The sequence below is a fragment of the Charadrius vociferus genome, unplaced genomic scaffold (genome assembly GCF_000708025.1).
Source record: "Charadrius vociferus isolate BGI_N301 unplaced genomic scaffold, ASM70802v2 scaffold325, whole genome shotgun sequence".
NCBI lineage: Eukaryota > Metazoa > Chordata > Aves > Charadriiformes > Charadriidae > Charadrius > Charadrius vociferus.
This window is the reverse complement of record NW_009648526.1, coordinates 2,665,273-2,728,889: the sequence shown is the minus strand read 5'-3', so window position 1 is coordinate 2,728,889 and position 63,617 is coordinate 2,665,273. Positions and strand designations below refer to the sequence as shown.

The 63,617-nt window shown below is 36.2% G+C and overlaps 1 protein-coding gene across 1 annotated transcript; it reads left to right on the top strand.

The window, feature by feature from the left end:
* The first annotated feature begins 4,762 nt into the window (after nt 1–4,762).
* On the top strand, nt 4,763–50,123 carry ZNF280D (zinc finger protein 280D). Its single transcript, XM_009885735.1, is given in 20 exon segments — nt 4,763–4,901; nt 8,693–8,758; nt 8,866–9,224; nt 14,929–15,046; nt 19,616–19,715; nt 19,717–19,775; nt 22,373–22,482; nt 23,528–23,757; nt 25,760–25,917; nt 26,347–26,447; nt 26,552–26,698; nt 27,293–27,427; nt 28,979–29,220; nt 30,405–30,545; nt 32,245–32,307; nt 32,902–33,020; nt 33,204–33,240; nt 41,524–41,569; nt 44,121–44,176; nt 49,487–50,123. Coding segments are annotated over 20 exon segments (3,063 nt in total).
* The last annotated feature ends 13,494 nt before the right edge of the window (nt 50,124–63,617 follow it).

The following is a 63,617-nucleotide window of genomic DNA, read 5'->3' as shown; positions in this document are numbered from 1 at the left end:
GGCCGCCCTCGGGGACTGGGCTTCCTCCCGCCGCCTCGCAGCCGTGGCCGCTCGGGGGTGCGAGCTCCTGACCGGTTTGCAGAGGCGATGTCGGCCTTCTCCAGGCGGAGCTTGTACCGTCTCGGGGCAGAGAGGGTAGCGGTGGCTGGCTTAGTTTGGTTGCGGGGGAAGTTGGTTCCTACTTGGGCGTTTTTAAAACTTCCAGGTTCAGTTTCAGCTTGGTCATCGTTTCTTCACCGCTGAAACAAATGCAGCGACTCAATAAAAACGCAATTGTGCACAGTCGTGATGAAGCTGTGGATTGCACGCTCTCCTGCAACTAACGTGATGCAAAGTTATGTGCCTGTATGGGAAGTTGACTGGAAAGTACAACGTGGGTGCTCACCCTATGGTCTGTGTTGTAATTAATACAACTTTCCTGGTCATCTGAAGTGCAGTTGTTAAACTGGAGGAAAAAAAATAACGGTTGAACAATTCACTGGTAATACTCCTATGGAAATATGACAAACAAGGCTAGACTGAGAACTTTCTTGTTAATGTAGGTGTCCTCACTCTTTAAGCTTATTACCAATTTCACACTGGTGATTTGGTTTCAGTTATTTTAAGCCAATCTGAAGGAGTAGAGAAAAACTCACTTGACCTTAAAAGTAGAACAGGTGAATTGCATCTAAAGTAATAAACGGGTTTTCAGTAACTCGAAATCTTATTGCAGCTGCATTTGCCATGGTTTTCTACAGTATTGATTTCTGTGCATCTTTAAGGTGCACTTCTGCAGATCACTTTCTGCTGTTTTCACTACAGCTGTTACATTCTTGTTACATTTACTTACTAATGTTTGTATCACTTTCATTTATTTGAGTCCTTTTAAATCCTAACAGTAAAAAAATGCAGGTTATAAATACAACTGGTGGTTAATGAAGTTAGGTATCTTTAAACATAATTGCCATGACAAATAAAAATGTCCAAACTAGTGCTTTTAAAAACACTTATTTCATCAGAAGCTTATTGCTCTTTTGTGCAATGAGTTAAATTTTTTTTTTTTTCTGACTTGTGTCAGGTTTTTAGTTCATTGTTTGTCTAGTAACTATCATAGTGTTTCATGGACTTGTGGCTTTGCAGGTTGTTGATTATCTGTGCCTGCATAATGAACTTTCATGACTAGTCTTAGTTTTTGCTGGGCAGTTGCCTTTTAAAGCGATATCTTGATACAATGTAATGATATTCTTTAACTGTTTTAAACAACTTGTTCACAATTTTGTCACTTTTTAGCCTACAACAATGGCTTATACACTTTCTTTGGTTATATACATATAGCATTTCATTGGAGTTTTGAACATCTCAGATGCATGGACTGCCTTAAGGAGATGTGTGTATGAATGTGTATATACGTTTATACATATTAAAAACTGAGGAAATAAAGTCTATTGTCAATAGGTTTACCTTTCTTATACTGGCATCTGCGCCTCCACTGGGAAACACTTGTGGAGAGTCAGGGAAGGATTCACTGTTGGTTTTGGCTTTGAGAGCAACCACTAGCAGGATTCCTGGAATGTATTTTCTGCATAAACGTAGTTAAAGACGCTGAAAACTTGGAAGCTAGTGGTTCTCTAAGAATGGATGTAGATGTTTCCCCTAGCAATGGAGAGCATTTGAGCAGTTCCTGTATGCCTCCTGTAATCAAATCCATTCCTCCTTACTGCAGCTTTGCTCAGGCCACCCATTTTTCGACCTCTCAGTCATGCTGGTAAAACTTTTTGTGGGCCAGGCTATTTTTAGCCTGCCCTGGTTCATGTCGTAGTCCTGTGAAAAGTTGTACTAGCACAACTGAGGGATCAGTGCAGAAGCAGGGTGGGAACTCATTAGGCTGGCTTTGTTGTCAGGAAAAAAGTCAGCGAAAGCTTGGCTTCAAATCATAGTATTGAAATAAAAAAAAAAGATAGATTAAAAGATCTGAAATAATCTTGATACTTGCCTTTCAAAAGCTGCCATACCTTTGGAGTCACCTTTTAGGAATACCTTGATATGTTCATCCTGATTCATAAAATGAAACATCCATAAAAGGTGCCACCAGTTGGTGTAACTTTTTAAAAATCTATGCCTGTGTTATGAAATTACTTTTAACTGTATAAAAAAACCCACAAAACTGGCTGCATTATAGTGTAGCTGAGGTTATCACATGTATCTTGTTAGAATCCTGCTAATCTATAGATTGCTTGTGTCTATTTTGTGGTTTTAATATAAATTATGTGTACTCTCATTTACATTATCTGTACACATTTTATAATTGATTACTTTCTTCCCTGAGGTCAAATAAACCTATTTCTTTTAAAAATTAGAAAAACACCCTCATTTTTGTTGTCAGTTCCATGAAAAAAAGTCTCTGAAAATAGTCTTTCATTTTGCCTTGAAGTCTAATAAACTTTGCCTATGTGTTCTAAATAATGTCCTTCTACAGAGCGGAGTCAGGCTTGATTCTCTTTCCAGGACCTGGCACACGGCCCCTGTTGTCTCTGTCAAGTGGAAATTGGCTTCATACTCTTCCTCTTTTCCTGTGAGAAGAATCTAGCTCAGCATGTTATTCTTTCCTAGCACCATGTTAAAGTTCAGCACCCTAAGCTGATGGAGGGAGGAAGGAAGGAGTATGGCTTTGCTACTTTATATTATCTCCAAGACTTAGCATGTAACGCCGTCAGCCCCATTCTCATGCACTTTAATGAAAGCAGGGGCATGATTCTGTCTGCTCCCCTGTGATAAGCTAATTATAGACTAATTATTTCTACAGTCCATCACCAAATCTAGCAGCTCATTGCTCCTATCCTGGAATTGTCTTCTCTTATTAGATATTAGACAGTTTTTCACTGTGTCTGTGCTGAAGACTTCCATTTGAAATGCTGCTGATAGTTAATGAGGAGTATTCTTAGTTTTGCATAATTATACTTTCAGAAAAGAAACTTGACCCAATGTTTAATATATATGTTGCTTTTGAAATATTTTTGGCAAGGAGAAAATTATGGGAAATTGTATAGAAAAACGTGGAATAAACAGCCTCTTAATCTTACAAGATAAAGATATTTCTTAAACTAAATTATTTATGATTATGAATATAATCTTGATTTTTGTCACCTTGTGTGTAAGGTTTGATAGTCTTTAATGACATAATCATATACATTAGTGCTGGTCTGATGTCCTGGCTACTAGGTTTAGGGGTTTAAACTGTCAGAGAACTGTCACTGTATAATAGTGGGAAGTTTGCTTTGTCAGGTAAGTGCTGCATCAGCACAAGAATGAGAGAATATCGGTAATAATGTTATGTTGGCAGTGACCTGGTAATAAGACAAGAAGTTTTCTTGTGTTGATTGTGGTCTTCATGAAAGGAACTATTGCTCAGATATTCTTCACTTTTTGTCAAAGCAGCCCAGTGATTAATGGAATTTCATATGCTTAACTGCTCATTAATTTCAAGGAATTCCTATATTGGCTGGAGTTACTCTTTGGTTCCTCATGCAAAACTGTGTTGTTTCCCCTCTGATTTACCAAAAAATGGAGACATTGAATTTTGTGAAGCTCTGTGTCGTAGGCAAAGCAAACGCTGTTGTATTGGGATCCTGATCCTGGTTATTGCTGAGACAGCCCTGACGTTTTATGTAATTACTGGTCTTATTACAAATTAAATTATTGGTAGTGTGTGCAGAGAAATAGAAAAGTTTCTTACTTCCTGTATTGTTCAGAAATACTTTCAAGATTATGTTAGAGAATATGAAAAGAAAGAGGAAAACTTCATAGGCCGTCACCATTTATTTAAAAAACAAATAAAACTGGTTGTGATTACAAATGCTGACTGTAATTTTATTAATTCCAAAAGCTACATATTGTCATTACTATTTTCATACATGACTCTTTTTCTTTACTGGAAGAGCAACTCTCCAAGTACAAGGGACTCAGTCTAATGAGATCTATGCAAAATTGTTATCAAGTCCTAACTGATAATGAAAACACTATGCTATGTGTTGTGGGTATGGGTTTGCGTTGTTGTGTTGTTCTTGTGGGTTTTGTTGTGAGTGGATTGTGTTTTGTTGTGTGGGTTTGGGGGAATTTTGTTTTGGTTTTGTTGGGTTTTATGGGAAATGTAACTATATGGGAAGTTGGGGGGTTGGACTAGATGATCTCCAGAGGTCCCTTCCAACCCTAACCATTCTGTGATTCTGTGAAGCCCTGGCAAAATTTTACAAAACTTGCGGAGTTGTGGTAGGTTGTTGGTTTGGGTGGAGTTTGGTTTGAGTTTTTTTAGATGCGAAGAGAGTAAAACTGTAACTAGTGGTGCAGTAACTCAGTTGTGCCTGGTACACTACATGCTTCATAGTAGAGTCTTCACATTGCTTTTGAATAACTTACCTGGAGTAGGAGTATTTTTTCAAAGATATTTTTCACTGTGGTGTCAGAGGCTTCCTCTGATAGTTACTCGTGGATTATACAAAAATAGTTTAAATTATGTGGAGGATATCTTTGGTCTTTTCTCATGTCTAATAGCAAAGGTGAGAATTCAGATCATTCTCAGAAAGGTGATGTGGTGTTGATCTTTGAAGATTTTCTGTATCAGATCAAGTTGGACTTGTATAGAACATGGTGGCAGGGGTGGGGGGAAACCATTCTATGGGAATTATCCTCAAGTGCAGTAATCTTTACCAAACAGTGAAACATTTGTTTCATGAAAGTACTGAATGTTTTGCTATGTGTGTTTTGTTTTTTACTGTCTAGTTTCAAGATGGCAGAATTATTTATGGAATGTGAAGAAGAGGAGCTAGAACCATGGCAAAAGAGAGTGAAAGAAGTGGAGGAGGACGATGATGACGATGAGCCAATCTTTGTTGGGGAAATCTCAAGCTCGAAGCCACCTAGTACATGTAAGATAACATTTTTCATAACATAAATCAGATATTTCAAGGAGTAAAACTTTAAACTTACTTTGAAAATACAGAGTTTTTAACAGTAAGACTTAAGAAATTCTACATTTTAAAGCTGCTCTGTAGTATGCTGCTGTAATGAAAATTAGCATTCTTAAGAAATAGTGCCCTAAACCCAAGGTTATGCACAGCTGTGTCTACCTCTCACCTTAAATCTCTGAAGTCAAAACAAGAATGTTTGAAGGTTTTAGCATTAACAATACGGTTAAAAATCCAATATGCTGAAACTGTGCATGCTCTTAATGTGGTTGATGTTTAGTTAGATACTTGGAAATGTCTCCTTACTAAAGTAATGTGCATGAATTTAAGTCTTCGCGTTACAATCCCTCTTTTCTCCACCCCACACTTCATGTGTTGGTGGACAGTCTGAATGGCTGGACATGATTCTGACAAAACCAAGGTAACTGTCTTACGTGTCCGTAATAAAAAGCACAATCAGGAAAAGTGATTATTGTCAAAATAGTAGAAGCCTTTTTGTTAAGTAAGAGATTTTTATTAATAAATTCATTCATCCCCTGTAAAATAAAGAGTTCTTTTCATCAAGTTCTGTAGTTTTCTCCTAATGCAGGCAGTGCAGGGAGTGAGGTTAGGTGGTTGTGATGACAGCAGATGTGTCCTGTGCTTGGGCTGTGGCAGGTAAGTGAAGGAGAATATTTTTGCTACTTAAATTAATTTTAGTAATGAAACATTTTATTTCTGTATGCAGCCATCTTGTAGTCAATTGTTAAGAGGTTTGACGTAAGGTTTCTCTAGCTATCGAGTACACAAGACTTGGCCCAGTGAGATTTACTGCTTTCAGTTTCTGCCTCATCTCTGCTATGCTTGTATCCAAGATTTTCATAGTAATTTTCTGAAGGTGTATAGTTTGCAGTGAAAAATCTCAAGACAAAATGTTAAACAAGGCTGTCTGTCACACTCTGGTGCATGGATTTTGGAGCTACTATTAGCTGATCAGTCATTTTAGTTCACAATACTTTCATTTTGCATCTGAACTCTATTTTACTTTGTTATTCACTGGGATAGTAAGTCTAATGCTACTTACGCTAGCTTTAAAAAGTGGAAAATTATGTTTTAAATATTAAAGAAATACTGTAGCTGATTTTAAACTTCTCTCACCTTAAAATAGTTCTTAAGGGTTAAACTTTTTGAATATTTTTAAAATATTCTAGGTCCTCTTGAAAATTTGAAGAATATTTTAAAATTAAGACTTTTTCCGCAGTTACAAACTTCTATAAAGACTGAAATATCCTTACGGTTTTCTGGAAGGTTCAGAGACCTTTGTATGGTCATTGGCAGTAGGTCATGGCATAGAGCATAGAGCAACTATTAAGGCACTAGGCAAATGTTGGAACAACAAATATGCCAAGTTTCATTGCAGTTGTCGTAGTCTCGAGATTTTATTTTTTTTTATAGGCATAAAGGATGGAAATAGTTCAGGTGAAAACTATAATTTTGATATGATTCAGCAACTTCAAGAACTTTGGTAAAAGACAGAGACTTACAATGTATGCGTCTTATTCTAGTGCTGTCCCTACTCAGTCCTGACACAAGTAAAATCACTTATGGTATAACTTTTTACTTTATCTCTTTTCCTTCCCTTTCCTCAACTTTTCTCTTTGTAACCTTCTACTTCACTATCAAAAACAGCTATGGAAGAATGACCTCATTTCTTCTCTGGCTTGTAAGTAGTACTACCTGGCAGTAGTCAGGCTTCAGTTTGTTATTGGTGATAGGCAAAACACAGTGAACTCAACTTGGCTTATCACTATTGTTTAGTTTTTACCTGAGAAAATTCCCGTCTGATCAGATGACAACAAATGAAGACTCGTGTGTAGTTCTTAATTTTTCTGAAAGGTATACTTTCTGCAATCCTTAACAATATTTTTAATCTTTTCCTGACAATGCAGTTATCAGTTTTTATACAGAATAGTGTGGCAAACTTGAAGGAAGTAGTTTAAAATCCAACTTTGACGTGCTGGCACATTGTCACGTACAATGAAGCGCCTCTTCTGATGTATTGGAGAATTAGTTTGACTGAGATGAAAAGTAATTCACACTTTGTTCCCTTTACCATTTCCTGCAACTGCTCGTTTTTCCTATAGTTACTGCTCATTTTTCTTGCTTCCTTTTTCATAATGATACAAACCTGTAATTTGTTGCTACTTTAAAATGTTGTCTGCATGTTAGCTTTCTTATATTTCAGTGGTGTTTTACCTAAACAGGACAAATAATATTTTGATGGGGGAGGGGAACGGGCACATCAAGTCTGTGATGAATTAGTTGAGTCATGTAAATCTAGTTTATAATTTCAAATCACTGGCTTCCTGAAATGTTCTTTTTAAAAACAGTGAAATCTGCCTTTGTGTGTTAAGATATGAATTCTGTGCACATCAGACTGTTTGAAGCTGAATATACTTTTTGAGATTTAACTTTTAGGATAGCTTTTTTTTTTGTAGGTAGATAAAGGCTTTGATTTCATTTCACTTGAATTCAAATGTAAGCTATAGATTTATTAACAAACATAAAGTATGTCTTCAGCTAAATCTTGAATTAAGTTAATCCTCACTCCTTGTGTTGTGTTGAAGTAAAAATAATATTACTATTAAAGGATGAAATTTCATCATATCTTTAAAAATGCAAACCTGTTTGGATCTGTTGGTTGCAGCTGCTTTTTTATTAGCATGATCTAAATGCAGGTGACGGGTTGAAAGCTGTGATCTTCTGAGCTCTACTGCTATTAGATTTATTTATCAGCCTGAGTAGTTTGTACTAATGAGCCATTGCTGTTGGAAACAGCCTTAAGGTTGTCAAACACAATGTGTAGATACTCTTAGGACCTGTTGTTTGAGATCCTGATGTAATTTGACCCTGGTTTGAGAAGGTATTTTAAATCTTGGTTAGATATTGGAGGATCTATCTAATTTCACTTGCGTATTTTCACATGTCAGAGCAAGAAACTTAACAGCAACACTAATGGAATTGATAATCTGGCAATAGAAAAATGTTTTGACTTGATGAATATTTTTGTAACATTCTGGAATTATCAGAACCCCCAGACTAAGACATAAAAAATTTGGGGAATACTGGTGGCATTAGTAAGGGAGTAAACATCAAGTCTAAGAAACTCCATGTGTTTCTAATGAGCTAGAACTTTTGTCATAGTCTACTGTGTAGGATATGTAAGAAAATCAGTCCTTTTGTAATGCAATTCCAACACAACTACTGCTGGTCTGTTGATTTTTTTTTTTTTTCTTTCACATTGGAAAATGGAAATCATGAAGTCAAAAAACACATTTGTAAGTGCTGTTTTCTTTAATACAGAAGCGAATTGTGTAGTTACTGGTTTAGAGAAGGTTCTAGTATTTGGGGAACTTATTATGTATATGGGAAACAGAAGTGAATAAATGCATTATAATCAGCAAAAGTAAATATTTATAAAATGTGGGGTTTTTTTTTGTTTGCACTCTTATTTGCGTGTTAATCTATCTCCAAGAAAATAAAACCTGAGATTTTTAGGTGAACTAGCTTAACCTAGGAGAAGAGTAGAAGAACATATCTTAATTTGTACAAATGACTCTTTGTTTTGCCAGGTATTTATTTTAGAAATAATATTCTCATTTATAAGTCAAATCCTAATTGGCTTAATTAGTGGATATGAATGCTACTTTTAATTTGAAAAGCAATTATGCTATTAATTTAACCGCAATTAAGATAAATGTAACTTTTGACAGATATATTGAACAGAGTCAACCTCAGCTCATCACGAAGGGGGATACAGAATGGTGCAACCAGTAGAGGTACTTTATTGTCCTAATATGGTAATTAAAAACAAAAAATCCACAACACTTATGAAACATCTGACGGCAATATTATATAAAGATAACTTTGGAATCCTTTGCAACAGGTACAGTTACTACATTCAAGCCTGACAGTCACCATTATGCGACACCTGCCTCCAGCCCCAGTGCCATGCCTGTTTCATCAGTCTTTCAGTCTGTGTCCAGACCTACAACTAGTGCTGTAGCAGTTCAGCCGTTGTCTGTAGCAGTGAATGTTTCAGGAACTTCACAAACACCGCAGAGACCAGTTGCTGGATGTTTATCAACACAGCAGATGCCTGGGTCAAGTTCTGGAATATCGCAGCCTGTTAACATTCCAGTGACAACACAGCCAGTGGCAAGAAATATCACAGTTCCTGTAGTGGCTCAACCTGTATCCAGGCCGGTGACTACTGTAACAGCACAGCCTGTAATACTCAATCAGGTAAATTTTTATTCCCTTAAACTATAAAATAGTCAGGTGCACTTGCTTTTGAATAAATTAATGAGAAACATACTGACTCAGTCTAGGAATTTGAAGACCTGGACTAGATTATAGACTAGCATTATATAAACTGTAAAGATTCTAGGACTATAACCTCGCACTGGTGAATTAAAATATGTATTTGAAAATAGTGATTTGCAAGACTCAAAGATGATTGCTTTAGTAACAGTGGAATTACATTAAAGGACAATCTTGGGCATAAGAGAAATCAGTACTGGTTAGATTTTGTTTAGGTTGTGTAGACAAATGATGGAAATTCTCGTTCTCTAAATTTTGCAGATTTCTGTGCTCTGAGATGGATCCTCTGTATTGATAAATTAATTTTTAAATAGCTTGCATTTGGTGTTTAAAGTAACTTTGTGGTTTTCCCATCTGATTTTCACAGTGCCTCTTGGGATTTTCGCTTCTTAAGAGAATGCTGTAGTGGTAGTTCCTTAGGTGTTTCTGCTTTTTGGTTCACATGTCAGTTGTAGTGAAATAGTAGTACAGTAAGGAGGACTTAAGCAACCAGAAGTTGCAGGGTCAGTAGATGAAACAGTTCGGCAACATACTTGTTTTGTTCGAAAAGCCCAAGGGAATTATGCACATAGATCATGTATCATCGATCTTCCTGGATTGCCACATAATGTCAGAATGATAACTCCAGGGAGCCAAGTTAGATGCTGTTTTAATTGCCTTAGCTGTTGGACATTTGTGAGAGAGAAAGAATGAAGATTAAAATTTTGTGTTTGTGTGAGGTAAACTATGATGTGATACCTTTGTTGAAAATAATTTTAGCTGGAACTGTTTAGACAGTGTGCTATGCCTATAATATTAGCTACTACTGTCAGGTTAAAATGAAGCCTGACAGTAGGCACCATCTCCACTGTCCATGCAAGTATACGCACCTGTAGTTGTCCCAGCTGTCAGTCTTTTCGTGTAAATAAAAATCATGCAGCCTAATGTATTTGCTGAACGGGGCTGTCAGTCTGAATGAACATAGTTTATAAGGACATTAAAACATGAGAACTAGACTTGTGGCTAAATCATTGCAGATGCGGGGGTTGTATTTTAAGAGAAACAATGCAACGGAATGATTGCCTATCAACTGGGTAGCTGACTCTCTGGCAGATTCATTAGGAAAAACTCATACTTTCCGATTTTGAGTCTCCAGCAGTTGATTGATAGTTTCCAGAGAGAAATTGTGGGCATGTCTGGTGAAGCGGGTTAGCTAAATCTGCCAATGTATCTAAGAAGGCCTAAAAAATGATACTATCAAAAGTCCAGGTACTGGTAGGATATCTAGATTGCCTCTGGAGTCCTCTTAAATCTGTCTTTACAAAGCAGGACAGTTTAATACAGAAGTGTCTGCTACTTCACATAATATATACACATATTTCAAGTCTGTGAATTTTATTTTTATAAATGTTAACTTATGACATAGTATGCTTTATTAAATCCTTCAAAGGAGTACTAGGATGTCTTGCAGAGTCTTTACTGAGAAAGAAAGCCCCCTCCCTTACTTCCTTTGTCTGTATATGCTTATGGTTTTGTTCTAATAGATAAAGCTGCTAGTAGCCTCTACGTTGTTTTTATTAGAAAACCATAGAATAAACAGACTGAAAAGCTGAACTTCTCCAGGAGGTATATGTAAGCTAGATGTAACTCCTCAAGACAGTGATTTCCTTTAAAGACACTATGCACACAGCACTTCTCTTTGTGAAAGTTCTTTCTCGTTCATCAAGTTTATTTTCAACAGGGGTGTCACAGATAAGACTTTAGTTAAGTTTTATAGTCTGTCTTTGCCAAAATCTGCAGGTTGTTGTTCTTTCCTGGCAGAGTAGAGAAACACCTATTTGAAGAAGTTGCAGCCTGAAATTTGTCTTTCAAAGTACACAGCATGGAAAAGGATCTCTAACCATGTATTGGTCAGTTCTGTCTATTCCAAGTTAGACTGACATACTTTAGAAAGTAATGCCTTCTTTTCTGGGATATCCAGTGCATAGATATTCCACTGTTGAAATTTTCATATAGTGTATGGTTTCTTTAGAGTGTTGGACACTTTGATTAGAGCTTTCTTGAGCCTTGTCTTTTTTAAGTTATCCTATATGTAACATCCTTTTCTTCGGGTGTTAAGAAATTCTTGAGTACCTTTAGGAAGATTTTGCTGTGGTTTTTTTTCCTTGCTTAAGATATGCTGAAAGTGAATCTTCCATCTCCAACTTAACTTTTCTAGCTTCGGAATTGTATCTCCAATTTTAGCCTTATCTAGAATAATCTGTTTTCTTGGTTTTGTATTGTTCCTACCACTTGACTTTCTTACACTTTTTATGGGAAAGAGGTTTGTTTGGTGGGCTTTCTTTTACTGAGGTACTAGCGTTCAGCTTCTTAGGCGAAGTTCTGTGATTTTTAATATCACTCCTGCCACATTATGTCATATGCTGTTCTTAGTTTCCTATGTATACTACCTGTATTTTGTTTCATGTCCTTGGTTTGAATTGTCTTCATTCAAGAGCTGCTTAGGTTGTTGGGGGTGTTTTGTTTTGTTTTTGGTTTTGTTTTTTGTTTTTTTTTCCCCTTTTCTAGTCATTATTTCACTTGAGGCCACTGTTTTATATCAATCTTTTTCTGCCTTGGGCTTTCTTTAATGTTTTTGTTTGCACATTTTTTGTTTGTTCCCATCTTGATTCTTCCTAAGTGGCAAGGGCTTCAAATAAGTTTTTCTAGGAAATGTTTGATGTTTGCATCTTCAGCTTCCAGATGTTGAAACGTACCTTTGAAATTAAAATATTGTGATGTGAAGATGACCATGAGGTATGACTAGCCACTGTAGCAAGACCCCTCTTTAACTGAACATCCTTTGGGGTGCCTTTGCATTCTTAATATGGTGCAATATTTTTTGATCTCAGGATGTCTTTCTCTGGGAACTGATTGCTTTTGATCACCAACTGGGTTGAAACACACATTTCCTGAATTTCATAACACGTAGGTCTATAATTTACCTTTTGTCAATGTTTGGTGTTCCAGTTTTATCATTGAAATACCCTTTTGCAACTACAGGCTTGATTCACTGACTTCCTGTAAAAGTTTCTGTGTTCTTGTTACTGCACTATGTTAATGCAGTTCCAAAAATGTAGTTGAATTTGACTTCAGTCATACTGTTTACAGCAATTCTAATTCAGTCAGAGTTGTATATGATAGCATAGGGCTATCCTCCTCTTTATGGAAAAAATTGTTCTTAGCGGTGAAGACCTATAATTCAGTGCTCAGAATGATCTCCAATAAGCCCCAGCCAATTCTGTCTAGATCTTTCCCTTATCTAGTAGGCATTTTCCTCAGTCTGAGTGTGATTCAGGTTACAGTTGTTTCTAGTTGATTTTGGGATAGCGAAGGTCCAGTACCATGCATTCTAATTCCTCTACGTGGATTTGGTTACCAATCATGTTGGTTTCCATAGTTAGGAAATCTAGGATGCATAGTATAAACCCAGTATTTTCACTAGTCTCTTTGAAAGCTAGAGTAGTGGTGGATTTTTATTTTTTTTTTCACTTGAGCCTTAGGAACTTGATGTATAAAGATGTTGGGGTTTGCCTTTCTGCATGTGAGAGCACCTGGACATGTTAGTTTGTTGGGGGGTTTTTTGGTTGCTGTGGTAAAGCTGTTTTGGGTTTTTCTTTGAAATGTTTTTGCTTTCTAAAGCATGTTTTTTTTCTGTATGTAAAATAACAGAGCCAATTGCATGAAAGGAATAACTGTAAACAGAAAAGGACGTTTTGAAAATTATGAGACTTTAAATTTCCAGGATGTCTGGGTTTACTTTCTTATTGGCCAGATATGTTTAGTATATACTAGGGAGATGTACATATGCCATTGAAATACCCAGGCAATTATTTTGAAGAAAGTTAATACGTTAGCAGCACTTTAAACCACAGAGAAGTAAGGGAAGCAGATTTTGTGTGCAGCTACTGTATTGATCATATTTCAAATGTAGGTGGTATGCATAGTCCTTCGCACTAAGAGCCTTCCACAGGCCTACCACCTGAGCATCATTTGTACTTGACCTGGGTTTTGCAGGCTGAGTTGCTTTGCTGGTAATTTCACTGGCTAGTCTGAAACCATTGTGGCTCTTCGTTATCATTAACGTCCTGCAGGGTCTTCATTTGAGCGATGTACAACAAAAAGGCAGGATAGGGAGAAGCATCTTCCTTTTTGTTCAGGTCTTCTCTGGTACTTAGGAGTCCTAAAATAGATTTATCATGCCTCTATGTGTACTTCTGCACTTCTTTAGAATTCTTTCCATCAAGTTTAGTCAATAGTGTGGTAGTTTAAAATGTAGTAACTTCCACAGGGATGTTTTCAAATAAGTAGCACAGTTGTGAACAGGAAGCATTTTGTGAGACTGATCTTTACAGCAAAAAGAATTTTGGCCTTTGTTTCATGGATACGCTGATGACAAAGCCTGTTTTTTGTTCCATGGTACAGGTTGATGAAGTGTAACCAATGAATTATTTCATAGTAGAAAGATCAAGTGCCAATATTTTGCTGTTCATAACTTAATGTTGAAATTAAACCTAACTCTATTATAAGGTTTTTCTTAACTCCTTATTGCTATTGATGAAAATGTTTCATGTTCCAGATTGTGTGTGTTAGGATGAATGGCCTATTAAAATGGTGAGCAGTAGTCATGCATCGTGGAAAGTGTGTTTGTCCTACCTCACCTCCCAACCTTGAATATCTGTACAAAGAACTAAATTTCACATTTCTTTTCCCTCTAAATTTTGCCTATTGAGTGACGAGTGAAGTTGTTTAGTTTTAACAGTTTTCAGTGTTGGAGCCAAAAAATATGGACTACTTAATTTTTTAGGTTATATATAGTACTAAAGGGCAAACCTTTTAAACTGAAGGGTTAAGAGTGTATGTGTACTTGGAGTTGCTCAAAACTTAAAGGCACTAAGAAGCATGAGTCAACTTTTACATTAGCTGTGCTTTGAAAAGAGGGTTGGATTATATTTTCAGAAGTCCTTACAAAATTACTCTACATAAAAGAAAAAAAACACCCTTAGTGATGTCATAAATTTGAGTGCCATTCCTAGTCAACGTGCTGTAGACACACTTTTATTTTCATTAAAGCTTGACCACTTAGTAGAATTTGATTTAGTATCATCTTGCTTTGAGAAGCTTCTGCTTGCTGCAAGTTTGTGCTACTTTTGTGTTCTGTTTTCTGATCTTTTAAAATGCAGCTAACTGTTATGCGAGAGTAACAGGCAAATGCTTGGGTTTGCGTTGACGGAAGAAAGTATTAGGTTTTTTGAAAAACAAGTATAATTTGAAACATCATCAGATTTTTGAACAAAAGCAATTACGATTAGCAATTCAAACAGGTTTAGTAATATTTCATAAAATGGACTTTCCCAGGTCTTACAGTTGTTTTTACTATTCTGATACACAGCTATGAATAAATTAACAACCACTGATAAGAGTTGCAAACTTACCAAAATGTCAAAAGAAACTATTTTGGGGAGATTGTAATTAACTTGATTTACAGCTGAGTACTTATGAGTACTTTTAAGCAATTATTTGTTTTTAAAATAAACCCTTTGAAGCCTGCAAGTAAAAAAAATGTTAAACCTCAAATTTCTTTTCCCTCTTGAAAATATCTTACTAGGATTATATTATGGATTCTCCACCAGCTGCACCAGATAATACATCTGGTATACTGTTTGGTGTGAGACAGAACTCGGGAGTTCCACAGTACCAGACTGGGCCAGCAGTGAATGTAACAGGTGGGTATAACTGTAGTAGTTAAGAGAAACAGCCTAATGTCATTTAACTGTAGTGCAGATCTTTGGGTTCTAACTTTAAATAGACTTTCTAGAACATAGTATAGCTATTTCTTTCTTCCCCCTGGACATACCACTGTATAATGTTTAATGAAATAAACTTTGGAGCCTTGTGTTGTCAGACTTTGCTTTTCAGCGCATTAGACTGACTGTAGTATCAACTGATGTCTTCTTATAATGCTCATTTAGATGGAAAAAAAAAAAATTGCAAGATCCACTGAAATTTTTTTTGACTAATAAAGGCTCATTTTCAGTATCTCAGCGCTCTTTGACTAGCATGTGTAGGAATGGCTGTTAGCAAGAGCAAGGCTGTGAACAGTGCCAGAACTTCCTGAGTCTGCTGAGTGAATTCCCTGTGACGATGGTCTTGGTTTCCTGAGTGCTATATATAGGAGTTGGAGTAGATGGGATCAAAAGGATCCTGTTTTTAAAGGAGGGGAAGAGGAAGAATATGTAGTTTGATAACAAAAATATTTTTTTTCAACTAGATAAATTGTGTTTCAGCAGAAACTATTTAACCTACTGAAAAACAGACAAAAAAGCAACTTTTTTTTGTGTCACAGCAGTTGAAGTACATTTGAAGCATGCAGTGTATTCAATCTTAAACAGGCTATAACTTGGGACTTCCCTCCTCTTTTGTGAAGGATTGCACTTTTGTAATAACTGACCAGAATCCTGTCATTCAGTCTATAAGTTACAGATGGCAATCACTTCTGATTCTTCCATGAGGTAACAGGTTATGTACAATGAATGGCCTAACCGGTCATGCTAAAAAGTTATGTAGAACAGAGTGATTGCTAGTTTAGTCTGCTTGATGTGATGATTTTGCATCTCTAGTTTAGGCACTCACTCCAGATACTTATCAATGAAGGGTTGGTAGTGTATTTCCTTGCATGTGTCCAACTACTCTGAAATCTCATTCTTGTTTTACTGGGTTAAATAGCTTTTTGCAAAGTAAACAAAGGTTTTATTTCTTGCAAATGGTTCAGTATTCCAGCCCTTGTTCTCCAAAGAACAGGTGTTAAAGTTTAATTGTTTGTGGGTTTGTTGGGTTTTGGTTATTTGTTTTGTTTTTTTTTTTTTAATTTGGAGACCTGCTGGCATATTTAAAAATTACTTGTATTAGTCTATTTTCCAGAAAAATTAAATACTTAAGTGTCAAGGATTGTACTTCAAAGTGTCTTAAATATACCATACTTAGTCTATGTTTATTTCTGTAAGATGGCAATAGGATTTAGAAATTAAAAAGTTTATAGTTGTGGGTTGAAACACGAGTATCTTTTGACACAGAAGGCAAATTTGAGATACATTTCACTTCACAACAAGGATGCGCCTGCATATCTTGTGGTTTGGTTTGCATGGTGAAGTCACAGAATGTGCTTACATTCATGTTGTTTGTATGTGCTGATGCCTACTTGCTTGTGTTGGTGCTATGATTCCTCTAATTCATGTGCAGCACCGGGCTCAGAACGTTCTGGAATATGGTATATAAAAGCAGAATGCTTTTGGGAACTGGCCTGTGATACTCTGCAGGACAATTTCACTTCTGTATGGGGTTTGTTCAAGACATTTTTTAGCTCAGTATAGCATTAATGTTTATTTCTGAGGTATAAGCAGGGAAATAGCAAGCTGCTAAGGGACACTAACAAACCATTTTGTTAGGTTGCTAAACAGGTGATGGTGTTAAGCATTGATAACTTATCTGCAGGTTGGATGGGCACTGGGAATGTATGTAAAACTGTAGTTTGCTTTCTGAGAATATTTTGGGATCATTCTCCCACAAGTTTTACCCACTTGGAGTAACCAGGAAATGCCATAGCTGATAGAAGAACTCTTCTGTAGTATTTTAGGAGTTGACTGGACCGTATACGTGCATTCATAGCACTAGGTTAATGGGAGATGTTGGTGAGGAACAATTGCACTAGAAGCCTGAAATAATTTGGCTTTCATGTCCTTATTCTGTTAATTTGATCTGACTGTTGCCATGGTACATTTTGATGCTTTTATTCTTGGTTACCACTTCTATTGTCTTTTACCAGCACTCATAAAATCAGCCGCAGGAAGCACAGATGCACATAACAGTGTTAAAGACTTTACGGTGATGTTGTAATGTGTATTTAGAAAACTGTCAGGAAGGTGATACTGCATTCAGTATACTTTGCTCCTTCTTGCAATCATTTTAGATGCTGTACACAATAATACTGTGTGTATGAGTATAGCCAACTGTTGTGTAATAGCTACAAAATATTTACAGACGTATTCACAAATAGCATGAAGTGAAGGTAATAGACTCCTGAGCAGTCTGAAAACCAAACAAGAATTGTTTGGCTGCTGCGTTTCTCTGCTCTCTTGAGTACCTGACAGTCTCAGCTGTGCGATCTGCTGGGCAGAGAGAGGATTGGACAAACTAGTCTGGAACGTGGGTGATCCAAGGAATTCTTGTGTCCACACACCAGTTGAGAGAGGCACTTTGATGAAAAAAGGAATCCATCTGATTTATACCAGCTAGATACTAAATAATACTTGGAATTGGTTTGATTACTTTTCAAAATAGGCTTTAAATTTTTGTAATGAACTAACAGCAGAATTCAGATGCATACCTAAGTATATTCTCCTAGTATTATAATTCTTCCGAAAGATGAAATTTATTAGGTCAGAGTTGTATAAACTGAATTAAGAATGCTCACCTTTATAGATACATAAAAGTCTTCAAATTTTTTCACAGATGTGTCAAGCTTTTTAAACTGAAATTACTACCAGTTTTGTTAACATGTAAAAATAGTCTTTTTCCAAATCAGGTTTTCTAAAGTAAAATAAAATAATTTACTGAGGATTCTTGTAAAATCAGTCAGACCTTCTGTCTTTTCCCTGGTCCTCTTTACACAACTACCCGTAACTAAATATATAGTGGCAGTTCCTGCTGTAGGTTGATGGCCTGCTGCCCGAATAGCCTTAGTGATACGGAAGAATGCTAAAGTCGTACCAGCTGTATGGAAGCCTTTGCTGATCAAGACACATATGTCAATGTAGCCAGCCCATAAGCCTAACAGTGCAAGTGTAAGTAAGTTAAAAATCCCTAGAAAGTAGCAGTGTCTAATGAATAACCAGTTTATTTTGTGAATGTGTTAATTACCTTAGGCAAACAGTGCATAGAGTGAGACATTTGAGCTTAAAATATCTTTGTTTGTGTCAGTAAGAAGGAAAGGTGTGCTACAAAGGAGAACATTAGAATGATTAAATACAAATATAACAGGCGAATTGTGCTTTCCTGTATATGAGGCATAGTGTGGTAAAATCTCCAAGACGCTCAAATATCAGCATTCCCTGCTGGGATTCATTGCCTCTGTGGACTGAATGGGGAGACTCTCCAGGCTGTTTGCTAGGTGTAGATAGTTACCACTGAGTAAACATAACCTGAGGGTAGAAGGGGGTTGTTTTGTTTCTTCTCAGAAGTAGTTTGAATAATTTGCTGTGACTGAAGTTTTCTCTGCTTGTTGAGAAGACTTTTAAAGATACTAATTTAGTTTCTTATTACACCCCAAGAAAGCATCAGAGCAGCTAGACAATTGGGAAGGAAATATACAAGAATGTCCTTAGTTCAGATCAGTGTGTCTGGAACTGAAGTGTGGTCCTTGTCATAGTTTATCATAGTCTTAAGGCTCTTTGCATTTGGTGATTGTGAGAGATTGACAAGGCCTGTGCTGGCACTTAAGGCTTCTTGGTATGTAGCTGTGCTCTTTCAGGTCTACTTGAAGACTGATCTCAGTATTGAGATTACATCATCAAGGGTAATCTTACAGCTACAGAGACATGGGTTTCAGGACAAGATGGATGGAGCCAAGTATTGATGGGTATTTGTTTTAGGCACCAAACCTGAGGGGTTTTTTTAGTGATTTTCTTTTCTTTTTTTTTTCTTTTTTTTTTTTTTTTAGGAGAAATAATCCAAACATTAAGTGAATCAGCTCTTTCAGAAGAGAGCAAATAGGTGTGTTGTGGTTGGTCATTAGAAGTTACAGCACTGTTTTCATTTTGTGTACAAACTGAAGTCTCCAACAGAGTTAAATAGCAGACTAAACCAGCATTAACATAGGACCAGAAGAAAGGAGAGATGTTTTTCATCAGAAGGGCAGAGGTTGTTCCAAATAGTGGGCATTGCAGAAACCAGCTGCTTAGTTTAACTTTATTACTGTGAACTCAATTTGTCTCAGATTAGTGTGGGTCAAGATGTGGAAAGTAGGCCAAATAAATTCAGGTGGTCATAGTATGATTTACTGGGTTTCGAGTCTGGGGCTGTATCTTTTTGCATTTACCCTTTCCTTTTCCACTGGCCTTAGAATATTCAGTCTGAGTTGGATATTGTTTTCTTAACTTCTGTATGGCATATTATCTTAGGGAGATCTTAACTGCTTTATGTAAACTTGTCCATCCATTAAGAATATAGGCATCAGTAATGTGTTCATAATATACCATGGGGAAAAAAACCCTGAGGATCTTTAATTCAAACCACTGTAGGTCTGAAAGAGAGTGTTTTTGTATCTAAGCATCCTGCTACTTCTGAAGGCAACAGTGTAACTCCAAAAAAGGCCAAGCCTAATGAGCTTGGTGCTGGAAGCTGTTTCACCTACAGTTAACTCTCCAACAGTAACACCATCACAAAATGTATCTTCAAAAGGTAGGGTAGATCAAATGGTCTAGCTGTCAATCCATGTATCTGTTCCATGGAAAAAGCTAGCACTTTTGTCATCTTTAAGTTGATCGGTATTATTAACGCTATTAAGGCACTGTAAATAAGTAAACTCTGTTCTTATGCCTTAAAATAAGAAAAACCTTTCTATGCAAGGATTTATATACCTTTGCAAATTAATACACCCTAGGTTATTACCTATTCAAATTTTAGACTTTTATTGTTTAGTAGGCATGTTTGAATTCTGTAAAGCAATGGTTTGTTGTTTAGTGACTGTTAAGACAGATGATCAAAATAAATGCCCCTGACATCATACTCTTGGTTCAGATTTTCTATGTCAAAGAACTGAATAGAGAGTTGAAACTTTAAGAAAACCCAGCAAACAGATAATCACACAAAGAATTCTGTGACTAATTCTGATTAGATAAAAAGAAGAAAAAAAAAAATCATTGTAGGAATGTCAGGTAAGGCAGCAAGGACTCAAGTTGGGCAATCTCCATCCTTGGAGATATTCAGAAGTTGACTGGACATGGCTCTGAGCATCCTGATAAGGTTGGATTTGCTTTGATTGGGACGCTGGACAAAAACACCTCCACAGGTCCAACCTAAATTATTCCGTGATTCTGTAGTTCGACTAACTATTGTGAAGTGTTTTTTACAGTTCCCCTTTCTTCTGCAGCACTGTTTGATATGGTTTAAAATAGTAGTGGCAAAGGAGGAGGGATATCTAAGTTTCAAAGAGAGGATGTTCTTTGAAAGACCTTTACCTCCCTACAAGAAACGAGGTAGTCTAGCTGTTTCAGTGTATTAGTAATTAGTTGAATTTTCCTCCTGAGCCAAAAGGTGCTTTCAAGCTGATTGTAATAGATGAGGATTTATTCTTGACTTTGAGATATTTCCAACCACATACTTTCCTGTAACGTTAAAATGAGGACCTACCTACAGTGTGATTCTGTTGTTTGTAATCCTTTCATATTTGGGGTTTTTGCATGTCTTGTTTGCGCTGGTTTGCTATCAAACTCTTCTGCAACCAGAAGGAAGTCGCTATAACATGGAATATTGCAGCAAAAAAATTTTCCTTCACTGTGTTGGGTAAAATGGATATTTTGTTGCAGCAAATAATATAAAAAGATGACCGGAGGATCTTACTAAATGCATTAACAAAGGAGCAGATTATATTCACAGAGAACCTTATTTTTATGAGTTTGTCTGTAAGCTGCGCTATGCTAGCACAGTGATTTCTGATCTGTCACAGAATCCATCACTGACGCACTGCAAAACACTAGATCTTGCTGCAGAACCTGTTTTCTTCCAGCTCAGCTTCCACTTCTCTGTGACATGTCAAAATGTTTTACAAACCATAATAGCGAAGACTCGCAGCACTGTTTTGCGGTACGTCTCTTGCATGGCCATCCACTCATGTGAAGGACTTTCTGCTTAATTATGATTCCTGGCAGCACTGTTATCTTCAAGGAAAAATACTGTTTGATCCATGTCTACCTCATGGACTGTGCAAGACTATTTTTGTGAAAAACTGTATAATGCTGTTGCATGGTCATCTCTTAACTCATACACTTACTCATTCCCTTGTTATGAGGTGGATGTATTTGTGTGTTTATTTTTATTACATTTTTTCATAGCTCTGGCAGGGTACAGTTGACTCTACAGTTGAGGTGTTGAGATGTTACTTAAAACTCTTTCCTGTGTTTAACCTCTTCTTCTAAACTACTAAAACTCTACTTCTACTTCTACCTCTACTTCTAAACTAGTCAGCATGGAGTCCTCCAGATCTGTGAATGTCTTGAGAATGCAAGAGAACTTCATCTGGAAGAGTAGCTCTTGCTCTGATGTTTTTTGGCAGTTTGGAGAAAACCAGAAGCCTGGGTTTATTCGTTAAAGTTTAAGCTAACGCAGAGCTTTTTTGTCTTTTGTTTTTGCTCAAAAGGTATTAATCATTTCGTGTTGGTAAGAGAAATACTATTTCTTTTCATTACTGGGAGTAATTGTTTAAAGAATTTATTCTCCAGGTTCTCCAAAGACACCTTTGCTCAACAGGAATGATGGATCTGAATAGGCCTAGGTTCCAACAGCTGTCCAGAGAGAAATATTCTTATCATTAAGAACCAGTTGGTGAAATTCCTTTCCAAAACCAGTTAGCTGAACCCTGTTGTGATGATGATCAGGTCATGGCATAAAACAAGTTTTATGTGTTCATTTGAGAATTAAAGTTCTTAAAACAAAAACATAAAAAATATGTCCTAATCAGGGGTGGTGGGGTGATGGTGCACAGAATTAATGCCTTGTCTCTATCATGCTACCTTCATCCCCTCCCATTTTTTCCTTACTTGTTGCTAAGATTTTGTAAAAGTTGTTTATAGGTCTATATCAAACAGAAAAAAACTCAAACTCAGTTTGGAAAAAAGGGTAGTTAAAAGATGGTTGTAAAACCTTGCTTATGGTTGCTACAGCTACATCGATTGTTATAGTTTTCATTTGAAATAGCATATTTTGCCAAAATAATAAATAATAATAAATCAGGTATTCTGCTTGTGAATTCTGAATCTTAATATATTTTAATTTTACAGGTACAAATGCTGCATCAAGCACCATTAAAAATGGAGGACCTTTTCCACGAGCTTGTCCGAAGTGCAATATTCATTTCAATCTTATGGATCCTCTAAAAAATCATATGAAGGTAAAATATTTTGGGGCTGGTAAGCATGTACAGAAATCCATGAGGGACTGATTTGCTGTTAACACAGATCATTCTGATGTACTGGGCTTAAGATACCCTAAATGGTAGTTACTGTCCTCTTGAGCTTCAAAACATGATTAAGAAACATACATAATTGTGGGGAAAAAATCAAGGGGTTTATCTTTCTGTAATCATTATTTGTAGAGAATAACTTTTGCACTGAGTGCATCAAACAAATGAAAGAACCATTGAAGAAGTGGATTTACTTAGTATTATTTAATTAAATTTTTAGTTAAACTGTATGGTATAAGTATACAGAGTTACAATTCCACAATAGGAAATGAGCTCCTTACTAGTAGACTTATAGAAAGTAGTCCTGCACAATCTGTCTTCTGAAACATGCTAATTTTGTTCACCGTCGGAAACTTCATAGCATCTTCTGTATGAAGGACTTCATACTTTAAGTTTCATATTATAGCTATTGGGTTAAGTATTCATTATGTACACTTTGACATAAAGAAGGTGGAACGATGTGTGTTGTGTGACTTAAAATTCCTGAATTTTTCAGTAATGCTGGAAAGAACTTTTAGTTTTCAATATATGTCTTTCCCAAAGAAATAAAACATAAAACTTTCCATTAAGTTCTCAGTAAACTTATGCTTGTCAGCAAAATACTTGCATAAAAGCTGCTTTTCTTTCTTATTAGTAAATTTAAATGAAGAAGATATCTTTCTAATGAGTAAGACAACACTGGTATTCTGATTTCAAGCTTAAATTTACCTTACATAAACCTATGAGAATAATCCCTTTCAGCTTTTATAATATATAGTGGTTTATTACCTAAACACTACCTGAAGATAAGTTACTGTTCAAAATCCATGTGTGAATATGAATAAAGTTGTCATGTCAGAGAGTTGAGCTTTGCATCTAACTCTAGTTAGTGAGTGCTTTCAGTTTTTAAAATGCTGTTCTCATTGATGCAATTTGGTAAGAAACACTGATACCTCTGTCTCTGTCTGTCTCTTCTCCTCCCCTTTCCATCCAGTATTGTTGTCCAGATATGGTAAATAACTTTTTCCTGGGAGTGGCCAAAACAGAATGTTCAAGCACAACAAGCAAGACTGCTGAATCTGAGAAAGGAAAATTGATTATGTTAGTGAATGACTTTTATTATGGGAAACATGAAGGTGACACCCAGCAGGTACAACAGGAACAGAAGACTCATACGACATTTAAATGCTTCAGTTGTCTGAAAGTTCTTAAAAATAACATAAGGTATTTGAACTCACTTCCTTAATCGTTTGTTAATCACTTACAGCCCATAGTCTCACGCATTAAAAATTTGTCTCTGGAATAGAATTTTTTTTTCTTATTGAAAACTGATAATATTGGGTGACTGAACAGAAAATGAATTAATTTTTACTATGCATGTATGGCCATAACTTAAACTTTTTACAGATTAAAGTACAGATTTTAATGGTGTACAGTTTTAATGAGAGCAGTTGTAGGTTAGAAAGGGCAACAGGAAGTATTTTACAATTTGCCATCTGGATTGATGGTGATATCAGTAGATGCGAGTGTTAATTCCCTTTAGGGATGCACAATGACTAATAGTTGGTGCTTTACTTATGGAACATCTGTTATTTTGATGGAATAACTTTGCTTCCAAATGCTGCAAAAAACTTTAGTAAGCTGTTTTAATAGGTAGATGAGTTCATGTCATTGTTCCTTTGGAAGCTAAGGTCATTGAACTTTTTTACATCCATTCTTCAAGGGAAGCTGAAGTAGCAGAATGCAAAACTGAAAAATGGCCTATTTCTTCAAAGGACACGGTCTGCAAGTTAAAATGAACAGGTTTATGCTCACATTAGACCCATATTACTGAGCAAAACAAAAGTTTCATGTAACTACAAACATTAAATTTGCTATTAATCATTAAGTATGTGTAAATCCTAAGTAAAAGTGCTGGTAATTCGTCTTAAACTGTATTCTGTAGTTCTATATTTTTTATTTCAAAAGTATATTTTACACCTTGAACCATTTATAGTGGACAAAATAACTGCATAGTACCTCTCTACTCATAGTGGGAGTTTTCTGGACCTTAATTCAGAAAAGCACGAAGTGATTCATTGGGGTAATCCCCTGCTTCCTTTAAAAGATCTGTGGTTGAACACACCATTGAAATAATGTTCTTTTAAGGTAGTAAGCAGTACTAGTGTCAATTCCTTTCTTCTGCTTAGGTACCTGGGTATCTTCAGTTAGCTGCTGTTGTTATTGTTCTTTCTTTCTTTTCTGTTTTTAAGCAACTGCGTGATATTAGAAGCTTGAGCTTGAGAGGCTATTCTTCTTGCTTATTTGTTTTTCCAATTCCAAGGTCACCACTTTGAGAACTACGTTCCTTTTGTGAGTGTGACCGACATTTAAAAGTTCCTCTGGCTGTACTGAAATGAAGCAAATTCAAAATAGAAGCAGTAGTAGGTTGTGTAACTAACCTGTCCTTGTGCTGCTTCACTGGTAACTGTGACCTGCCGATGTTGTCACAGGTGCCTAGACTTCTCAGCCAGAACAGGTTCCTACTACGGATAGGGGGACATGTTAATGAGGAAAAGGTGGTAACTGGAAGTAGTAACATAGCACCAAGTTTCTAATACTCTTTTGAGCGTCAGCTGCACAGTAACATTCTTTGATAACTGTCCTTCGTAATTCAACTTCAGTCCTGAATGCTTTATACACAGAAAGCTCCCGGAACCCTGCCAGTTCTGAATGGAGGTGGTTTCAGATAAAGCTATAATGTCCTAATTGCTGATATGTTCTTGCTACTTCATAACTTTCAGCAGAGCTAAAGTTACACTTGCTTCAGAATGTGGCTTTGAGACTCTGGTGGTGGTGAAATGTGTACAGATGACATGTTTTGTTGTTGCTGCCTTTGCTAATTTCCTTTTATTTCAAGGCAAGAATTTTGTCTAAGCAAACATGAAAAATGCAAGAGGTTGCTCAGTCTTACAACATGTTTCAGATATGTTGCATGTTCCTTATAATAGTCAAAATTCCTTTTTAAGCTTGAAAGATAAGTTTCTGGCATAGTCAGCTTGCTTAACTTTGCCTTTTTTTTTTTTTTAACGAACACTTACTCCTTAGATTTTGGGGTTTTTTTTTGAAATTGCGAAGTCCTTACAGAGTTACGTTGCTGAGGAATCCTGCACATCCTGCATGTGATACGTCGTGTATAGTGAATGTTAAAATACAGTTTTTTGCCCCTGTTCACTGTGATTTAAAGGTTTATGAACCACATGAAACATCACTTGGAGCTTGAGAAGCAGAGCAGTGAAAGTTGGGAAAGCCACACAACCTGCCAGCACTGTTACCGTCAGTTTCCCACCCCGTTCCAGCTGCAGTGCCACATTGAAAGTACACACACGCCTTACGAGTCATCTAGTAAGTTGGATTGTATCACATTGAATCTTTTTGTGACCTAAAATATTTAGGTATTTTATGACTTTTCCTTTGCTGGTTTGTAAATTCAGAATAAAGCTATTGTACTTTAAGAGCCATAATGTTGAGAATTAATAGCTGAGCGCTCATTCAATTTATATTAAAGCAATGTGTGTAGAAAAATATTTTAAAAAGTGTTTTGTTTTAGTTTTTTTTTTACTTGAATGCTTGGCTGTAACAATTCATGTTATTTAAGGGCCTTGCACTCCTGTCTTCATGAAATTGTACAGGGAATTTCTTCTGAAGAGTATAATAATTGTTAGATTGCTTTATGTCTATACACTTATATAGTTCATGTATACATACGTTTTATAATTTATCTACTTATGACCCCAAAGAAATTTTTACTTTTTTCTTGTTTTTCACTTCTAGCAATTTGTAAAATCTGTGAATTATCCTTTGAAACAGAGCAAGTTCTTTTGCAACATATGAAGGACAATCATAAGCCAGGTGAAATGCCGTACGTTTGCCAGGTATCTCAGAGTGACTGTTTTGTATTCAGATTACACGCCTCACCTCCCCACCCCCATCTTTACTGTCAATAAACTTTTAACAAGGAAGTAAAACTTTGTTTTAGGTATGCAACTACAGATCGTCAGCTTTTTCAGATGTAGAAACACATTTTAGAACAGTTCATGAAAATACAAAACATTTGCTATGCCCGTTTTGCCTCAAAGTAATTAAAATTGGAGCACCGTATATGCATCATTACATGAGGCATCAGGTAAGCAGATATTTTCAATCCTTAATGCTAGAAAAATGCTAAATTTGCCATGAATCTGTAACTGGGGAAAAAAAAGCATAACTAATTTGGTTGTTACTAGATAAGAATAGTTAATAAAATATGGTAGAAGAATTATGACTGCATCTTCTGAAAAGTCTTTAAGGGAATTGTTAGAATTTGTCATGGTTTTGTGTGGCTCTAGCTCCCTGTTTAAAAAAATCCCTTAATACCCTTGAAAGAATATCTCTGCTCTTTGGTTTCTTCATGAAGTTGTAGTGATGTGTTCTGCTTTTCTTGAGGTAGCTAGCAAACCTTTTGCTAGTTTAAGTAGAGAAAAAGATGATGAAGTACCATGTCTTCCTGTAACTGGTAACCTGATTCCTCCTCCTCTTAGTAATGATACTGCCTTGCATTTTCAAGTATTTAAATATGCTCTCTTTAATTCCTACACAATATCATGGCTTTGTACAATATTAGGAGTTTGTCCAGTTGGTGTTTTAGAAACTGGATGACCATTGCTTGAGACAGGCTAGGGTTGGAGTTTTGTTTGTCATGACATTAATGCTTACTATAGATTGTCTTCCATTTTAAAAGAAAAAAGGGATATACCGTTGCACTAAGTGCAGACTGCAGTTTTTGACATGCAAAGAAAAAATGGATCACAAGACTCAGCATCACCGAACATTTAGGAAACCCAAACAGTTAGAAGGATTGCCTCCTGGAACAAAGGTAAGTGTTCGTACAGGGAAATTAGAGGGGACAAAGGGAAAAAATATATTGGTAGAAAGAAGTGCTTTTCTCTTCCTTTCTTTTACAAAGCAGAGATTTCTTTATCTTCTTTTCCCCCACCTCTAAAACTAAAAATCTAAATATACTCCTTCTTGCAAGAATTTCCAGGCACAGTTTATGGTTTCTTCCTGGTCATCTGTGGTGCTGCTCTGTCCCATTCTTCCATACACATATATGCCACAGTCCAATCAGTGCTGCTGTTTTCTTGAGCTATTGGTTAATTTTCCCCCTCCCATTTATCCTTTCTCGTGCTAGGAGAAAAGGAGATGGTCTGGGTGTTGGTCTGAGGGGTCTGAATAATTTCTTGTGAAAGATTTTTCAACCTGTGGAAGGTGGTGGCAAAAAATAACATTGGATGCAAGACCTACTTCTTCATAGACAATATGTGTTTAAAACTGAGTTCACCAGGACTTTTTTAGCTCTGGCATTGGAGGGGGCGGGGGGGGGAACAACACAATTTTCTGGTAAGTGTTTTATGAAGTAAACTTGGGTCCTCTCAGAACACTTCAAATCATTCTTCCATTTCTCAAGAAGGAACCACCTAGACTAGGATTTTCCTGCAGATTTCAAGACTTTTTCCTGCAGTTTGTTAATGAAATGTGAAGATATGTCTTTTCCGTTGAAAGGAAGGAAAAAAAAAATATTTTGATCAGCTCTCAGCAGTTCATTTGCTGTAGAATCAGGAAGGGAAAATGACTGAAGGTGATGTTGATTACGTTTCTTGGCAGAATGTAAAGCACTGATTCTCAATTCTGTGATAATACCCCTAAAGATTTCAGGGTCTTCATGACCTAATAAAACCTTAGATTATGTTAAAATGTTGGTGTTAGTAGCCCTTGACAGGGTGTAGATGATGAGACTGAAGAGCTTGGAACCAAGTTTAGAAGATGAGGTGCTTCTAAACTATGAGTATGGACAAGAAGTATAATTAGGAGTCATGCTGCAAGTGAAAACTGGAGAGCCAAATTTAAGGGCAAGGCAATGGAGTTCAGGAATGCTGGATGAGAGGTCAGAAACAAGAATGAGTTCTTGGGGGACTATGATGAGGAGCAAAAATACCTGAAGGAAGTAGATAGTCTAATCACGAGGCAACAAGATACAGAGCTTTGTTAAATCCAGGCAGTGGTTGGATTGTTTGATATTCTTCTTAGTAGGGCTAATTGGCCTGAACTTTGTTTCTTTTCCACAGGTACCTTTTTTTTTTTTTGTTCTAAGAAAGCACAATGTAGCCAGTTGCAGGTCTGAAAAGATCAGCATGTTTTGTCATTGCTAACTATTTCCACCAAAACGAGAGCTTTTTAAACATCTGATAGACTATTGAGGTTAGGTTTACTCTGTTCAACAGTATTTGATATTTTTCAAAGCAGTCTTTACTGAGGAGTGTTTCTTATGCTATGATTTTTGTCCTAAAGTGGTTTAAACTTTGGGACAAATAGAAATGGGAACTTAGCTTAAATCAAAATAGAAAAAATTTTTATTTCATACTTGTAGGTGACTATTCGAGCATCTGTTGGATCTCTTCAGTCAGGATCATCGGCTACATCTTTTGTTAGTACAAGCACGTCCACGTTTCAGTTATCACCTAAAGCTAAAAATACAACCACTAAAAATCATAAATCTAATACAAATAAGTCAAAGGCAAAATCAAAACCAGCTACATCGAAGAGGCAAAATGCATGGACCAACAGCAAAAAAAAAAAAGAAATTACAAATACAGCATTGCATAATCTAAGGTAAAATAATAGCATTAAAAATATCTTTAAGTATACTTTGAATATAAATAACTGATCGTTTAATTATCTTTTGATAATTTCTAGTACTGCAATACATGAGATTTAACACTTCCATTTTGCAGAAAGAGCAGCTGCATAGACTTTCTACATACTGGTAGTGTGATTATAATTCTGAATATTCATTCACCAGTTTTGTTGGTGGTAGACTCCTTTATGATAGAAGAACAGATGTTATGGAAACTCTTCTGTTCTAAATTTAGAATTTTTCTCTGCACAGAGCCACAGACTCTTGAAATACTGACTCATTAGGCAGATGTATGTTTAAAAGTGACCTATGGAGGGGAATACATCAGCCTGGGTGATCTTTGCAAATTTTCTTATGGAGGGAAAAGTATTTTCCTCCCTCAATTTTTTAAGGGTTTTATTTGAACCTGTTATTCAAAAGGCTAAGTCTTGTCTCTCTTAGGAGATACCTTAATTTGGGGAGCTAGCAAAAAAAACAAATCAAGAAAGTAAAAGCAAGCTGTTGAGAGAATGGCATCCTTATATTGACGATTTACTGGGTTTTGCTATCCTTGTATTAGTAATTGGTGTTCTGTGGACTAGTACGTAATTTCCTTGGCTGAGTTAGCATTCTCTTTGTCTAAGATTGCAGATGTCTCCCTTCTAATAAGGTGCTAACACTTACAGAGTGCGCACAGAGACATCCGATAATGGCCAGCCAAACTGGAGAAGAGCAGGATTACATTCTTGCTTTGTAGATATTTCAGAGCTTTTGGGAAATATCAGGGGTGACAGGAAAACCAAAAGCTTTTTCTGTGCATCGTGGTGGATGAACCATTTCTTTGAAATCCATCTCAACTACATAGAGATAATAGCAGCAGCTGAAGTTGGAGGTTCTCATCTACTGCAGTATCTTGTTCCCAGGAGTGGCCAATAACAGGTGCTTACATTGATTTTTAACTTTTTTATCGAGGTCATAATGACAATGTAATTCAAGAAGAAACAAAGTTGTCTTCATGTGTGCTAACATAATAAGTATTTAACTGGTACATTTTTAAGTTCCTCGTTTTTTTTCCCTAATGTAAGCAAGATTGCTACTGACTTAAAAGCAAAAAGTTTGAAATAGTTATCTCATCTTAAAGTGTTGATATTAACTATTAACTTTTTCATATTACTGTTAGGTATCGTTTGGGAGCTCACAAATGCATTGAGTGTTACTCGGAAATAAAAGATTTTGCAAGCCATTTTCCTGCTTATGTCCACTGTAGCTTATGCAGATATAATACTAGCTGTAGCAAAGCCTATGTGAATCACATGATGAGGTAAGAACTCTTCAAAATTTTTATTCAGTTATCAAATGCTTCCTAAATTCATATAAGCTGTGTTAAGTATTTCTGTTAGCTGAATTTTGAACTGGGTCGTAGGACTGGCAGGGAAATGTGTAAGGTTGGATTTTTACTTTATACTGAGGGCCTAAACCCCGTGTTCTTGTTTTGCCTTAAAAATCCAGTGGTTCAGGCAGTGTTCTGTCTTTGCTTCAGAGTTTCTATGAGATCTTCCATAATAATTTCAGCCAGATTTAACAAATAATGACTAACTGTTGCGTGTTCTCTGGGTTTCACATCAAATACCTCATCTGATTTATTTTTTAAGTGCTGAATTCATGCAGCCACAGCTATTGCTAATGAAATCTGTCCTCAGAATACCATGTAAAGGATGTCTCAAATAGCATAGAGAAGTGGGTACTTTTTCTTACACTTCTTCTGGTCAACTGTAAAAATAACATCTCATTTTGCAGGAGGTTTGTCACTGATTGTGGGGCAGTGCAGGGTATTAGTGATGACAGCTGTAAAAAAGCCTGTTAGAAAACAAACGCATTAGTTTTCAGAGCAATAGAATTGTACTATGCCATAATGAGACACAGATCACGTAGCAGTGACAGTAAAACAAAATTTTTGAAACCTACTTGTTAATCCTGTGCCCTGAACAAGCCAAATGTATTATGGAAAAGTACAGAATGCAGTTGTCTTCTTAAATACATGTATGTACAAAATGCCTTGGCATTTTTGAATGCTAGAATTCTTGAATTTATCACCCAAGTCTTTAAGAGTTTTTGTATGTATTTTATATGTTGACCTATTCATATAAATTTTAGTGCTGTCGTAAGTCCTAGGCTGAAATCATTTACATGCTTTTATGCATATAACCTATTGCTTGCATGCTTAAAAAATAGTAAAAATTAATGTACTTCATTCTGATTGTACAAGAGGAAGTTTACTCCAGAAGGTGAGAGGGGAATCTGAGGTAAACAGTTCCTACTGTTGCCCACGTTCCGGGTGTTGAAAAGTTCAACCATTTAGTAAAATAGCTCCTTTTTTGTCCTTTGTCTCCTTGATGCACTAATGCTCTCCATACTTTGACCCCTTGCAGCACCTATCAACACCTTTTTTGGTGAGTGTAAGGAACAAGGGATGGTGAGGAGGAAGGCTGTTAGAGGCAGGGTGTTTCTGCAGTAGCAGCCCTTGTACCCCGCTGCTCGCTTTTTGTTTCATGTGGGAGTACAGTGTTGGCACATACCTAACCTGCATATAAGATAACTTACAGGTTGTCTGAGAATATGATTTATCTCATTTAAAGCCATCTCTTTAGGAAGCCTGAGTTCAGCAAAGCTTCACTTCCTTTGTGGAGCACTGTAGAGCTACAGCCGTGGTGCATCAAGAGCTAAACTGCTGATGGAAGCAACGTAACTCTCTTCTTGCAGGCCTGTGCTGTCAAAGTTAAGCCTTCTCCCTCCCAAACTAGTTACTTACAAGAGAGCCAGTGTTTTAAACTAGAGCTGAGATTCACAAGCCTGTAAGCGTTCAGCAACTTAATGTTTTAGAATAATGCAGGTCAGTAATTGAGCCTTCTATTTTCATGCCTTGTCATAAGCAAACTGCAGTACCATGTACAGTGTAGGGGATATGTGGAGCAATGTACTCAAGAAAACCAGTCTAAGTGGTAATGTTTTCTTATATCTAGTTTTCACAGTGCTCGTCCAAGTAAAAGATTTTGGATCTATAAGAAGCATTCAGAAGAGCTACGGTAATTCAGCTTTTTTCAGTTACAGATCGTTATGTTTTTACTTGCTGATAGTCAACTGATTAGTTAAATGAGATTAGGGCCTCTTGAATTTCTAGGCTTCCACAATTTAGAAAGAGCAGGGAAACAAAAACATTAGCTCTTCCACTAGCAGTGTTCTCTTCAGTGACAAATATTTGTTATTTGGCAACATTTATTACTTTCTTTTTTTAACCCTGAGCAGTTTTTAAAAGTATTTCTATTTCTTTATTTTCCAATTATTCGTAATGTGCAAAATGGGGGGTGGGGAGGGAAATAAAAACCAAATGAACGACCAAAACTGAGAAACTCATGCTTTACAGATAAATTTCTGTCTAAAGTGGTGTTCTTTGTATTACACCCAGCATGGAGATGCCCTGGTCATTGACTGGGATTTCCAGGTGCTAGCTACAGTATAAATAATATGTATAGGTAATATGTTTTTGTGAGTCATCTCATCTGAATTTGCAGGAAACTTTGTTTTTTTATATATATAGTCTATCCAGTTGCTGTAAGTTAAGAAAACTGCTATCATAACCATGTTGTATTTATACCTCCTTATTACTTTCTCTTCTCTAGGGGTGTGACTGTAGTATGTCTTAACTGTGATTTCCTGACTGATGTTTCTGGCTTAGATAGCATGGCCACACATCTGAGTGAAAGCCACACTCATACTTGTCAAGTTATAATAGAGAAAGGTGAGTACATATAGTGTCTTTTTTTATATATAGTATGCATATATAAATACTTACATGTGGATATCTCTGTGTTATTGCAGTCTTTCTTCAGTTGCATTATCATTATTTCTGTGTACTTGGATTTGGAAGTGTATTTCCACGTTTTTAAATATTTTTAATTAAATCCTTTATTTTTATTTTCAGTTTCTGTAGATATCCCAACTGCTGAACGAGTATCTGAGTAAGTTTTGTTTTACTGCTCAATGTTTATTAGTTTAGTGACAGATGGCCAAAATTTGCACTTTGAACTTGGGTTTCTTTTGAATTACATGAAATTGGAAATGGATGGATGAACATAGACCATTGCTTTACTAGTCCTTTTTGCTCTTACCACATCCGCAATTACAAGAACAGGAGATAAAATGTTTACCTACTCTAGCCAAAATCAAAACCAGGTTTTTGTTCAGTTTGGCCAAAGAGACATAAATAATTCTTGTGGCATTAGAACTTCTCAGTCCTGACTTTTAAGTCTTAGACACAGTGAGACTGTTACGTCAACTTGCTTTTCATACTAGCTTTATTAAATGAGTGCTTGATGTTCTTTACATAATATTAATATGATTTTTTTTAAATGTTACCTTTATTGAAGTAGGATAAATTCAGTCTTAATCTCTTATAAATATTTAAACATTATTTTCAAAATTGTTATTTATATGACAAAGGTATACTGGTTTGTATTAACTATTTAGTTCTGACTGTCAAAGAAAAATTAATATGGGGATTTTGGCTTTCAGATTTTTTAAGGATTTGAAAAAGAATCTGCAGTATTGTGGAGTTTGTGTTGCAAGGTTTGCTTGGGTTTTTTTTTAACCTTAGAAGAATCAGACATGCCAAGCCATCCCCGATTATCCTGGAACAGTACCTGAGGCTTTACAGTGTAGCTTGTGAGCCTACTTCTGCCTTAATTGACAATTCAGAGGTGTGTCAGTTGAATCAAACATTTGAGTTCTCTCTAAACCATTTCAGAACACAGAAACAAAAATGTCAATTAGACTGCAAAGAAAGATATTTTAAAAGATGGAAGAAAATAGTTTAACCCTGGTTTAACAACAAGGTGTCATTGAGTCCATCTAGCCTGTAGCAGGATTCTAAAAGGGATTACATATTCTCAAGCATGATGAGAATTCTTCCAAAAGAGTGAGAGGTTCTTAAGCCTCTAAGAATAAATCAGCCTTCACTGAGTGGTGGAAATATCCCCAGTAGGTTTCATAACTATTAAAAATTTTCCTTCTTAGTTTCCGGAAGGTAGCAAGTAGGAGGGGATACTGGAGTAATCTGTCATCTGATGCAAACATGGACGTACTTATCTTGGGCTATGAGTAATAGTAGAGCAAAATATTTGCTATAAACTTCAGACCTTTACTAGTAACTGTTTAGAATGCGATGCAGTTGAATAAAACTGGTGGTCTGATGGGATGACTAATAGACATCCATTAAAGAGAAATGAAGATATTCTGGCAGGAATGAGCAGGGGAAGGAAGTTAATTTGGGAAAGCATTCCAAAAAGCAATTTGAAAAATGAAATTTCTGATTTTGGAACACAGAATATTGAAATTGGACAAAACACTGGGAAGAGCCATTTAGGCAGGTGAGCTATATTGCCTTCACTAATCCAGGGTAGCTTGTGTCCTTTAACAGTTTAGATTTCAGTGAAACTCAAACTATGGAAAAATAAGTGTTGAGCTGTGATAAAACCTTAGCTTCTCTACTTGGAGCTCGCGTTAGGTGTTGGGAATTAGTACTTGCTGAACTATATGTAAGGAAAGGTTATAGATGTATTGAATGGTAGGGAAATTAAGAGTTGTGGCAGGCTGTTTTCAGTACTGCACAAGGATCTTGCTGTCTTGAATATATTAGAGATGTCACATGAAAATATTTAAGAATGTTGGATTTACAAAGTATATATTACTCAGAAACAGATGGGTGAGTACTGAAAAGATTTGAAGTAGAGTCAAGAATATGTGCAGGTTTGTTTCTGCAAGCTGTTGGATTAGGACATTAGATAGCCATTATTTGTGAGAGCTCTGATGTTGGCATAAGATTAGTTACTGGTACTACATAAGGTGATATAATCTGTGGTGGTGCTTTTTGAAACTGTCATGCTCATAGACTTCATTAATTTTAGGAAATCTTGTCCTGGTCCGTATACTAATTCTCTGATACTTTGGACAAGACTAGATCACTGCTAAACCTAAGAGCATGAGTATGCCCGTGTAGCAGATTTTTTTTTTTCATTATTTGTACTACAGGGTACAAAAAAATGTTCATCTTTTTGTGGGATGGTTCTTTAGGCTACTCTGTGGTTTGCTTTGGAAGAAGAACAACTTGCAGACAATATTCATAACTTGCTGTGTAGTTTCTCAGTGATCTATGAATGTTTCTTGCCATTCTTTGACCTATAATTCAATGAGGTAGACTTGTTTATAGGGCTCTTAAGAATCACTTCATCGTCAGAAACAACGACTCACAGTTATAATCTTGAATGCTTTGGGATCTTCTTTTGCGTCTCTCGGGTGGTATCTTTTGGTATCTTTTATTAAATATCAGACTGTCTCTATGTGTTGTAAAAGTCATCTTTATTGCTAATGACCAGACATATTCTATAGGCTCTGTGTAGCGTTGATGAGACTGTCTTTGGGCCAGAATCCTGCTGTTAGTAATACAGATAACCTAGCTGGAGATGTTCCAGTAGGAATTGCTTTTTAAATTGTTACTCTACATTAAATTTGCCTTGTTTTAGGGATCGACCTTGTGCTGAGGGAATAAAGCTTAAGAACTATGCCAGTACTCTTCTAATGCTCAACTCTCTGCTTTGCGCAACAATTAACTTATTTTTTAAATGAACTGACAGCAGACATTTTTGTTGCAGGGGAGTTGAAAGTGAGCAGGTATCCTATACTGCCTTGGCTCACTGATACATCATTGTGGACCAGAAAATTGAACCCAGTCCAGCTTGGGATTATTTTGGTATGTAAGCGAACAAAGATCTGACCAGACCTTTTCCTTTTTCTTCATACATTGAAGCTGTGGTATTCTCTTCTTGCATCTTTTAGGCAGCAGGTCTGGTCTTTTCTCCCAGTACTGTAGTCTGGCAAAGGCCCTTCTGTGATAATGTTCTCTGCTTTGCAGCATTGACTTGCAGCTTTTTGGGGGCTATACTCCTTTGAAGAGAGGCTTACTAGGAGTTTCACTTGTGTGATGCGGTGTTTCTTTGCTGCTCATTTGCAGTGTTTCTTTGCTGCTCAAGTCTATTGATATCATCCCAAGCTAGAGTAGTGTATAAATGATAACATATGTATTGACATCAAAGCCCATTTTGTTCTGAACTTGATCTAGCTTCTGAAACTAAAGGGCTTTGTCATTCTCCTTGGGTGTTCACTAAAACATAAAAATCCCGATCTATTTAATATTCAAGTAAGTTGCAATTTTGTCTGCCAATGACTTTACAGTATATAGTGGCAAAATATGCTTTGAATGACTTCTGTCGCATGTAACTGCATAAACTGAATCTCGGCCAAAGGAATTTATTAGCTGCTTTGCTCTGGTAGCTAAGCTTCTTTTTGTTCCGAAAAACTGTAGGAGGAAAGCATGTGATGGAAGCAGATACACTTACTGAGCCTTGATTCTGAGGGTGGAGCAGCCACAGTTCATTCACACCTTGTTCTTTTGGTATCATCCCTCATCTTCAAGGATCCTCTACTCAAGCTGCTGAGACATCTGCTGCTTTTAATTTCACTGCTTCCGACTTCATCTTTAGTTCTAGATTATCTATGGCAAGTTTATCCATCAACAGGTCTGGATATATGATGAGCTTTCCTTTTGTCATGGTAAACATCTAGTGTTCCTCCAAACTCAACCCCTTGCTTACAGTGGATACGTGTCTTGGTTGAATTTCTAATTTACTAGCTTCCAAACAACCTAATGGATGGAGCTAATCTTACTCTGAGATCAGTCACTGTTATAACCTCTTAAGTTATAAGCGATTATTTCTGATGAATGCAAGCTGTTCTTGATTTGCAGCACTTCTTCTTTCTGCGTAATCAAATTCTGAGATTAATCCATTTTTACCAGTATTTTTGTCCTCTTCACTTTCAGTATTCAAACAGTAACAGTTTTGGTGCTAGTAAGCTTCTGCAGCCACTGTGGTATTGCTAATAATAGCAAGGATCCTGTCATCCATTGTCTCTTACGCATATTTTGTGATTGAGCATCTGCACGCTTACTCAGTACTCTGAAGTCTCGTTGTCCTTTTTGCTACTTTTTTTTTTTCTTCTGACAGAAGCTATGTTCCATCTTGAATGCTGCTGTTCACCTTCAAGCATCGGTTACCTACTACAGGCTTTTCTTGCAGGACTTATTTCTGTTTTGACACAGCAGCATTCAAAAAAGCATAGTGGGTTTGTGTTTTCATTGTGAACATGCTGTTGCATTTCAGAGGAAGTTGAATCTGTGATATTTCACTTTCATTCAGGTTTACAGCAACAACAAAACTGGAATAGGATTGCAGATTTTCGCGGCTTTCAGAAACGTTCTCTAAGAATTTCCCAGAAATTACACTAGATTGACACTTTGATTTGAAGTTATGTGAATAACAACACTTTTGAATGCTCATTTGGAATATTATCATTTGGTTCTTTTACAGCTTTGCTACAGAAATTTTTTTAAGTTTCAGACTTACAAGTGTTTTAACTGCAAGCTACATTCAGATTTGCCAGCTTTGTGTAAATAGTTCATGTAGAAACTATTGACAACGTGGCATCCTGTTTCCATTTGTGTGAGGATCTCAGAAAAGTTACTCATGTGGAAAACTCATAACATAAAACCAGTACTAAACCATGCATGTAAACCTTCCTGACTCGATATTAAATATATTTGATGGTCCTGGCAACTACCAAGTTACATGAATAATGCAACTTATTAGACGACATCTGCAAGGACCGAGCATGAATATGCATGGTACAACCAGTTTGGCTTATGGTCAAAGAATTAAGATTTCATTTGTGTGTACCTTAACCTGTCTCTCTTTCGATATTTTTAGGACATTGAGTGTCACTGCATTGTAGGCTCTTAAAAGACATGTAGTTGCAGGGCAACCTTGCTTGATTAGGAAATTCTGTATTACCTTTGTTTTGAAAGTCTTTCTGACAAGAAAGTAAATGTTTCTGTTATTCTGTTGAATGTTTGTAGCTGCAGCTTTGTGTGTAATAACACTTTGCTTACTCATGATAATAATAGCTATTATGTAGCTGTCTTCATATCTAGCCCCATTTCACAGGTGAGAAACTGGAGACAGTGTCAAGTAACATGAATGTCACCATCTTTCCTTTCCCATTCACTCGTTAACAATGTAAAATACCATAGTGTAGAAGCAGTTTTTTCTTCTCTCCAACTGTGCATTCACATGTACCTTCCCAGTAAATGCTCATACAATCAGGTATTTGTGGGAGAATTGTGCTTTATGAATTATTGACTCAGAGTTATATTTTTTCAAAATGGGGAATTCCTGCTAAAAGCGTGAGTTCTTAAAAGAAAACAAACAAACAAAAAACCCAAACAAACAAACTCAAAGACGTTTCAATTCTTTTGGTTGTAAAATAGATTTATATTCTTAATGCTGGGTGTGGTTCAGTTGAGTGGCTGGGAGGTACCTTGAACTACTTAAATAACAAAGTTTGTTTCTAGAAATTCTTGAAGCTACAGTCCTAGAAAAGGTTACTTTTGGTTAGGGGTGGTCAAAAAAGGGATGTTTGGCAAAAGATTCTAGCTGAGTTTCAGTACTTCTTACCCAAAGAAGCTGTGGGAGTAACTCTTTGGTTGTAAGGAAACAGATCGCTGGGAAGACAGTTGCTCATGATTTTGAGCTCTGTGTGTGTGCAAATATACATAATTTTATTATGTTAGAGCAGGGGAAGCAGTGAGACTGTATGAATTTCAGCAATGAGAATACCCCCATCCATGCTTGGACTGTGCATTTTAGAGTCTACTTGTTTCACTGACACCAGATGTCTTCCATTAGTCCTCATGTGACTCCTCATGTATCAAAGTTTCAGATCAATCTGAATTTAGACTTTAAAGTGTCAAATGTTCTTACTTTCCTGGCTTTTATTCAGAGTCTCTTTTGGTTTTATGGCCAATCCATTCTGTTGAGTATCTCAATCAAGCTGAAGTCTTGTCCTCAGCTGTTACATTTTGAGGGCATTTTTCTTAAGAGATTGACAATTAAGGGGCGTTTTTTTCATTGTTCTTAACTAGAATTTTATTTTTCTGTAGACTAAAGCATCTTTGGAGAGTTCTAGAGAAGTTTCAAAATTGCTTGAAACTGTGGACCAGCAGGCTATACTTACTCGAGATGATCACAATCTTTGGTTTATGTTCATAATGTTCTTTCTAGAAGCACTGTAGCTACACAGATGTAAGAAAGTTGTTGCTGTTTGAGAAGTATGGGATTTAAGATCTCTGATATCATAAAAGTGTTAGGAACATCACAAGGTGATAGTCTTCTGTGGTTTAGTATCCGTATATGAAACTTCTGCTAATTACAAATTAGAAGGAACTACTTTCTAAAACCTATTCCTAAACAGAATTAAGGTTGATAATGTGGTTTACCTTAGATTCCTGACATATATTAACAAAGATGTGGTTATAATAAAACATTATAAACCCTGTTCACTTCCAAACCAGTGTAAACTGGCCAGTTTGAATCTGTTTTCTAAACAATAAAACATGACCACAGAAATCATATTAGAATGTGATAATGTAAAATGTTTATAATGTATTTAAAACCATCTACAGATACTGGATCCAATTCATACTCATTTATTTTGGTGGCAAAACTTACATTTATTCAGATAGGAAGAACAGTATGTTTTGCCCTTGGGTATACAATATCTGATTTATTTGTGTTTAAGTTCTGCTCTTTCAAAAGTGACTGTTCTTAGACAAATTACTATTTCCAACATCTTTAAGTTCTTGCATAGAAATCATTAAAGCAGTGAAGCTAAGCTAAATATTTGGTGTTGCAGTATCTTTTACTGGTGTTGCTACTCATGACTAAATACTTCAGAGCATTTCAAGTCCCTGACCCAAAAAATGTATTGTCATTTGATTCACCCTGATCATCTTTCTTACTGTTAATTAGACGAGCATTGTTACAGTGCTACCACAGCAAAGTTATTGTAAAACAATCCTTTTTTTTGTAGTTATTTTTGCCATCTTTTATTGCAAATGAAGATGTAATAATTAAAATACTTACAAATAGTTGTTTATACTAGAGTCAAGTTGTCGATTACCTATTAGAACATTAGTGTTAGAAGGTGTTCATGGTGTGCTGGAAGCATGTGCTAAAATTCTTTAAAAGGTCTGGTTTTAGCACTGCTTTCTTGGATTAAATTAGGAAAATACATGTGGTAGATATCGATCGAATATTAGTATACATTTTTCATAAAATTAAAGTTGATAAAGCTGTTTCTTCTGTCAAGTATTTTGTACCTTGTAGGTAGCATTAAGACTCGCTGAGGTTGTGAATCGTATAATACGTGATTAATAACATTCTTTAAAGGTAACGGGCTGCACCACACTTCAGCAGATTAAATTTGCCTTTAATGCAGCATCAACAAAGAAGATACAGGCATAAGCAATTCTGAGGGGTTTGTTCAGTTTTTCTTTTTTTTATAGGAAACCCTTGAAAGGTGAGATTTTATATTAGAACTGATGACTTAAAGTTTTGTAGGAGACATACTTCTTGCTATCTCTGCGATAGCGTTTTCTTATATAAACACAGAAAATCAATTTTAGTGATGTTGTGATAAGCTGTTTAATTAATGTGGTTTTAAAAGTCAATGAATTTAAATAATTTATAGCTCATCTCATGTATAGACTGTGCAATGAAGGTATTTTGAGGGAAGTATCTCCTCCAAATAGTAGTTAGGGGTCAGCTGCCGTGTTTTACAGTTGCCCTGACGTAAACCACAGCTGCGTTCTGGGTACTTGGGTTATGGTAGACTGATGTTTGCAGAATGTTTTTGCTGAATCATAATTTAGCTTTATGCACTTTTAAAAAGTCCATTTCAGCAAATTTATCGTTTCAGATCTTAAATACTTCAGGCATGGTTTAAAAGGCCTTTATGGTGAAGAGATTATTCCTCATCTAGAATTGCAGTAAGCACTAGAATAAAAGTATTGCTGACCATCTTAAGGCTGTTGCTTCCTGGTTTTCATGAGATAACTGGAACAGGTTACATGAAACAAGTTTACCTCATAATTTCTGTGTACCAGATAAAACACTTTAAAACTCTGAAATGTTCTTCTGGAGTTCTGAAGTACGTTTAAGCTCAAAATAAGTATCAACTTAAAAAATTTATTTCAGATTACCAAGTTGCTTTCTTAGTGTAAGTATCTTCATCCTTATCTCTATTTTAACCATACAGTATGCTAAAACATTGAATCTTAATTCATTATCCACTAGGTTAAAGACCGAAATCTCCATTAGAGAGAGAGAAGCTAAGTTGGAGGTAATGTTTTTTCTTTTCTCCGCACAGTCTAACAATATCTCTGAACCTCATAACTTGTTTGAAGACCCAAGACAATTAATTCTTTTTTTAACTATACATATAGTACTGTGTCATGGTGTTCAGAAGATATGTGTAGTGCAAAAGTCTAGCTTTCTGTGTTTTCTGATGGAGGGACACTTTTAGCACGTCTACTACACCCAGAGATCGCCAGTTTGTGGTCAGTCCGTTCTGGTCAATTTGTATGCCGGGTTCCAATGAAGGAATAGTTTAGTTGCCTTATGTATCTTCATCTTCAGGGAACCCAGAAATTGACCTGAAATATAACCTGAGATCTGGGTAAATATTGACTCTGAACTGTACCTTTTGAGGTGTTTTTTTTATTTGTACTTTAAAGAGGAAAAGCTTTGGAAATGCCTCTTCAGGCCTGAATCTTCTTTTTTTTTTTTTGAGGCATATGTATATATTTTCCCCTGCTGCCTGCCTATCAGGAAGTTAAATGATACACAGTGCATTTTCTTACCTTTTTTCAAAGATAGCATCTTTGGATTGTAATTTTACAGATTTCTCTTCTGCAAGTTGTCTTTCTGTTGCCCTTCAAAAAGGGTAAACTGTTACAGAAATCCCAGCTGGTAAGAGAGTGGGAGAAATCCTCAGACCTAGTAAAGATCTTTTTTTCTTGTAACGCTGCCTACTTTTCAAAACGCAAAGGGGTTGGTGAGGTTTTTTTAACAGAAGCAGTGATTTTGTAGAAATATGACAAGACTGTTCATCTTCATTCAGCAGCGTTAAGCAAGATTCTCAAACATTCAAACATGCACAGTAAGACCTTTTCTTTGCATAGACTCCATTACCACTTCAGATGTGTTTTCTCTTAGTTTTTCTTTTTTTTTTTAATCACATACGGTGTTTCAGCATTATAGAAGGTGTGGAATTGCATTTTTTGCTCCACAAAATCGTGTTCCATAATACTGGCTTTCATTTAAAAAGGAAAACAAAAAATGCAATAACCCTGCCCCCAAGCCCAAACAAAACAAAACAAAAAACCCCAACCCAAACACCCTACCCCTTACAGCTGAAAAAGATGGAAAATACAGACAAAACAGGCTACTTTAGTGTTAGTTGTGTGAGCTTGTAGGACGTCTGAACCAGGACCTTTCAGAGAGTAAGCTGCTGTTCAGTGTGGTCTGGGCCATGTGGGAACCTCCGGTTGTTTTTTCCGAGGTGCCATGGAACGTCTGTTATTTTGCTGCAGCCTCCGTATTTCGCTCGATATTTTGGCTGTTTCTTGAAAGGTCAAATAGCAGGAGGTCAAAGGACAGACCCCTAGGGTGCTGAAGAACCAAAAATATAAATTGGATTAATTTGGGTTGTTTAAAAATCTAGCATTTAAAACTTGGAGAGGTAAGCCAGGAAATCTTCCTTTCCTGGTAGTTCCCAGAGGGAAATATGGTCAGCCAGGGCAGAGGAGGACGATGGATAGGGAAGGGGGTTCTGTAGTAGGAGATAGTGTAGTAACTTTAAGTTGGAAAGTGTTTCATAGCATGGGTCGTATTTGTATGGGTTTTGTATGACAGAATTATATATACTATAGCAAAGGGTATTTTAGAAGATAGAATAAGCTTAACTTTACCATACAATTTTAAAATACCTGCTGCATAATTTGGCCTCACTGAAACAAAATATACCATCTCTGTGAGGGGAAAAAAAAAATATTGTGCTAAAAGTATGTAACACTATTTACAAGTTTATATATTTAAGAGGTTGTGATACAAATAATCATTTAAAATGCTTGTCTTCATGTACAGGGTCCATTTCTATTTCAAAACCAAAATTAACTTATAGTTGTATTCAAAGAGGAAAAAAAAGTTTAACTTAGTTTTGTTACTTAGGCACTTAGAATTTCATAAATGGGAATAAGATTATAAGGGCGAGATGTTTCAAGAAGACTGGGGTGGCTGTTTCCAATTGGCAGTTTTCAGTCACTTCCTTGGTTACAGTTCTAAAAACGGGTGGGGAAAAAACCTGCCTTTGTTCATGTTTAAAGTTTAAAAAGATTTTCTATTGGTTAAGGTGTAATAGAGACTCAAGTTTCTTCTGTGACAAGCATGTAATAATATCTGTAGGACTGAAACACTGTGTAATGCTTAAAAAATATACTCACCTTGACTTTGTCTTTCTTGCTTTTCCTTTGCTTTTATTGTTTTGGGGTTTTTTGCTAGCAAAACGCAAGTTTAGTTGAGATATGGGTGTTTTTTTTTCCCCCCCTCCAAATAAAAATCTGCCCAGACTTAGTTTACATCCCGTTCAATTAGGTGTAATTGAAATTATTTATATGAAAAGGGCTACAAGAGTTGCTTTAAATTCTTGCTTTGTTTCTGGTTTCTTTTTTAAGTTGAAAGACTATTTGCAAACATCAGTACTAAGATCCATGCTCAATCTCTGCTATGTAGCAGATTTATGGGAATGTCAGTGTGAAATTATTTCTACAACTTTATATTGTAATCAGTTGCTCATGTATGTAAAATAAAAGAAATATCATTAATTATTACAGAAAATTTCAAGACCTAGTATATCTGAAGGAAAAACAGAAACACCAACTTTTAAAAGGTAAATACAATGATCAGCTGCATCTTGAAATCAGGTATATAAGATAACACATGCTGTGTTATTCCTCAGGTAATTTGGCAAAAGTATTTAATTAGTAATTTCATAATGTGTATTTTCTATGATGAATAATTTTGAATGGCAATCGTAATGTACTCAACAAGACATGTAGAATTTAGGTTCCAAGAGTCAAAACACATTCTTAGTAATTTTTAAAATGCAAATTAGTCAAGATTTGTAAGACATTAAATAAATTGTACAGATTGTTAAAAGAAGCATTTTTTATAATATTGCATATAAGTTAATGGTATTAATGGGGCAATTGGGAAACAACTTTAAAATACAATATAAAATGTTAATTCTTGGATATTCATTTAAGTTTTTGAAAACCTGTGTCATTTGTGGAATGAATACTCAACCAAATTTTTAGCGGAGCACATATGTGAAATTGCTGGGTAACTAACAATTATAGCTCTATACTTTAAAAGAATGCAAAATTGTAGAATCTTTTATGTCACACTAGGGAAACAATTGAAATCTTACACATTTCCTTTGGCGTGCATATTGTGGGCAGACGTATACTTCATATAATTCATCTAAATTATTACTCCAGATCCCACAGCTTTATTCCAGTTAGTGATCTTTCACAATTTTTGGTGTAAATTTCAACTTTAAAAGCTTAGTCAAAACATAATTGTAGTTATTTGTTATATATGCATTCATAGTGCCTTGAGGGAGAAAAAAAAAAAGCAAACTGCTTTGAGTCTCTCTGTAGGTTACTTTTCTTAGAAGAGGTTCTGTTTTTATCTCTTTATTCTAGTCATATGCAGTGTGGGCCAAATAATTTGAAATTTTACTTTCACTTAAAATGCTTGCTTAAGAATTGAGACTAAATGGTTCCAGTATTAGCAGCTAACTCTGTCTTTAAGCTACACATTAGTGAACAGTCACTGTAATTCTGATTGACTATGAGGTACTACTTTCCCCTATCTTTGTGTTTAAGTAGACAAAATAATTTTAATGTATAAATCTGTTCTGTGTTTGCTGTTAAAACTTTGTTTGATACTAATTTATGGGCTTCCAGACAGACATCTGGAGTATTGTAGCTCTAGCATCAGATATTCTCAGTCCTCCTCAAACACTTTTCTCTGTTATTAAGCCAAGGTAGTTATATTAGGGAGTAGTTAGTGCTGCAGGAGCAGATCAGTAGATGAAAGCAATCGATTCTGTGAATCCTGCATCTTCACTGCACTGTGGTTCGGAGGTATTATTTTAGACCAGATTTGTGTTCCCTGACAGAGTGCCCATACTGTGCACATATTCATAGCTGCGTGGAGCATCCATTGTTTGTTTGGTCTCTTGAGGACCGAGCTCCAGTAGGAGTTGGAGCACTTGTGGATCAGCGCTTCCAGTTCATTTTCCTCAAAAATAGATCTAGTTTGCATACACCAGGACTGCTCTGTAAACCAAACCAGTATGTGGGGAACAATCAAGGAATGTGCCTCAAAACCATGGTGGTGTTTCCCACCAAACTGGTAATGTAAATGCAGCTGTAATGCAGGTTTTGTTACCTGGAAGTACTTTTCCACAGACTGCAGGTGTGTTTGCACATACTTTGCAACTACTCTGTATGCAGATGTGTAAATGTCACTTGTTTATAGTTCTGTTCTGAAATTGTATAGTTTTTTCTTTCTTGCTGTAGAATTTTTCCCTGAATGATTTTTAAAATCTTAATACAAAAGACCAATATAAAATAATAAAATATTCTAAATCAAGTTAAGTAAATATGCTAGTAAAGAACAGCAAAAAATTTGAGGCAGTAGGATTTTAAAACAAAAAAATATTCAGAGCCTAGCTTCCCTCAGCCTCACTTGGCACCCAAATCTTACATTTTTCTATACAATGAGAAAAAGGGAAAAAAAAATCCCTTTAATTTCTAGGCTTCTGTGGCTTGGGTTGGGTGTACATTTGCATTGGGTAGACTCATATTTTGGATTCTAAGTCAGGTCTTATGCTACTCACTTAAAGTAGTCTTATTCTGAAACCTGACTTCATATAGACCACACGGCAGCTAGTTCATTAGCATAGCCATACTTGATGGTCTAGCAACGGTTGGTATCATGCTTTAGCAAATGGGTTCATTGTTTTCATTAAACAAAAGTCAGATTTTGCATTCTAACTGTTCACTGGAATTCTCCTTTCCATATAATATAGTTGTTATCATTCTCGCTTTTTCCAGCCTTTTTAATGCCTGAATTTTTAGGTTTTTTACACTGTAACCAGTGTTGCTTGCGCGTAGAGTAGTAAGGATACGTTTCATTCCTAATGTTGGATGGAAGGCTATTCTTTTTCAGTTACTGACTTACTAACAGAATGATTTCTTTAAATCCTATATGATTTTTCTTTTTATTGAGGGATTTTAGTGCATCACAATTGCTAGGTTTTGTTTATTCATCTGCAGTTCTCACTCAGCAGAGGTAAATTATTTAATTGGAGAACTGTTCTATCTAAATGAACTTACTGTTGTGCTTAGCTATCTAAAAGATCGCTGTTCTTGGTGGGTAGTTGTTTTTGTGATGGTGACTTGTGCAAAAACTTGTTCAATTTTATTTTTATACTCTGTTTTCTTGGTGTAAATGACTCACAGGAAGGTATGCTGATGAGAAACAGCATGTTTCTGCATGACAAATGAATATATAGAGATTTTTCTTTTCTTCCTCACTTCCTCTCCGCCCCTCCCTTCCTGTGTTTTGCCAAAAATGAGTGAGAATGAGAGGCTGGGTTTGGATGAAGCTGGGATTTTGCTTACTAGAAGGTGAGGGAGATTGTGATGGATTCCTTTGATAAGTTAAATGCAAATTTGTCCTTTGAAGAGTTTCTCCGTGTGAATCTTGAGAGTGTGTGTGTAGGTATATGTAATCCACCTGGGACTTCCAGTGCAGAAACACTCCTCTGTGTGTGCTAATGAGGCATTCGTCATCCCTTTATTTAAACCCTTTTTTTTGCATACCTGTGTTCAAAACTTCCCACATAAAGCATAATACTGTGCTTGTTAACTCTGCGACTACATCTCACCCTCAAGCTGCTTGTTGAAAAGTAGTAGCTAAAGGTCATGCACATACACTCTTCTGTAAAGAGTTGACTGGATTTTCATTTGAAACCAATTCTGAATATTTACTAGCATTTATATGGCTCTGTATAGCTTAAGTGTTCCTCTGGAATAGATGAGGTAATTAGGACCAGTTATGGCAAGACCAGTTATGTCAGCCGCAGCTGACGGGTGGTTCTGAGTTGTTGGCTTTTGTGCTGGAACTTAGTCTTGAGTTTTCCCTCAAATATTACCTTTTCCCCCACTCTTTTTCTAGAAGTTTGAGAGAGAGGAGCACAACTTGGATAGAAAATTTGTTTATATATTTGAGAATGTAATTCACCCATTTAAGGTTGTCCACTAAATGAAAAAAAACACATTTGTTTGGCACAAGTAGCAAATATAGGTTGTATTTTGGTGAAGAGGTTGGCCTATCTCTTGAGTTAATTCCTTGTTATGAATGAAAAATCAGTGCAACAGGATGAAAAGATTCTTATGACTACCTCAATGATCAGTAAGATTTCACCACTCAAGGACATCTCAGCAGTCTCTTATCCCTACTCAAAATATTCCTCTGACTTAAATTCAGAGTAGGAAAAGGAATATTCTTGCACTGTTTACTTAAGTGAAAGTAAAACTTGAAAACAGATTTCTGAATGTTTGTAGTATGGAGCACCTCTTCCAGAATAACCATTTTCTGTAGAACTCCTTATCATGTAGCGTATAGGCGAATCACACGAGTTGTTTTAAATTCCTGGATCAGTAGAACAATATGTCTAGACTTTCTGCTTGAAAATATATCATAAAACATAGTAGCAAGAAGTCGGTTATTCCTTTTAAGAGTCCTGGAACTGTCTGTTGCTTAGGTAATGTTAAAGGTGGTTTTACCCCAAAATTACTTCACAACATTTTTAAAAGTATTTGAAGAAATAAAGTACAAATGCATTTTGATTAATGAGATATTTGGTGATATTATCTCACATCTTTTGTCTGCATGTCACTGTTCAGAGACTATTTTCACTTTAAGTTTTAAATTTTAATGGTTAATTTGGGAGATTTATTTGCTCCTAATTTCACTTCCTATATAGAATTTATGTCTGAAATCAGACCAACTGTTGTTCTTCCATCTTGCCCCCTGTTTTATTCTGTCTGTCACCATCATCATTTTAGGTAATATGAGCTACTTCTCATTCTGAAAAGTTTTGAATGGGTTAGAAATTATAGTAAACTTTTACCAAATTTAAGTCTTTGGAGCAAAAAATTGAGCTCTGTCACTGAAAGGATGGGAGAAGCTGGTGTTCTTATAACAAAGGAAGAGAAATATTAGAAACTAGTATTTAGGATTTTGACTGTTGGAATGTGAAAATATGAGCAAATTGCATATAGCAATATGACCATGTTGTATTTTTGTGGGTACAGGTGGCATTTGAAGTATATACTTCAGTCTTTCTTTGGAGCATTCTGACAATTTTTTTTTCATGATCACCCTAAAGCACTGCATGCATGTGGCTTTATTCAAATAATACAAGGTTTAAACAATCAGTTTGTCTACAAAGTTTATACACTGTGTTTTAGATTTTATTATACAGTAAGATGGACATTTACTCGCAGAATTCAATAGTGATCTGTATTTCCTTTTCATAAACATATAGTTACACTCTGAAAAGGGGCTGAGAGTGCTACTTCACAGATTCACTTTTTCAGTGAATCCAAATTTGGAGTTGCTGAACTAAACTTTAGATTCGAGTTAGATTTCCAACTGTTAGCTTTTTTCTCGCTTTACTCTCATTAGTACTGCAGAGTCAATTTGATGGTATGAAGGTACAAACTGGCTGCTTTTTCTTGCACGTCATCAACAAAAGTTTCCAAGTAGTTGTATCTGCATCTGGGTCAAAGAGGCTCTGCAGGTAGAGGAACTAAACACTATTTTGGAAAATTCCATGTGTCACACAAAGGGGACAACTTAGCCTTCCTTTCTGAAGATGAAATGCAAGAACTAAAGAGTACTAACTGACTGCTAAATACAAAGCTGAGTTTCTAAATAGGTAAGAAAAATGCAGCTGTTAGTTAAATTCAGCCCATCTTGGCTATGAAAATTTGTGAGAAATATCATACAGGAAGTCTATAATACTGCTTTCTGAGTGTCTGCTGTCACTTTGCAGAGTACAGCTATGTGTTGCTTTATTTCATTTGTTATAAAAAGAACTTGTTTTATTTCTTTTCAGCAAACAAGAGCATGACTCTTCAGACAAAACAAAAGAATGCAATAGAAATCAAACTAAAAAAGTTGCATTGGTTGAAAAGAATGAAGAAAACTCATCATTTTCAACTACAGAAAACGTTCCTAGTTCGGAACTCCCTGACAACAGCTCAAAGAATCCTTTGCATGAGAAAGGAGCATGTTGTGATTCAGATAATAACAAACAATTAGTAGATGAGAAACAAAAATGTATTAATGATGAAAGTGAGTTGAAAAATTGCCAAAGCTCAGGTAGCGTTATCTTGAATGAGCAGACTAAAGTACATAGCTTGGATGAAACTACACTTTCAGCAATGAACGCAAGGGACTTAAAACTAACATTGGGTGAAGATGTTAGTTTTGAGCAGTTCTTGAGAAAAAGAGATGAACCTGAATCCGTTAGTTCAGACATTAGTGAACAAGGCAGTATTCATTTGGAGCCTTTGACTCCATCAGAGGTACTAGAGCACGAAGCTACTGAAATTCTTCAAAAAGGTAATGTTGCACCTTCATCGAAGAAAGCTGGACAGCTCTCTGAACAAACAGATGAGACTTCTAAAGAAAGCAGTCCCAACAGAATGGAAACAACTGTAAACAAGACAGACGAAAATGAAGCAAGCTGAAATTATGTTAATTGTATTGTTTGTTATAGACAGTGGTAAGAACACCATGGACCATTCCTGATGAGTGTGCTCATTGATGCTAGTTATTTAAAAATAAAAAGCGGGGGGGAGAGGGAGGAGAGAGAGACACTGAAGGGAAGTTTTGCATATGAAGATGGCATGTATTGTGTATATACAACTGAATTAACTAAATTTGCAAATGGTAACACGTTCAAATATATCTTCCTGTCCTTTGGATTTGATATATCTTACTAGGCTGACATTTGAAAGGAGGAATAAATTCTAATTTTTATAGTTTACTAGCCCAGGATAAGGTGATTTGTTTGCCAATAAAATATTTTTTTAAGTCCCTCAGTGTGAATATCATTAAACAGTGGAGTTCAGTATGAATTCACTTTTGATGCTGAAATGGAGCACACTTGTAATGATGGTTATTGGTCTGCTGATAATCTGGGTAAACATAACCCTTTGGACTTGGTGTCACATTCCTGTCTTGAAAAGCATGTAAACAGAGTTATATGAATCTATGCACCTCTGTACAGGTGTAATCCTGCCAGGCTGTAAGCTTACCTTAATAAACTTTCAGTGAAAGTGGAATTATTACAATAAAAATATATATTTGTGGGGTTTTCAGTGTGCAGACTGTGCAGAAATACCGAACATAACTGTATCAAGTAGAACTTACTGCTGAAAGTACTGTAGCTGTTAGGCTTTTACCATTGTTTTGATTATTCTTAGCTGTAGACCCATAGGAGTGGTCTGTAAGTCACACCAAAGTATGGTTTAATGTAAAAACTGTTTTAAGCAGAAAGAAGGAAAACCCCAAACTGGAAACACCAACTGGCATGCATTCTGCCATTTTGCAGCTGCTACTGGCCAACTGTTACAAAAAGGACACAAGAGCATATAAAGTAGAATTGTACAGTTCAATTTCAGGACTTTTTGTAGTCTAAATTGTGTACAGAAAGATGGCTGCTGGTTTTGGTTTGGTTTTTTTGGTTTTTTTTTTGTCTTCTAGTTAGCAGCTAGATGTAGGAATGCATATGATTAATGGTAGCTTGCTCTTACGACTTCATTGCTCCATATGAAACATTCAGAATGTGCTTTTGACTTACAGTTTTGTTTCTAATGAATGTTAAATGTTTTGAACAGCTGTTGAAGCACTGCTGTAAATTATTACTTTTTGAGTAAATATTTGCAACAAAATTTTGTCTTTGTGCATAATTTTATGCTCAGCCTGAAACTTTTAGCATAGTCTTCCCACATATTTTTTTTTTTAAGATTTAGTGACAGTTCCCCAAAACTATTTCATTTTAAAATTGTGATTTTGAGACTTAAGTGGGGTTTTTTATTTTGGTTGGGTTTTATTTGTGTGTTTTTTATTATTAAATGAGCAAGTGCCTATGCATAAACATATTTTTGTAGCTGTGTATTGTGGTAAGATGTGCTAACTTCTGCAGATTACATAAAGATATTTTTCTGGGCCATCAGCATGCAACTGAAGTCTACTCTGTCCTCTTAGGTTAACTGGGCTCAGCTGCTAAATGAATCTAATCAGCAACAGTATTAGAGACCATCCAGCTTATTGTTGGAGTTCCTCAATAAACCACCTCAATCTCAACATCTCAAAAATTGCTTCAACCTCTGAAGAGTTATATGACTTAAATTTTTAATTGCGTCTTGATTTTCATCCATGCAGGTTTAGAAGACTTTTAGAAAGAAAAGTGGAACAGTTTACATAGTCAAAGCTCTTCAAGATCTACTGCTTTAAGAACTTCAAATAACAAGACACACGAAAAAGCTGAGAGCAATAAGTTGCAGTATTCTTCTGTTCTTTAGAGTTTTTAGTGAAATCCTTAACTCACGGTATGATTAACCCAGTCCGTCTTCATGTACATACGTGTGGAAGATTATAAAATACAGTATCACAATGAGGACACTTAATCAGCTATGGAACTCGGTGTATGTTACTGAAGGAGTTCCTGAATGCATCTGTGTTTAAATCCAGAGAAATCTCGATAGTATTTTGAATCTGATTAATGATCTTCCATGCAAGTGATATATTTTGAATAACGCTCTGATTTGTGGTGTTGGGAAAGATTTAAGTTGAAGTGGAACCAGTTATATGATGCTTGTAAATTCCTCACATTTGTCTTTTATTATGCAATTAAACTTTTTAAATGCTTACCATTTTAGTAAGAATTTGGCCACGTACTTTTGATAAAATTTGGAAATTAAAACTGAGATTGAAAAATCTGCATATTTGGCAGATGTGTGTATATATATATTCTCAGATACTTAATATGTAAAGCATTGCTTGTTTCAAACCATGTAGAGAATGCTTATACAAAAGGTGATGTCAGGTATAAAACACCCAAATATCTAGTAGCCCTTCCAAAGGAAGAGGTGAGAAAGAACTAGATAGTTCTAGCAAGACTGTCAGCTTTAAATAGGTAGGTAAGGCGTATCATGAAAACAGTGGCATGGTATTTTTGTGAAGGAGAAAAACATTCATTAAAATTTTTCCTATAGGAAGTAATTCATTTGCTGACTAAACACTGTAGGAGACTGCATAATTATGAAGATTATCACGTTGTTTGGGGGATTTCCTACAGATAAGTTAAATTGGGAATTTGGCTGAAGTTCCTCCAGAAGATCAAGTTACATTGAATGCGTTTTGAGTTATTTGAATGTAACTGCACATAATTCAGTTTTTTGTTTGTTTCTGAGTCATCTAAAAGTCTTTTTTTCCATCTAGCCGTTGGCAGTTCTTATTTTGTGCCACCTCTCCTTCTGTACTTAAGAAGACATTTTACCTCCAGTTTTCATTGCCTTACCAAAAAATAGTAACTTAAAAGTTAATTCTTGGTATCCATACTAGGATCACCATTTCCCCGCGTCTCAAGAGATTTACCATATTTGCTTGAATAATCATTTCTGATTGTTTCTTTAACATCTGTTTTTAAGGAAATCACATGCCATGGGTATGCTGTCTTCATTATTTGTATTTAATGGAAAACTGTTGTCATTATTACCATATTGTCAGTGAGCATTCAGTCACTCGAGCTTCCTCAAGTGCAGCCAGTGTCTCGCTTTGTCTTGTGCAGTTTGGGAAAGAAACTTTGATTTACCTGCGGTTGTTTTTCTTGAACAGAATGGATGAGTAAACCCGGGGGGGGGAGGGGATCCAATCAAATCATAGCACATACTGAGTTCTACATATTGGTTAATGTATTTTAAACAAGAAAATTTTTATAACAAAACCACTTTTCTTTTCCTGGAAATAGGCGGAGGGAGAGAGAGAGAACAACCCTGGGAAATGGGTGTTAAATCTGTGGTGCTTTACTGCCAGACGGCATTAGAAACTGAAGGTCAGGGTAAAGAATCTTGAGTAACACTTGGTATTCTGCAAAAACCGTAAATAAAAGATCTCAAAGCTTTTCTGCAGGCATTAAGCATTGTTATTTACATGCTGGCATGTAGAAAGCAGTTATTTTTGTATGCTGTAGGATATACAAATATCCCACCAAAGACTGTGGCTGGAGGCTGTCACAGTACAGTTTTGTTAGAGACTGTTTAGAAATTTTTGTGTAGGGCAAATTTTATACCTGATTGTTCTATTCTTGTTTTTCTTCATGTTTGATTTTTGAGGCTTGTGAGCTTATTTTGTCTAGTTGCATCCTGTATTTTTTTGATGTATGCTTAATGTGCCTCTAATAAAAAAAAATTGGTAAGTATGTTTTATGATTGTTTGAATGATTTTTGCTTTTAATAAAACCTTTACTCCACTTTTACTGTAGCTCAAAAGGACAGTTCTTAGATGAAGGCCAGCATGTTGTCTCCTTGAACATTACATTTTTACACATAATTTTGACTCTTTAATTTTTCCCCATTAATTCAGTGCGAAAAAGGAAAGTGTGTTGACTGGTATTTCCTATTGGTTTACAAACATTCTGCAGGAAGTTCTTTACTACGTTGCTTTGAGTTTTGGATCACTGTTCTAGCTCTGACGCTTAGTTAAAATTTTGTATTCAGTCATTTCATTAACCTTAAATAACCATGTTAAGTTGATGTTTCCTGTATTGCAGCAGATCTGAAAACAAAGAAAATGTGGAAAATGTTTAGCTGTGAAACAATTCATTTTGAGGGCGATTAATGTAGTTGTTATGCCTGCAAGGTGCTGTAAAGCTAATGTGTTTGTTTATGTCAAAATGTGCTGGTTTTGTTGAGGTTTTTTTTCTGTTCAACCCATTATTTCAGAGAGGCTGAGGTTTTTGTGACAACCACAAGGATAACTGTGATGTTGCATGTATATCTGCATTTACATTTAGGCAAATTTAGCTTCATATTAAGAAAACGAAATGCTCAAATTGCATCTATGGGCTGTATCAGACAATTTAAAATCTGGTTAATTCCATTACCAAAAAGTGTTAGCTTGTCAGCAACCAGTTCTCCATTCTTAAAGCATTTTTGAAGTAGTGTTGCTAAACGAATCCCTTATATTAGGAATTTAATGTAAATAAACTTCATTTCATATTTTAGTTCACTAAATTCTCAATGTTAGGCAATTAAAAAGAACTTTTTTCTCCAAAAATTATGGTGAATGGGGTAGCATATAACAGTATCTTTATGAAGTATGTTGTCTCAAACTGATAATGTGCTAGCCTTGAAAATGTAACCTTCATATGTTTTGCTCATAACTAGTATAATTAGGAATTAATTCTTTTGACTAAAGGAAAGTAACCTGCGGGTCTGTTTCTTCCAGCCTCTTGCAACTTTTTTGTTCTGGTCCTGTCTTGATGTTCTAGCAACAAATTGAGGTCCTTACTTGCCTCTCTATTTATTAAAGCTATAGAAGAAAGCGCAACAGGAGGACTTAATAGTTTTTAAATTGTATGTATTTGAATTACCTTGGTGTTTGCTGCCTGAAATGAGGATTGAATTTTGTGTACCGGTTTCTCAGGTTTTCAGCTGAGATTTAATCTAAACCTTTTTGGAAAGCCTTCACTTCCTCTTTGAGCTAGCAAGTTGATGGCACATGGTATAGTTTTCCCAGGGTATGTAGTGAAGTGCAGTGTATTTGTTAGATATCATTTAAATGGCTTCTCTTTCCCTGTCACAGTCCTTTGTATCTTGGAATGTCTCCTTCTCTTGACAGTTAGTGTATGGTCAACTTTGAAGTTGTTGGCTGGTGATGGAAAGCAAAAGACACTTCTCTGGAGGAGAAGCAAAAGTAAGTTCAGAATTTCAGTCGTGTGCAACATGCAGGACAGGTTGGTTAACCTGCTTTGTCTGATAAAGTGAAGCTTTTTCACCTGTTCCTGAAAATGCAGCTTGAGGAACCAGAGCAGTTGGGCACATCCAACTTAAATGGCCTTGAAAGACAGCAAAGAGCCTTAGAGATCTGTATCAGATCAGAATTCTCAAAAGGAGCCTAAGGCAACACGTTCGTGCTAGGGAAGCTTTTCTTATATTTGTGACTTTCCACTCTATTTTCTTTCCCAGATAACATATACTGGATGCCCTCTTGAGACTATAGAAAGGCCAGTTATCCTAGAGGAGACGCGTGCTTGTGTGATCTTCCTTGATGGAACCAAAAAAGAAGCTCTGAACATGTGGCATGTATGCTGTTTTATATTAATATAGTAAGATGTGACTTAGTGTTGAATAGTGGCATGTTATTAATCTGCTAAATAATGAAGTTCTGTCAGTTCTTCTGAAGAGTCTCTTAACGATACTGTTTAAAATACATGTCCTTTAAACTATAGCTTGTCACTTTTCAGCGACCTTTGTCTGAGAGCTAGTAAGTACCACAGCAGTAAAGTATCAAGGCAGGCCGGGTCATCCCCTGCTGTAAGGCTGATAATGACTTAGCCTTTTTTGAGGATAACCTATGAAGTTTCTTCCAGTTTGTTATAAGGGAAACTTCAATGCACAGAACTTCTATTGTTTGTAGACCTGCTTGGAACTTAATATTGATTCCGTTTAAATAGGAAAGACAAACTTATTAAAGCAGAATGTATTTTTTTAATACCCTAAAACATTTCTATTTGATAAAAGAAATCCATTGTCCACTGGGTTCCTCAGAAGGCAGTCTTGATGTAAGAGGAAATGAAAGTACAACCTGTATTTAACATACAGTAAACATTCCAAAGTGTTTCCTAGCACAAGTAATGCAAGTTACTATTGGATGGGAATGTATAATAATCTACTTTGTCCAGAACTTTTCTTCGTTTTATTCAGTGGAGTGAAATAGAAAGTTTCCTCCCTTCCCTCTGCAGTTGTTTGCCTTAGCGTATCTAAAATACTAGTGAGGGTGTAGTGTCACTATCAAATCAGATGTTACATTCGTACGGTCTTTAAGTATCAGAAGCAATGTTATCATGAAAGATATGCCTGGGAAATAAAACCTTTAATGGATATTAAAAATAGTGAACTGAGTACAGCATAAAACTAAAACATACTGCAGTTAGAATTTCGGCATCATTCTTCTAGTTGATCCCTGGCTGTTTTATAGCAATTTCTTTGTCCATCCTGCAGGGTTTTAAAACCCTCCTAGTCTCACCACTAGATAGTCTTGTTCTCTCCACTTGTTTAATCTGCCTTTTCTCTCAAATTGGTGAATTAATGAACATAGCAGAATTAAAAATAATTATTCCCAGCTTGTACTTTCCTGCAGTTTTTTGCTTCAGTTTCACAACCCCAAGAGAGGCTGTGTACCTGAAAGTTTATACAAATATAATTGGGGGGGGGGGAAGATTATTCTCTTCCCTTGTAAACCTGCATCATCAACACCCTTTGGATTATCATACTACAGAGTTAAGTGAATTTTGCTTTATAAATAATTTCTTTTACTAAGCCATTAGAATTTTTTTAGATGAAGATAGCTGACTTTTACAAGAAGAGTCTGAGTTTAACCTCATAAATTTGCTAAACCAAGGCTTGTAAGGCTCTGATTCTGTAAGAACGTTTTCAGTGATTGAAGCAGCCCTTTTCCCTTGTAGCTGCTAAGTCTCACTTCAGCCAATTTTGTGCTGAGCTAAATCACGGAGCTGATCAGGCTGAAAAAAACCACCCCTGGCAGCAGCAGAGAACAGCATGGCCAGTTTAGGCCATTCACTTGCCTAAGAAATACAGCTTTTGGAGTAGTCCTGTAGGGAATTCTAGACAAATTCCTACTTTGGTTGGGGGGGGGGGGAAGCTTTTCCATAAGAGGAATAAACACAGTGAGCTTTCAGTATACCGAACAGCTGCAAGTAATGAAGTTATTGGATGAGTTCCTTTGGAAACTGTCTTATGATGACTGGATCTCCAGAGATGTTATTAGTTGCGTATATTTCAATTAACTGCTGCCACTGAAGGTAGAATCTTTTTGTGTGTTACCTATACATCTGTCAGTCTAAAGGCTTAAAGGTTATAATACAACTTTTATAATTCACATGCACATGATGAAAATTCAGCATATTTGGTTCATCCAAGAAAGCACGTGGCAATAGGGGTACCCTGTTGCAGTTACAGAAGACTCATTTTCAGTATAAATTCTGAAAATTCAAATGTTATTGTGTAGGATTTTAGAAAGTAGAAAACTAGTCTGCTACCCAGGAAGATGTTCAGCACTCACACTTTAATCTTTAGTTATTTATATATGAAATCTCATTACTGTGTAAACCTGGGACAGAATGGAGGGACTCAACATGAATCTGAATCCCGGTACTGTGGGTAATTTGGAAGAATTCAACCCAAAAGGAAACCTTTAGAAAAACTGAACTTGATACAGGGTAGGTGGTGGCAGTATAGGAAGTCAGGTGAAGTCTTAACACCATTGGACTGCTACTGCATTCCCATTATTTTTCCTTGTATACACACATACACACTTGCTTATGTACAACTGTAATGAAAACGTAACTTGGTTGTATTTTCCCTGATGTATAGGAACAGAGTAATAAAGAACAAAAGGGGTGTTATTTTTTTATCATGTTAATAGTAGAGTTCAGCAATAATCCTTACGCTCTCTTGAGCACAAAGTTGTCTAAACAGATTGTTGTAAAATTGCTATTATACTTGAATTAGAGCATCTTGCTAATCCAAGCACGCTTCTGACGAGGTGAGTAACTCAATGGAGGGAAATGGGATTTCATCTCCACTCTGCATAGAGGTAGGCGAGATGCCTTCAGTCAATTCGTGCTAAGGAAGCAGGGCTCCCTGGGGGCTCTGGGCAGCGTTGTTCCTGTCCGGGACAGCTGTGCCTTTCAAACTGTTGCTAGGCTTGTGCGCTTCCACCAGGCTAAAGCTGGCCCTTCCTACTACAGTTGATCCATAGACACTATTATATACAGGAAGGTTTATTCATTGCTGAAATGAAACACACAAACAAAAAAATTCTGCATGTAAGTGGACTTCTTTTTCTGACTGTGAGCTTTCACAGGGATTTACCTGCACTAGGGAACTGCTGTTCAGTAGTGCTGTTTTGGAAGCTTTTAACATGCCATTACCTCTTATTGCCGTTTGTATTTTGGCAGTAGTATAAATATATCTGTTGTCTTCTCACATCATATGTGGTTTATGTTAGTGTATTCTTTATTTGATGTGTTTACACAGTCCTTACAAATATGTTGGTTCTTTCCATTGACATAAAATGTATTGTTTGAGAAAGCTTCCAATCCACTTGCGCTTTTATGAGAGTGTCTTGGTCATTTTTTTGTATCACTTTTTATGTGACCCTGCATAAAATAAACTGGGGGGAGCAGGGGGAGGGAACTATGGAAAAATGTTTTCAAGGTCAGTTTCTTGCTTATCCCTAATTAGAGAGGGTAAAATATATCTACCCTGAACTTCTGTCTCTCTGCAATAACAGCCATATTCTTTTCCTTATAGGTGATGCTAAAGCTAGTTGGAATTCTGTTGAACAGAATCTCCACAGAAATACAAAGCAGCAAACAAAGAGTGTCATTGGACTGTCAAGATGCCTCATTGCAGTAAAAGATCAATAAGAAGCAGCAGCAAATGGGAACTTCACTGTGAGTGGAATATAGAACACATACAGGCAAAATGCTTCTGCTTTAGTCTTTTAGTTAATGAGAGTAAAGGTCTCTATCAAGAAACATGAGATTCTCTGCACCGTCTGACCAAACTGTCTGTTATCAATTGTTTCACAGCATAAAGACATTTCACCTGACTGTAAACTCATATTCTTGAGTATAATGTACACCAATTAGATAAAGGTCAATAATTCACAAAGTTCACTCAGTCCAAACTCAGGTAAAAATTCCTGTCCATCAAGCTAAATATATTGCACTGTCATATCTGGTTCAGGGGAGGTGAAAAGCACTTCCTGCACCGCATCCATATCATTCACTAGGGCCTCTCATCTTTTATTTTATCTGCTGAAAAGAATACAAACAGAGTGGGAAACCTTTATGCTTGCTGAAGACCATATTAAGTCAGTACTGTTCTTTTTTTATTTGTGCAACATCTTGCATTTTGGGGATGCTGTAAAAACAGCTTCAGTTTAACTATTCTCGTGTTCTTTCTCCTAGCCTAGGAAATGGACTTTCTCTCCTGCGTGTTTTTTTACACAAACATATCTTTACTGCTCCGCCATGAGGTTGGCAGTGTATATTTTAGTTGTGCATAGTAAAGTTAGTAATGCTGAGATATAAAATCAAAGTGTTGCAAAAGAAGAAATAGTTCTATGTATTTATAGATCTAATATTCACCAATTTCATGGTGCCTCTCTAATACCCTAAACTTTTGAATACTATGTTGGATCAGTTCTAAGATCAGGAACGTAAAGAACCTCACTGGAGAAAGAAATTATCATCAGCATTAATAATAATTTATTTTCCTGTTAACTGGAAATCCCGAGAAAAAACAACAAAGATAAGACATACCAAAAAAAAAAGTTTGTCTTCCCCACTGTGACAGCAGAACACTGCGATTGTAGAAGTCATGTCACAGAGCCACGGATCAGGCTTTTCCACACAGTGCCCAGTGGAAGCTCTAGAGGAATTTACTGAAGCTGAAAACAGCTAAAAGAAAAGCACATTCATCCATTTGGGTTTCACAAGAGCGTCCTTTAAAATTCCAGTGGGTTCTGTGTCATATGCTTGTATTTTTACCATTCCCATCATCAGCAAGTTCTGTGTCACAGATTGTGCATGCCTGGAAAAGTTAAAAGGTAAAAGTTGATCAGAGCAAGTTCACAAAAGAACTATTTTGTTCTGCGCATAGTTGTGCGAATAAACTTAATTGACTAGGAACATGCATATCTAAGGAAAGGTTCTCAATGCACGGGCTGAGCTTGAACAAAGAAATTAGCAGCCCTTCTACTAATTGCAGAAAGGCTCTGTCTGCATGCTGTGAAGGTGAAGCAGACAAGCCATTATTCTGTTTGTAGATGGATAGCTACAGTAGTTGCCTATGAAACCATAGCTCATTAATCTTTGCACCCTTTTATGGACTGTTGGAGTATGCGATGGGGTAAATGAATTGCAAGGTTAACCAGCTGCAGTTGTGAAATGGACACATGCTTAACTAGATGTGATTTGAGAGATGAGAACTAGAGTCTCTACAGGCAATCCAGGCAATGGTTTCTCATATTATTACAGAAGCAAGAGGGTAATTTATTTTTTTTAAAAATACAATATATTTTTCAAGGTATGGGTGAAAATCTGGAAAAAACTCTGGGGCTCAATTAATTCAGTAATGAGCTAAGACAGCTTGCTACGCAGGAGCTGTATTGATGATTGAATCTGGAACCACTACAAGTAGGTATTAGTGAAACTGAAAATAGGAATAATTGGACCACCTTCAGACTTCAAAAAAAACCTTTGCAAAAAACCAGAGGCAGCAACTGTAAAATATTCTGGCCTTCCTCAAATTGAATTCGAGAGTCATCTTGTCAAGGAAACATGATAGGTTTATTAAATATGCTGTAGAACACTGTATGAGAAAGTTAGTTTTATCTGCTACAGTTTTTCTCCTTAATTTCAGCTGTATGTATGCTACTGCAGCTTCAAAACATCTGGGTACAGCAGTTTTTTTTCTTTTCTGCACCTGCAAGTGTAAGTTACACACATAAACAAAAAAGAAATTAAATCTTTCACAGAGCCAAAGAGAAAGAAAAAAAACCCAACCAGCCGTGAAGCTCAGGGGAGCAGTATGACAAGTGCTGAGCTGTAAACAAGCTTGAGAGGGATTTAATTCTTATGACAAGCGCCAGTGGTAGCATCTCACATGGACTCAGCATATGCACACATTTCAGAGGAGGAATCACAGAGGACTTAATGCAAATATGAAAAAGCTCAGAGCACATCAGCCTATACTGTTCTAAAAATAGCCTCACAAATCAGGATGAGCTAAGGTTTGTAATTATCTTGATTTTTCAGAATTTTGCCACTTGTAAGAGCGTTTCTGGTTTACGCTCACAGTATAATTAGACTTTATAACATAAACTGCAAACTCTTTGGGGCAGGGATTGTGTCATATATTTGTAGGTGGTGTTTTCAGGGTGAGAGTACCATATAAAGGCTGAGTAATAGCTGCTGTACTCAGTTTTAAAGAAGCTTATTTTAGGTCAGAAGCACATTGTTGTTGTTTGTTAAGGAAAGAGAACCGAGATGTAATTTGGTATCCAAATTAAATTTTAAAAGCCTCTAATGCACACTTATTCCCTAATTACAGTCAGGTCCTTTCTCTTTCAAGTATGCTCATAGCTGCCTCATTTCTCTAGCAGCATTCTACGAAGTACATCCTGCAAACCATGCCCTGCAGTCTGTACTTAAGCAGATTTCCCCACGGCAGTTGATGAGTTCGAGCTGCAAGATGTAGCCAGTTTTCACATAACCTTCAGGCAGCTTTGAGATGAGCAGCATGCTCCCCGTGCTCCAGCCGCTACACAGGTTTGACTCGTTTAAGAAACCAGAGCAGTGCTTGGTTCACCTTAGATCTTCAATCCAGCTGCATTCTTTTCTGCTTCCCTCGGTCTGCAATAAATGAATTTAAAGGTTAAATTTACTAGCAAAGGGTTAATAATCCCTTGAGGTATGGTTTTCGATTGTCTGCAGGCTCAGCCAAACACTAGTGTGTTGGGCTGTTGTTAGCTAAAAAACGGGGTTTGACCCTAGTTTAGATTTCATCGTCAAATGAGGCAGTCTCTAGGAAAAGTGTGTCTCTTGGACCCAATCTTTCTTGCTCACATATATGTTTGACAATTGGAAGAACATGTTATTTTACCAAAGTTCTATTATGTTTTAAACACACTGAATTTTAAACATAGTTTTACAATACTGATATTTCTGGATTTAAATAAGAGATTATTTGTGTGTGTGCAAATTACCCTTCATTTGTATGATGTAAATACTCTGTTTCTCAACCTGTTTCTGGATGTGTGTTTTGGACATCCCATGTACTGCAAGTGATTGAAAATGGCCTTGCATTTGCACTTGGCATGAATGACCTTCAAAATAACAATTAACAGGCTTGACTTTTTTTGGCATGGAAAGCTAAAGCTGCTCGTTTCCTCTCTCACAAACACAATAACATCTTCTGTTTTAAAATGATTTTTTTATGCTGTTTTATTTCTATAATTTTTCTTTGAAGGACAAGTAAGCATAAAAGGAGTTCATTTGGTTTTGAAGTTAGTATTCTAATGGTTTGCAAAACTGTAAATAAGCATTGTGTCTTCTAGGAGCCTGTAATTATTTGCTTTATTGATTTAAAATTACCTGGATAGATCAATGTATGAGAGAAGAGCAGAATATCAAAATCTCTTTTTATGAGGTGACTAGAAAGAATTTTTTTTTTTAACTAATTCTTTGTTACCAGAGCAGATGGTCTGTATTGTCTGTTATTTGTAGAAGTTTTGGGAATCACGTCTAAATAAACATTCAAATACTGAAGTAAGTTAAACAAGCATTAAAATCCAAGCATCTCTGAATCTTGAAAGCCAAATCTTGAAACCCAGCTTGTTTACAGATCACTGTGTAAGCATCTCTGCTTATCATTGGTTTTGCACGTTACTGCTCTTTGTAGAGAACATGCTAAATAAGCTACATCTCCCTTACAGGCTCCTGTTATTTTTAGTATCCTCTGTTTTGTTATTTTTTCAGTATTTGATTTCTCTTTGCGCAGTAGCAGTTGGAAGGGTGGTCCTGGGAGGACACTGGATACTGTGGGTGTCAGTAGAACTGCTCACTTTTATTGTCCTGGGACTATGATCTGTTGAAGAGTAAAAATGAATATAGACAATAGACAAGGCAAGGCTGCTGTGCCTATGGGGTTTCTACTAATCTTGATATCTTTTTCTAGGTTGTGATGCCTAGGTATGCACCTTGATTCTTTATGTCAACCTTGCCTTTCTTGTTGGGGAGGGCAAGAAAGTCCCTGCTCACCCTAAGCTTTGAGTAAAGACTAGTTATGTGAACACAGATATATAATAACTTAGCCCTTAGGCCAATCCAAAGACAACGATATACTAGAGTATGCTATTCTTTT